This window comes from Triturus cristatus, chromosome 8 (genome assembly GCF_964204655.1).
Source record: "Triturus cristatus chromosome 8, aTriCri1.1, whole genome shotgun sequence".
Lineage (NCBI taxonomy): Eukaryota > Metazoa > Chordata > Amphibia > Caudata > Salamandridae > Triturus > Triturus cristatus.
In genome coordinates this window covers 165494124-165566212 of record NC_140591.1, presented here as the reverse complement: position 1 = coordinate 165566212, position 72089 = coordinate 165494124, and the positions used below count along the sequence as shown (strand labels likewise).

Genomic DNA, 72089 nt, shown 5'->3' with positions numbered 1-72089 from the left:
AGGTTCTTTTGGAATCTATTGGGGGGAAATTTTGAGGATATTATAATACATGTCTGTTTGTACAGGAATCGGAATTTAGCCCTGACCTGTAAGCAAGGCATAAATGTAATTTGTACTCCAAAAATTGTTTCCGCACATCTGCTGATGTTGCACCACTGGTGTAAAGAACAAAAACATAAAGGTAAGCAAGGTAATTTTTCAGACATACATGATAACGTGCCAATTGCTTCTGCGCAGTGGACCAACTATTACAGATGAAATACCTGGGCCCCAAGACTCTGCAACTTCCTCTTCACAGAATTCTGTGAATGCATCACAGAATATTACAGTACCTCCTTTTTCTTTTTTTGAAAGTAATGCATACAATATGCAAAATGACAAATGTTAAAGAGCACAAGTTAAATACAAAATAAACAGAATAATATGTGAATGCTTTACCAATACATAACTTTTTAAATATATATTTGACTCTATGTAACCAACACACAAAACACAATCTAATATCTAAACTAGCTGGAACATTTCTTTTTCTCCTACTCCTGCTCACACTTTAATTCCGCACTCACTCCCTGTCAGCTAGATGTGGTCCAACTTGACCACTTTTCAAGTGCACCTTCCCTTCACTTGGTAAAGGATCTACTTCCTTTTTCTCCTTGACATTATACTTTCCCGTTTCTCTCTTCACAACTGCCAGCTGCCCCATATTCCGTCACCAAACCTCCAAAATCCTTGCAGAATAGCCTCAAACTTCCAAACCTTCTGCAATTTCATTGTAGGACGTGGCCCTTTTGTCTAAAGTCCCTAAACTTTTTGTTTTCCCCTAGACCTTTTTTTGTGACATGGTGTTGCCAATGTAGATGCTTTGGACACTTTGCCACTGCTAAACAGTGTCAAAGTGCAAGTGCTCCCTGTATAAAGTGTAATGGTAATTGGTTGTCCATGGTTGGTATGTTTGCCTTGCTAGTAAAGTCCCTAGTAAAGTGCACTATAGTGCCAGGGCTGGTAATGCAAATGCTACTAGTGGGCCTGCAGCACTATTTGTGCCACCCACACAGTTAGCCTTCTAAAGGGAACTAAGGCCTGCCAGTGCAGTGCCTGCGCACAGTTTGTTAAACTGCCATGTTGTTCTGACAAGTGCACTCACTTGCCAGACATTACCCTTCCCTTTCTATGCACATTAGACACCCCTATGGTAGGTCTAGGGTACCGCCTGGGCAGGATGCAGTGCATGTGGAAGGTAGGACATGTACTAAGATATGTATCATGTCCTGACAGTGAAATAATCTCCATTTCGTTTTTCACTGTTGAAAGGCCATCTTGCCCATAGAATAGAATGGGAAGGCTGTGTAATATGTTTTCCAGCCTATCTTCCCAAAGGCTTAATATGGAGAGGTGAAGTTTAGTATGCTTGAACTCACAATGTAATAATACATATTTTTATGAAGGTGGTTTTTGCATTGTGTGTTTAGAAGCCACTCTTTTAGAAGTGGCTGCGTTTTTGTGCTCTAACATTTCTGTGTGTCTCTGCCTGGCTGTGGATTGATTGTCTGGATTTGAAAGTGATAGGATCTGGGGATCTTGACGCAGAGGAGGAGGTGAGACAGCAACAGGCTGACCTGTATCTGGAGTGTAGGGGGAGGAGAAGCCCCTAGAGGTGAAGAGGCCTGGGTTGCTGCTATAAAACAATTGTCCCATTTGCTGCTGAGTGATTGAGAATCCAGACCCCCACTAATCAAAGGAAGAAGGTGTCACTGGCAGGGAGGCACCCAGAACTAGTTTGAACAGGGGTCAGTTCCCCCTGAAACACAAAGACTTCAAAGCCATTGAGGGGTAAATATAAGAGAGCTGAAGCCCCTGAACTTTGGAGAATGGCTTGATGAAGTGTGAACAAGACTGGAGCTACTTCGTGGTCGAGAGGACCTTTGCCAGGGAAGAAACAACTGAAGAGACTGAAGGATAGGACTGGCCCTTGCTGTGTGTTCTGGGGCTGGCCTGCAGTTTGCTGTTTACTTTTAACCAAGGAAAGGCTAAATGGACTTTGCTGTGTTCTGTGTCCCCCTGCTTGAATGGACTTTGCTGTGTGCTGTGTCCTGAAGTAACTTATTCCCAAGGGCCCAAGGTGAGCTGGCTCCCTGTTGCGGAAACACAGGAACACACATTTTTCCATGAGAGTCTCAGCGGCGCTTTGTGTGAGTGCTTGTTGCAGCCTGAGACCCTCGTAAGGTGAGCCCTGTGATCGTGGGCACCTGGAATCCAAGCAAGGATCAGGGATGCGTTGTGCATGTGCCTTTTGCAACCTGAACTCCTTTGTGAGGATTGTCCAGTTATCGTGTGCACCGCAATCCAAGTGAGTCTCATCGACGCTGTGTGCGTATGCGTTGCGCACCGTGAGACCTTCATGAGGATTTGCCTTGTTATCGTGTGCACCGGAATCCAAGTGAGTCTCAACAACTCTGTGTGCGTGAGCGTTGTGCACCGTGAGACCTTCGTGAGGATTTCCCTTGTTATTGTGTGCACCGGAATCCAAGTGAGTCTCATCGAAACTGTGTGCGGGTGCGTTGTGCATCGTGAAACTTTTGTGAGGATTTGCCTTGTTATCATGTGCACTGGAATCCAAGTGAGTCTCATCGACGCTGTGTGCATGTGCATTGTGCACCATGAGACTTTCGTCAGGATTTGCCTCGTTATCATGTGCACCGGAGTTAAAGTGAGTCTCAGCAACGCTGTGCGCGTGATCTTCGTGCAGCCTGAGACCTTCGTGTGGAGTGCCCAGTGATCGTGCACCCGAAGCTCAAGGAAGTCTCAGCAATGCTGTGTGCGTGTGCCCTGTGGCAGCCTGAAATCTTCATAACTGTAGCGGCCCAGACCGGCAGCCCGGAGGAGCTAAGCCGCCGGCCCGAGCTGGCCGTTGCCAATTCACAAAGATTGCATTGGGGGCCGAGCCGCTGGACAAGGAGAGGAGAGTGAGTTCGCGCCCCCAGGTAACGTGTGTCGACTCTTGGGGCAGGGCGCAGGATCGGAGGGAGATGCTCTCGGCCTCTCTCTCCCGTATTGCGGCCCGTAATGCTAATGGAGTGGCAGTACAGGGGCAAGAGCACGGAGCTGCACTTTTTTGTTTATACCGTCCTCGTGTTGGGGGCAACTGTTGAGAGGCTGACTGCAACTCAGAAGGAGAGGTGGGGAGACCGCCTAAGGCACAGTGATCGGTGCCTGAGTGTATTACGCATTATTAAATTTCTGCATTACAGAGTATCTGACTGTCGTATAACACATTGCATCATTTCTGCATAACGGAGTAACTGATTAGTGTATGACACATGGCATTATTTCTGCATAACAAACTAACTGATTGTCGTATGACGCATTGCATTGTTTCTGCATATCGAGCTACCTGATTGTCGTATGATGCATTGCATTGTTTCTGCATAATGAAGTACCTGATTAGCGAATTGCGCATTGCATTTTTCTGCATAACGAATTACCTGATTAATGTATTACGCATTGCCTTATTTCTGCATAACGACATACCTGGTGGTTGTCTTATGCATTGCATTATTTTTACCTTGCAAATTGCCTGATTGTTGCGTTACGCATTATATTCTTTTTTTACATTGCAGAGTGTCTGATTGCTGCGTTACGCCTTTCAGTATTTTTACATTGCAAAAGTGCCTTATTCTAGCATTACGAACTGTATAGCATGATATTAGGATTACAGGAGAATGTTTAGAAGTGCTCATTAATACCGCCAGAACTTACAAGGACTGGCTGGCCTAATGAATGAATGAATGGCTGAATGAATTAGGTTTGTAAGGCGCGCAATACCCAAGGGTGTCTTAGCGCTGAGCGAAACAAGACGACAGGACAGAACAGCAACCATGAAGGTGAGTCATTGGGCGTTAGGGCTAAGTCACCGGGAACAGCCAGGTCTTAAGCTGCTTTCTGAACAGCTGCAGGCCTTGTTGGGAACAAAGGGACGGAGGGAGGGAATTCCAAAACTTTCCCCCCTGAAAGGTCAAAGTTCTCCCGCCCCATTTTAATCGCTTAATTCTTGGGATCGGAACCTTGTGTTCTGTGCTGGATCTCAGCGTTCTACTGGGAGTGTACCAGGTAACTAGTACCTGAAAGTAAAGGGGGCCAGTACCATGAAGTGCCTTATGCATTAGACACAAGGCTTTAAACGAAATTCTCCTCTCCACAGGGAGCCAGTGCAGGCCATGTAGTAGATGCGCCACAATTTTGAACTTAGGAATGTTCAATAGCGTTCTTACCACCGCATTTTGGAGGGACTGAAGTTTTTTTATCGAATATTTTGCAATGCCTAGATACAGTGTATTACAATAATCTAGCTTTGAACCAACTAGGGCCAACATTACGGTCTTCTGAAGATCAATCGGAATAAACTGAAGTATTTTTTTCAGAAACCGCAGCAAATAGTAGCCCCCGGTGGTCACTGCATTGACCTGCGCACTGAAGCATAGCTTGGTATCGAAAAATGACTCCAAGATTTTTAGCCTTCAGAACTGGCTTCGGTAGATCCCCCAACTCCTGGGGCCACCACTATGCATTCCAGAAGGAGGTTTCATTCCCGAATAGCAACACCTCCGTCTTCCCAGAATTAAGCTGTAGACAATTTTCCTCCATCCAGCCTGCTACAGCGGTCATGAAGCTGCGGAAGTTGTAGGCTTCATTCTCAACCTGGGATGTTACCGACACCACAATCTATGTGTCGTCAGCATAAGAGAGTACCAACAGGCCATAGCTCACAATAAGCTGAACCAGAGGGGTAACATAAACATTAAAAAGCGTTGGACAGAGTGCTGATCCCTGTGGGACCCCACATGGGAGAGAGAAGGGGCTAGATTTAATCCCACCCAACTCAACCCACTGTTGCCTGTTTTCTAGAAAGGAGGTCAGCAGCGACAGTGCCTTGCTCCTAAAGCCCAGCGCATCCAAGCGTCTACTCAGGAGCACATGGTGGACCATGTCAAAGGCGGCAGAGAGATCGAGTAGAATTAATGCCGCTCTGCCACCCTTATCCACTCTCCCTCTAATTTCCTCCGACGCCGCCACCAGTGCCGACTCGGTGCAATGTTGGGCTCAGAACCCATGCTGGGCAGGGTCCAACAATCAATGGTCATCCAGAAAGGACAATAGTTCTATATTCATGGCCTTCTCCAGGACCTTAGCCGGAACGGGAGACGGGAAATAGATCTGTAACTGTCCACTGACCTAGGGTCCAGAGAGGGCTTTTTCACAAGAGGGAGAATAGAGGCCTTCTTCCAGATGTCAGAATATACCCCAGTGCTTAGAACTTAGTTCAGAAGGTCATTGAGTGGTCACGCCACCTTACTAGACAACTTATGGGGGGACACGGATCAGAGGGAGCCCCCGACTTAATAAAGCTCATCAGGCTGATGGTTTTTTCCTACGTGAGTGGAGAGAACTCCTTGAAAGTGGGGGGGACTTCCTGACCGAGTCAGAGACCCCGGACCCCTCCAAGTTCCATCTGATGCTGGCACTGGGAGACTCCTGTGAAAACGCCTGAAAGATGGAGTTGACCTTAGATTGAAAGTGAACCGCCAGCTTACCGCAGAAGGCTTCGTCCATCTCAAAAACCTTATTGTTACTCCAGTGTGACAGATCATTAACTGTTTCAAACAGTTCCCTGGAGGAATTCCCAGCTGTTTTAATTTTCCCTGAGAAAAATTTGGTCTTTTCCGCTTTAATAAGTTCTTTATACCCTGCAAGGATCTTTTTGTACCTGGCTTTTTCCCCGGGGGAGCAATCTACTCTCCAAAGACGCTCTTCCCGTCTACAGCTCAGTTGTGGTTCCTTCAGCCTAGGGGAAAACCACAGCACGAGGGACGGTTCCTGTGGGTTTTTATTGTTCTCATAGGTACTATTTTGCTGCATGCAGTCTCCAGCCAATGAGTAAGGCTGATGGCAGTTTTGTTATTATCCTTAACAAGGTCTGGTGTGGGATTAGCAAGAGCCTCCTGTAGTACCTCTACGTTTGCACTTTTCCAAGGCTGGAACTCAATCGCTTTGGCTGAGTTGCCCCGTTCCACTCCCCTCCACTGGATCAAGATGGAAAAGAAGATAGCTGAATGATCCGTCCAGGGAAGTGGAAGGGTCTTAATTGTGCCCAACTCAGCATTATTGGTAAAAATGCCATCCAGAGTGTGGGATAGATCAAAGCTTCTAAGAATATCCACCAGATGTCCTGTATCCACATCAGTGGTGGACTCCAGATGGAAATTAAAATCCCCAACCAAAGTAAAATTGGCATAGGTAATACTTGTTCCATAAACGTCTGTAGTTTGTCAATAAAGCCTCTCCTGGGCCCAGGGCCCAGGGGGGCGGTATACTAATAGTCCTTGGAAGGTGTAGGATTTTGTCAGATTGAGGCTGAACCTGAGTGCCTCACAATCTAAATGAAGTACCGGGGTAAATTTGGCCACAAACATGCTACGATAACGATAAATAATTGCTACCCCCCCCCCCCAGTGGTCTAGTCTGTCCAGTCTTTCGATATTATATCCATCTGGAACCACCACCTTAAACTATGAGTCCGATGCATTATCGACCCAGGTCTCCGTAAGGAAAGTGATATCTGGGTTATGCTGGGTCATGATGTCGGCATTCAAGCTTATGCTTGATAAGATTCCTAGTATTAGGAAGTAGGCAATGGTGTGCCTTTATAGCCAGCGGCTTTCCCACAACATTTTTAATGGAAGGGCTGCGGGGAGCATATCTTGGGCTGTTGGCAAAACCACAACAGATAAATTTATATTTCTCCTTGCTAGCAACCCAGTCCTGAGGAGAGCAGTACCTGTTTGTATTGGTGGGTATAAGGGCGAGGAGTTCACTCCTCATATAGGTGATAACAGAGGCAGGGTTCCTGGCCCCTGGTGCCGTCCAGGAGCGGGCGGGCACAGATGGGCTTGCCTTAGGCTCGCCTTTGTTGCACCCGCTGCGCGCGTCTACTGCGCACCTGGTGTCTTACCCCCATTTATGAGGGGAGAGAGAGCAAAACTAGAGCGCCAACCTCCTATGATGGATGCTCCACCCGGAAGTAAGTCCAGAGAGGTGGGGGCAAGGTAGCCTGCTTCCTGCTCCCTCCACTCAAACCAGCAAATGCCGGTCGGTGGACCGGGAAGGTCGGAAGCAGAGGAACCGCCCAAAGAGCTACGGAGCTGTTAGGATTAAAAGAAGTGAAAGCAAATGGCAGCAAGCAGTGTTTAAAAGTGTAAAAAGTAGCAGCAATGGGTTTAAAAACAAAACAGATTGTAATTCCCCACAAACCAGCCTCCCAGCAAAGGAAAACAGCAGCGGTAATTGGCACTTGCCAGAAGCAATTATTTAAATGACAAATGCACCGTGGCGCTGCCTCAAAGCGAGCTTGATCCGCTGCTCGCTCGGTGCCTTACCCCCCACAGTAGTGTTTAAAAGTCTAATAACTGGCCACGAGAAATAGTACACAACCTCATATGTTGGATTTATATTGTGTGATCTTATCATATATCTTTTTATATAAAGTTTATACTAGTTTTTATGAAACTTGTGTGGAGTCTATTTGTGGTATCATCATTGGATTGTTGTGAGCATGGTTGCAAATACTTTACACATTTGCCTTGTATATAAGCCTGGCTGCTCGTACCAAGCTACAGAGGGGGTGAGCGGGGCTAACTCAGAAGGTGACCTTCCTTTCCCTGGCGTTGGAAAGCGGGTCCCTACTTGGCCTAAGGTACCTACCTCAGCCAACCAGGGATCCCGGGTCTAACATTCATGATATCCTTTGTGTACATTAATAGGATCATTAACCCTTACCAAATCCCCTTCAGACACATGCCTTGCCTTTGCACTTGCCATCAGCACAATAAAATATTATTCTCATCACTTCTTATTTTTTCACCAAATGACTCCTTGCTTTCTGTCAAATATCTCACATTTACCCCAACCTGTTTTCATTCACCTTCTCAATAATCTATGTAGTACACAACTCATATTCATTCTTCCTCCTATGCCTTCAAACATAGAACTCTCTGTAGCACTATGTGGATCTGTTCTATTTAAGCTAATCATTTCCTTAAACGCTTTGGACACATACTGGCCATTGCTCACCACTGTATACATTCTACTATCTACTATCATCCTGTTATATTGTTCAACCAACCTGTTGATTTGGAGATGTTTGAACATGTAGGATATGCCTCTCTCCCTTAACAAACCTGCCGGGAAATATCCTTTACCACGCAACCATTACAACGCGGTATGGTTACATCGTGGTTTTGACAACGCAAGTCGTTACACCGACTTGCACTGGAGGGCGCTCTAGACTAAGGAATAGTGTGAATTACTATTCCAACACCTTCCCTACTGTACGTAGACTGGAGTTGGAATAGTAATTCACACTATTCCTAAATCCAGCGCCCTCCAACGCAAGTCGATGTAACGACTTGCGTTGTCAAGACCGTGATGTAACATACAGCGTTGTGATGGTACGCGTTGTATCATCATACATTCAACCCGCCATCTCAGAAGAAGTAAATTGAACTCCATTGACCGTCAAAATATTCTTTGGTAATCCTTTCCTAGAAAACAACTCCTCAAAGATATCCAAAACAATACTTGGCTTGGGAACCTTGATAGACTTGACTTCTACCCAAGTTGTCAAATATTCACCACTCCCAATGCATACCTGTGCTTCTCAGGCAAAATATTGAACAACACCACAAAAGTACTTCACGTGCCCAATAATCCTTTAACTCCCTTGTGACCCTTGGCCACCACAATTCTTCTCTCAAAACTGTCTTCCTCACAGTTATTCCAATGTGACCTTTATGTGATTCCTCTAAATATGTTTCCCTCAATTACAGTACACCCCACAGACTTTATTACACCCCTCTCACCTTAACATATCCTTTTTGTTTTTCAATTATAAAATACCTTCTTTCCATCTCCTTTAGCATTTGAGAAGCATACCCAGCAATAAATTCATCCCCCTTCTCCCTGGGTGAGGACTACCCCTAAGCCAGATGCTCTGCTGTTTAGCGCCAGAATAGCCCACCTAGTAAACAGATATGGTTGTACCATAGGTGCTTTCCTGCTTTCCCCAACTGGGCCTTTATATTATCATATGATCCTTGACATTTTTATGTCCATAAGATCTCCCCTTCTTTTTCAATAAAAGTTTCCATCAAATTGGCAAAATTTTAAATACAAAGATAATACAATTTAAACATTCCTGAGAATGAGTCACATTTGGCTTTGTTTTAACACCTTTCCCTGAGAGAATAAGCCACAAATATTCTATTTACTCCACTTCAAATAAATGTCTAACATTTCTCAAAGTCATACAAGCTTCTGTTAGATGGTGTATAACCTCCTTAAAAGTGTGATCATATTCTTGCTTGTTCTTTTCTAACACAAGAATGTCATCCTGAAAAGCTTCTACATTATGCATTGCTTTGAACTGGTGTACTATTACCCGTTGAAATGCAGATGGTGCTGAAGCTAACCAAACGACATCCGCTTAACTTGAAATGCATCATCAGGTGTAACAAAAGCTGTCAAATGTTTTGACCCTTTATCAAGCTTCACCTCATCGTATGCCCATCAAATCTACCTTACAAAACATTTTTGCCCCTGCAAGTATCCCTAGGAGAGCCAGAATCCATAGTACTATATGTACCTGCACCCATATTGCCTTTTTCAGCCTGCTCAAATCCACACACAGGCCTATTTCTACCTAGCCTTCCTAAACATTACTGTGGGAGATAACTACAGGATAGCCTCTACTGATTCCCTATGCACACATTATTTTGATGTTTTTGCTCAAATCTTCTCATACACTGTAAAGTAGATTGAATAGTCAATGCTTGACAGGAATAATTCCCTCTTTCAACTTTATCTTGTATACCACCCCTCTTATTTGTCCCAGTCTATCGTTGAAGAACATACCGTACCCCCTTATCCATTTCTTCTCCTCCTCCCTAGCAGATGATACCTGAATTTTCTTTGCCATAAGTTATGATCATCTGGTATGCTTTCTGATGACTAAGACCCAGAATGTTTAGTTCTTATCTTGATACATATACTTTCTCTATTATTGTTCTTTCTTGAAATTGTAGCTTGCATTCAAAGAATCCTATCACCTAAATAGTACTTCGTTCATTGTCACATGTTATTTTATCTGGCAACTGTGTCTTTCTTTCTCCAAATAATTTCTTCAATAATGCATCAAATATAATTGCCATTCTGGTTCCTGAATCAACCATTAAATCATCCATCCACTTATTGATACTCATATTAGAATAAATATCTTTTACTTGACTAATATTCCCCTTTTCATACTCTCCACCTGCTCTGCTTTCTATCATGCCTATTCTCATTTATATATCACCTTCATCTTTCCTCCCTGTTCTCCTCCTTCACTTGTCTAACCATGACCCTCCTACTTCCCATACACGTGTGGATAAAATAAACCAATTCCCCATGCTTCTTCCTAAAAGAGGGGTAATCCCTTGACGTGGAATGTGTTGTAACATCTGACTCTGGGCCTAACATATTTCTTTCCCTCTGCATCCCAATTGACCATCAATTAATCCTTGACCTTAATTACTTTCTGTTTATCTGTTTTGCTTACAATTGCCACCATCCCTGAACTTCATCAACATGCCAATTCTATAATCTTTCTATTCCTCCTTCTGGAGATTTCTTACACCTTATGTGCTTCAGTTGTATTTTTATGGTTAAGCTCTTACAATAGCTGTTCTTTACATTTCTTTGAATTCTCCCTTGTAACCAACAGATTCATTATCAGTTTACTCCTAAAGCTTTCAAATTCACAGTCATTCGCTAACAGTTTTAGGGCCATATGTATGAAAATGTCCATTTGCGATTCTCAAATAGCGATTTTTTGCGAATCGCTATTTGAGAATCGCAAAAACCTATGTATGTAGGATTTGCAATAAATGTTGTGAATCCTACATATTCATTAATTGTGAATCGCAAATTGCGTTTCGCAATTAAGGAATACCTCCCCATTCATTCCTATGGGCCTAGAGGCCCATAAGAATGAGTGGGAAGACATTCTCTATTTGAGATTCCCAATTAGAGAATCGCAAATTGCAAATGCAATTTCAAGGATGCCAGGGTGTCAAAAGGACACCCTGTTGCACCCCTGAAATGAGCATGGTTGCAGATGTGGCGCACATACATGCCCTGAGGGCATGTATGTGAGTCACATGGCACTTTGAAAAATGCATAAAAGTGCATTTTTAAAAGAAATCGCAAACTACTACCAACTTGAAGTTTGTGGTAATTTGCGATTCCTTAAGTCCAAATTGCACTTTTTCTGTGCTTATTACATTGCATTTAAGGAATCGCAATTTGCGATTCCTTAAATGCAATCGCAAAATAGGGAATCGCAAAATATGCGATTCCTTATTTTGTGAGCGGTGTTTTGTGTCATACATATGACACTGCAGTTTTGCGATCTCAAACGCGTTTGCGATCGCAAAATTGCCTTCATACATATGGCCCAAAGTGCAGTAAGATGTGTGTCCATCGCTCTTGTAAGAAACGTGTTCCTATAAAGATCCACATTTGTCTGTTCCTTAAAATATAGTCCATCTATTTACATGCTATCTGAAATGTATCTGTTTCCACTTCGTCTTTGCCCTGTATGCACTCCTTAAAATGGGAGTGGGAGAGATGTGGCGCAGCGGCCAGAGCAGCTGACTCCAGAGCATGGGAATCACGGTTTGATCGCCGGTGGCAGCTCAGCTTAGCATCATCTGACTCTGGGCAATAGCTCACTTAATCTCTCCGACGGCCCTCCGCGCCTTGAAACCTTAAGGGGTGATATGTTCGCGCTTAAGAAGAATAAATTATGGGGGCGTGGCTAGCGCCCGTGAACGATGGCGGCTCCTTCGTAGCTCTCCCGGGCGGCGCGGAGAACGAGGCGCTCAACGAGAATCCCAACGGCGGTATAACCCTCAAAAAGCATGGGTTCTTACTTCAGAACTGGTGCAGGACTGCTGGAATGACTTTGGACACCCAAATTCACCTGTGGGTAACCTTTTCTTTGGAAGAGCTATGAAACGTCGATACTCCGAATTACGGCCGCCATTTTGTATCTACGCTGACGGAGCTCCGCTCCTAGCGTCTCACGGCCAATTATGGTAAAGGCGGATTAATTCACATATCTCTTCGTTTGTCAGCCTGCTAGCCAACACGAGTTGCCCAAATATCCTTTACAAAGTGTCTGAGCTCTTACTAACGCGTTTTTCGAGCGCTTTGGAATTCCTGTCATCATGAATGTTAATAATCCTCCATAGTGTTGCTGCAGTTTAACTGGAAATCATTTTGACGCTACTCTCTCCTGTACCTCAACAATTGTGGGCCACACAATATTTTTATTCCTCTGTATCACGCTATATTTACTTCACAATTACTTGAGGTGTCGACTTCTGAAACTGCAGCCGCCATCTTGTGAAGCTGCTGACGGAGGCTTGCTTCTAGCAGCTTTGAGGCGTTAAAAGGATTTCTTATTGCACTCCATGCCGCTTACTGTTCCAGTGTTAAGTTATATTGCATGTTCCTCTGCTGCGATGTTTTGCCTTTTTGCTATAAATTGATGTCTTTTTACTTGACTTTTCTATGAAGTACATTTAGTAGTAACGCTTGTTTATAGCGCTTCACTCTACTGCATTCACCTGTGCACATTTTAGTTCACCAGCTCTATTTTTGACGGTACCTTTGCCTTAATCCCTCATCACTATTTTTTGTGTATGGTCATATCTCATTTATATTCAGCTTTGCATCCATATTAGTAATCTTTTATTGCTTGTTTACATGCTTTTGATATATTATAGTTGCATTTCTCATTTCCTTTATGGGTAGATTATACAAGGACCTGCGTAAGCCTTCCCCAACTTCTCGCAAATTTCTCCTTCATACGGGTCTAGATATCAGTGTTTAGAGATGGATGACTCTGCTGACCCCTCTGTTAAAAGTCCTTCTTCTGCTTCAGTTTCGCAAACGAGTGGTGTCACCAAAGGTTCAATTTTATTTTATTTTATTTTATTTATTTAAGCTTGTACCGCGCACAGCTACCCACAATGGGTTTCCCGGCGCCAGGGATAGACTGTAGAAGAAAAGAGAATGTCACCTTGACTTGAGGCCTCTGCCGACTATTGGTCACGCTTAGTAAAGAGCAGGGTCTTCAAAGCCTTACGGAAGCGGAGTAAGTTGGTCTCAGATTTTAATGCCAATGGGAGGGAGTTCCAGTATTTAGGACCAAGAGTGGAAAAGGAGCGGCCTCCCATTTTTGCCAGCTTCCATCTTGGTACTGTGAAATTGCCAATGTCCGATGACCTTAATGAGCGCGGGGGTCTATAGGGTTTTACCAGCCCCTGAACATATACTGGGGCGCTACCCTGCTTAGCCTTGAACATATAGCAGAGTGCCTTGAATTTAACGCGTTCTGGGATGCTCAACCAATGGAGGTCACGCAAAGCGGCAGTGGCTGAGGTGCGTCTGGGGACATTCTTTAGCAGGCGCGCGGCCGCATTTTGCACCACCTGCAGCACATGTATAGTAGCTTTATCTGCGCCCAAATAGAGAATGTTGCCATAGTCCAGGCGTGATGTTACAAGTGCCTGGACTACAGTTCTGCGAGAGGAGAGGGGGAGCATCCACAAAATCTTGTAAAGCCATCGCAAGGTTGAAAAGCAGATGGCTGAGACCTTAGTAGCCTGTTGTCTCATAGTTAGCCTGTCGTCAATAATGACGCCCAGGTTGCGAACTGCCGTAGATGGTGTAGGCGCATTTCCCAGTTCGATGGGCCAATGGCGAGGACCCCAAAGATGTTTGTTCTGTCCCAGAATGACCACCTCGGTCTTCTCCCCATTCAGCTTGAGACAATTTCTCCGCATCCAGTCGGCCACAAGAGTGAGGCCCGACTTGAGTGCGGAGATGTTGTTTACGTCTCTCCCTGACAAGGAGAAGACAATCTGGGTGTCATCTGCGTAGGAAAACAGGGTTAGCCCAGCTTGTTCGACTATGGTTGCCAAGGGTTTAACATAAATATTAAATAATAAAGGGCTAAGAATTGAGCCCTGGGGGACGCCACGGGTGGAAGGACAAATGGCGGAGGCAGCTTTAGAAGAAAACACTTGGAAGCTTCGGTCACTAAGGAAAGACGCCAGCCAGGCCAAGGCCTGGCCTGCCACACCTAGAGATTTCAGAGAGTCAATGAGGATGGAATGTGACACGGTGTCGAAAGCTGCGCTCAAATCCAGCAGGATGAGCGCCATGGTGTTTCCCTGATCGACACCGTGCCTAAGACTCTCTGTCACCCCCAGGAGGGCTGTCTCGGTTGAGTGCCTAGGCCGAAAGCCCGACTGAGAAGGATGGAGAAATCCAGTGTTTTCAACCAGTTTGGAGAGCTGAGAATTTATATGTCTCTCCAATATCTTTGAGAAAATTGGCAACAAAGATATAGGGCGAAAGTTAGCAGGATTTGAAGGATCTGCACCCTGTTTTTTTAATAACGGTACAACCATGGCGTGTTTCCAAGGTTGTGGGACATGGGCCTCGCTCAGAGAAGCGTTGAGTAATTTAATGATGGGGGGATGAGTGAGGGGGTCTAATTGTTTTAATATTTTGGCCGGGAGAGCGTCCTGTGGGGAGCCCGATCTCACACTATTTAAACAGGAGAGGAAAGAAATGGCGTCTAAGGGCTGCCAAGTAGTGACTACTGCATCAGTGTCATTGTTTTCCAATTTTTGGACTATGTCAAGGGCAGTGTACATAGTACCTGGAGGTGTAGTAAAATTTTCATAGATAAGATCAACTTTATCTATGAAGTAATCCGCTAAGGACTGACACTGAATGCCATCAAGTGCCGGGGGAGGAGGGATCGAGTTAGCACCAGTCAATTTTTTGACAACAGAGAATAGCACCTTAGGGCAGTTTTGTGCATCAGTCACAGTTTTCCTTGTGTAGTCTGCTTTAGCAGTTTTACAACTGTAGTGGTATTTTTTTAAGGCTTCTTTATATGTGGCTTTACGTGAAGGAGAATAGCCTTGTCTCCATTTACGCTCCAAGGTCTTACAATGTGAGCGGAGGCTTTTAAGTTGTTCCGAATACCATGGAGCAGGAGGGTGGTGTGAAAATGCGGGCTTTGATGTCATTGGAAGCGCTGTATTGACTGCAGTGGTTAGCCAGAGTTCAGTGGCGCAATTGAGAGCGGCAGTTGGTAGTTCAACACATGGAAGTGTTTTGATCAGTAGTTTATTGAGTTCTGGCAAGTTAATCTTCCCCCAATTCCGAACTGGCCGCGTAGTTTCCACCTCAGGTCTTATTACTGTATCAGCCATGTCATAAGAGAAGGGGACAGCTAAGTGGTCGGACCAGGTGATTTGTAGGGCTTCACGAGAACAATCTAGGGACAGGTTAGATAGGATCGGGTCCAGTAAGTGACCGGCACAATGAGTGGGACCTGTGTTTAGAAGTTGAAGGTTAAAAGCTTCCAGAATAGGGAGAAGCTGATTCCTATTAGGGCACTCATGGTCGTCAAAATGTATGTTTAGGTCCCCTAAGATTGTGAAATTAGGCGCTTTAAGCAGTACTGGGGCTAGGAAGTCCGGTAACGATGTTATCCAAGGGCTCGCTGTCCCAGGGGGACGGTATACCAGTAGCCCTGACAGCGTAAATTGGGGGGTAATGGATAATTTAAAAAGGGCTGATTCACAATCTTTTTGAGTGGTGTCTACCAATTTACAAGTGTATACATTTTTGTAAATAATTGCAATTCCTCCGCCCCTACCGGAAACTCTATCCTGACGAAGAATGGCGTAGTTAGAGGGAATGGCGTCTGCCACATCCGGGCCCGAGCAGTCTCTGAGCCACGTCTCGGTCAGGAATATAGCATCAGGTTGATTTTGATCTAGAAAATCGTGGATATTGTATCTATGTTGTGGTAAGGATCGGCAATTTATGCTCCAAAATTTTAAGAGGGGGCGAGTGGAAGTTGTCCTAGAGCATACCTGTCTCTTTCGTCTGCCTTGATGTTGGAGGGATCTGCATGTGGTAGGGGTTTTTAGTGAAAAGTAGCAGCGAGGACAGCTGAACTTGTGAGGCGGAAAAGGGTAGGTGGAGCAGTTATTATTGGGAGCACCACGTAGCGCAAATAACTCTTCGGAGGAGTATGTAAGAGTCATGATGAATATAGTGGCTTTACTCACCAATAAAGGGTATGCCAGAGCCCAGAGCCCAGCCTAGCGCGGACGAGCGCAGACGGGCAGGACTCTGGCTGGACTCCGGCGCGACTATGGCGCGCCCGCTGTGCGCGTTCGCTGCGCGAAGCAATGGACGTCTGTTTTTATACTGTCCCTATCCAAAATGGCCGCCGCCGTCTGCTCGAGCGTGGCCCTCCTGAGTCAGCCCTGAATCGGCTGTACACCCAGGGAAGGAGGCAGGTGAGCGAAAGTGCAGCGCTCCCTCCAGAGAGTAAGCTCAGTATTTTAAATCGCCTGAGCGGTAAATAGATCGAGCAGCGCGAAATTCCGTGACTGCTTGCAGGGGGGGGTAGGACACAAAGGATAATCACAGTAACAAGTTAAAATCTGAATCAGAGCGTTTTTAAAAGCTAGCAGCCCGGCTCAAGCCTCAGGCAATAGTGAAGGTAATCTCCTCGCGAAGCAAGTCCTTCTACTGTTTTTATACTGTCCCTATCCAAAATGGCCGCCGCCGTCTGCTCGAGCGTGGCCCTCCTGAGTCAGCCCTGAATCGGCTGTACACCCAGGGAAGGAGGCAGGTGAGCGAAAGTGCAGCGCTCCCTCCAGAGAGTAAGCTCAGTATTTTAAATCGCCTGAGCGGTAAATAGATCGAGCAGCGCGAAATTCCGTGACTGCTTGCAGGGGGGGGTAGGACACAAAGGATAATCACAGTAACAAGTTAAAATCTGAATCAGAGCGTTTTTAAAAGCTAGCAGCCCGGCTCAAGCCTCAGGCAATAGTGAAGGTAATCTCCTCGCGAAGCAAGTCCTTCTACTGTTTTTATACTGTCCCTATCCAAAATGGCCGCCGCCGTCTGCTCGAGCGTGGCCCTCCTGAGTCAGCCCTGAATCGGCTGTACACCCAGGGAAGGAGGCAGGTGAGCGAAAGTGCAGCGCTCCCTCCAGAGAGTAAGCTCAGTATTTTAAATCGCCTGAGCGGTAAATAGATCGAGCAGCGCGAAATTCCGTGACTGCTTGCAGGGGGGGGTAGGACACAAAGGATAATCACAGTAACAAGTTAAAATCTGAATCAGAGCGTTTTTAAAAGCTAGCAGCCCGGCTCAAGCCTCAGGCAATTAAAAGACTTAAAAAGGACCCACCCTCTCCTCCCAAGCAAACTTCAGCAGAAACAATGGATATCCTTTTGGAAGAAATTAGGGCCTTGCGCCCTTTTATTGAAGAAACTAAAACTACGCTTGAAGAAACCAAAACTACTCTTCAGTTGTTATCCGACAAGTGGTCGAACATTGATGGTCGTGTAACCATTCTAGAACAAACTGTTGATACTCTTACGACTTCTGTTGCCAAAGTTGACCCACTGTATGCCCAAGTCTCTACACTCCATAAACAACTTGAGAACTTAGAAAACAGAAATAGGAGGAACAATCTTCGCATTTATGGCCTGGCGGAAAATTCAGAGGGGTCCGATGCTCTTGCTTTTTTCAAATCCTTTTTGCCAAAAATTCTTCAGCTGCCAGACACCACCAATTTCAACATACAAAGAGCTCATCGTTTAGGTCCTCCTCCTGCTGGGATCTCTACTACCCATGTTAAAAGGCCGAGAGGTGTTATCCTCTACTTTCTAGAATATACAGATTTACTTACAGTTCTTTCCGCAGCCAAAGCCATTCCTCGACTTACCTGGTCGGGTAATCAACTTTTCTTTTCACAGGATTATGCTAAATCCACTGCTGACCGGCGCAAGGAATTTCTTTCACTTAGACCACAGCTGCGTTCTATGGGAGCGAGATATGGACTTTTTCATCCCTGCCTTTTTAAGGTGACTTTCAACAACAAGACTACTACTTATGACGACCCGCTGAAATTAAAGAGCTTTCTATACTCTCATAATGCCAACAGCATGGATTTTGCTGCTTCATCAAGTTCTTCATAAACGGTTTCCACTCATTTATCTTATGTAACTGCTTTTATGCTATGTTCCTTGCTGGTTTTCATGACTGTTATGTTTACACAGTTTTTATAGCTGCTTGTTTTTTGTCAATCTTTTATGTTCTCAATATTTAACACTCATCCTTTTTTTTCCCTCCTTTTCACAGATTCTTCCTTCACGTCGCCACCCACCTTCTTGTCCTTGGAGTTCGTTGCAGTTGTCTTCCCTCCCTGCCTTCCCTTTGGAGCTTTTGGTCCGTCATTGTACTATGTGGCCTCCAACCTCCTCCCCTTTTGTTTGTTCTTGACAATATGTAAGTTTTTCATTCTGCTTCTTCTGGTATTATGTTCTTACGTTCCTTTCTCTTTCTTCTTTATGTTCCTCAGCTACTTCCTTCCTTCTTGTCTATGTCTCTCTTCAGCATATTTTCTATCCTCTCTTCTTGATCCAGTTCTTTCATTTTCTATCTTCTTTGCTTAGGTTTTCACTATATTTCTTCTTTTCTACTCTCCCTTTTTCTTTTCATCATGTAACTGGCTTTTTCTTTGTTGCTTTTCATGAAATGTTCTTCTTTTATTTCAGATGTATCTTATCAAAATGCTTCTATGCTTTACATGTCTTTCTATTTCAAGATTATTCCTCAACTGGCTTTTTGATATGCATATTTAATGTTGTTTTATGCCTTTGAATATATTCTCTTGGAATGTTAGAGGTTTACATTCGCCAATTAAAAGACAGAGAGTATTATCCCATTTGACCAAACTCAACGCAGATATAGCCTGTTTACAGGCATCTCATTTATCGGCAGTTGAATCTGCTAGACTGAAAAAGGGTTGGGTGGGCGAAGTGTATTTTTCCCCAGGTGACGGTAAACGTAACAGCGCTTTGATTTTGTTTAGAAAATCTCTTCCAGTTAAGTCAGTAGCGCATTTTGCTGATACTTCAGGCAGGTGTGTGTTAGTTAATTTTATTCTAGACAATGTCCCTATGTCTATTTTAAATGTGTACGCTCCAACGAGTGGTGATGCCTCTTTCTGGACTTCTTTATGGTGGGCAGAATAAGGCTGGAAAGTTGTTGGCCAATTATTTAAAGGTGAGACAAAACAAAATCAACATTGAATCTATTTACGGCCATGATGGGTTATTAAAACACAAAAGCGAGGACATCCTACAAGAATTCTTACATTTTTATGAAGCATTGTACTCTTCCGAAGCATCTTCGTCTGATCAGTCCATCTCCCAATTCTTGTTGACCATATCTTCTCCTTTTGATACTCTTCCGGACCTTTCATCCTTAGAAGCTGATCTTACTCACAGGGATCTCCTCCAAGCTCTTCATACTCTCAAACATGGGAAAGCTCCGGGCCCGGACGGCTTCACTGTTGAGTTATTTTCTTGTTTTTCAAATTTGCTCATCCCCAAACTACATTTGCTTCTCTCTACCTTCCTTCAAACTGGTTCCGCTTCTGTATCCTTCTCTGATGCCCTTATTTGTATTATCCCGAAACCGGGTAAGGATCCACAGCATTGTAAAAATTATCGCCCTATTTCTCTAGTAAATATTGATTATAAAAAAAATTCCAAAGCATTAGCGTTGCGCTTAGAGTCTTTACTACCCGAGCTTTTAGGGAAAGAGCAGTCTGGCTTTGTTAAGGGCAGATTGTTGTCAGATAATACTAGATTATTTTTTGATATTCTCTCCAAGTCCTCTCACTATCCCCATTCCCTCGCAGCCATAGCTTTGGATGCGGAAAAAGCTTTTGATCGGGTTGAATGGCCTTATTTATTTAAAACTCTGAAGTGGTTTGGTTTTGGTCCAAAAATTTCCTCCCTAATTTCCTTCCTTTATTCTTGTCCTAGAGCAGCAATTTCGGCAAATGGGGGCTTATCTCCTTATTTTTCACTAGGAAGAGGAGTTAGACAGGGTTGCCCACTTTCACCTTTTTTGTTTAATCTTGCTTTAGAACCTTTCCTTTTGCGACTCCATCAGAATGACAACATCCATGGTTTTAACTTTCATAATTCTGACATTAAAATGGCAGCTTATGCTGATGATGTCCTACTATTTATCTCCCAACCAGATACCTCCCTTCCAGCATTTTTAGACGAAGTTCATTCTTTTGTTCAAGTATCGGGCTACAAATTGAATAAGGACAAGTGTGAAATCTTACCACTCACTAAAGTGACTTTCAAAGATGATTTCTCTGCCTCAGGTTTTACTTGGAGCCCTAACTATATTAAATATTTGGGCCTCAATTTTCACTCTTCTCTCTCTGGTACAATCACTAAGTGTATGGAAGATTGTACACAAAAACTAACCACTCTCACTAACAAATGGCATCCTCTCTATTTGTCATGGCGGGGAAGACTGGACACAATCAAGATGATGCTCTCTCCCATTGTTTTGTTTACAATTTCCAATATACCACTTGCTATCCCCTTGAAATATTTCAAGAAAATAAACTCTATTCTATCTTCCTTTTTATGGGGGCACAAAAAATCTCGTATGTCTTTGTTTAAGCTAATGCGCTCTAAAAAAGAGGGTGGGGTGAACTTTCCAAACTTTTCTTTATACCATAAATCCTTTCTCTTACATCAAGTCTCTCATTGGATTGAAGACTCCCCATTATCCTCTCCTCTCTGGTTGACCTTAGAACAGTCTTTCATTTCTCCCTTTTCCTTCGAAGAATATCTTATGTTTTCTCGCAGACCTCAGTCTTTATCAACTCCCATTCTTAAATACACCTCCAAAATTCTTCCTTATCTACCTGTTTCATCCTTTTTTGATCAACCTATTTGGCATAACACGTCTATCTTAATTAAAAATAAGCCAATTTTTTGGAAACCCTGGAGAACACGTGGCCTTATTTGGGTGCGTCAATTGTTCCATCATACTCAGATCATTCCCTTTGATTTAGCTGCCACTTCTTTCAATTTACCTCTCGTTTGTCGAACCAAATATTTGTTATTGACACACGCATTACAACAGGCCTACGATGCTCATCTTGATCTACATCCTCCATCAATTCACATACCCTCTGATACTACCTCGCTGAATTCTTTACTTATTAAGCATTCTAAGGCTTCAAAGATATATGCTTTTCTTCACACTTTGTCCTTCCCCCGCATTAAAACCACATTAGAGGAAGATTGGGAAAAAGATCTTGCAATCTCTTGGCCTATTGAGTTATGGGATAAGTTGTGGTTGAAGATTCGTAGATTTTCCAGAGCTGCGAATACTACTCAAACACTATTTTTCATTTATAATCGTTTATTATTTTCACCACTCATTCTCAGCAAACATTTCCCGGAAGCCTCTGACAAGTGTTGGTCCTGCTCCTCACCACGTGCAAATCTTTTTCCCATGCTTTTTAGCTGTCACTCTACGCTTTGTTTCTGGAAGCAGATTTGGTCTCAAATTAATAAGATTTTTTCTTCCACTCACTCCTTTTCTTTTTCTCACATCTTTTTAGGGAGTCTCTCTCCCATCTGGGATTATTGCACCTGTAGCACCAGAATAATAGACTTGTTATTAGCAGTAGCATTTCAGCAAATAACTAAAAATTGGAAGGATTATACCAAATTATCTTATAAGGCTTGGTGGTATGCTGTTTGCTACAATCACAGATTAGATACGACTTTTGTTTACCCCCTAATTTTAGCTACTAAGCGAAGAGAATTGTGGAGCCCAGTTACAGTTTTATTTTACTTGAGTGCTCGTACTTCTCTGTCTTTATCCCCGTTACAGCAAGAAGTCCCTAAACCTCCATGACTTCCTGTTTCTTATTAAACAAGATAATCCTTTTTCTTTCTTTATTTATTTTTCTTATACTTGTAATGTATATCGCATATCCCTTTTTATTGCCTTATTTCATATCAATTGCCAGTTTTTGCCTATAATTATTCTCAATTTTTGATGTTTCATATTACAGCCTATGTTTTCGCCATTACTTACCCTGCTATGTACTTTTAATTGTTAACTTTTCTTATTTTTCTCCTATTCTGTAACATTTGAGCATATTCTTTCAATAAAAAAAACAATGAATCATCAATAGTCTTTTCCATTTTTGGGTTAAACCTGAGACTGTCAATCATGCAATTATAATGATAAAAAGTTGGTAGCTATGTTCTTCACTTCTTTGCATTAGTAAATGGATCTTGTAAGAAAAAGGGAGGTGAGGTTAGGCACTTTTTGCATGTTGAAATTCTTAATTCCATTGATATACATTTTCAAAACACTACTTTATTTCTGTCATACAACAGAGAAAAAGAAAAGTAAGTCTGTTCATTAGTAGGTGCGCATATCATAGCAACAGTTTCCCCATTGACTACTGCCTATTCAAATATGCATGATCAAACCAGTCAACACATGCAATAAGTACTCTACGAGATGCTCTCCAGATAGCTGTCGATAAACCGTACAGTGTTCTCTACAGCTGAATCCATATATTCTTGCTGCCATTTTGTAAAGCCCAAACATAAAGGTAAGTAAGGTATTCTGCTAGAGATACAGAATAGCATGGTGACTGCTCCTGAGTAGTTGTCGAACTGTCACAGATGGAATACCTGTGCCCCAAGACCCTGGAACTATGCACCACAGAATGCTACATATGCATCACAGGAAGCTACAGTACGGTGTTGTAGCTTAGTTTGATTTGGCACTTAAATGTGCCTCTTCCCCTAAATAAGTTACCACAGTGCTGCTTATTAGGAAAAAACAATGATTTTACACTCCTAAATCTAATTTTGTGCATAAAGAATTTCCACATTCATGCTGATGTATCAAATGTATTTTGCACCTCTATGTGCTCTCAACTAAATGTGAGGACATACTGATTTTCAGCCTTTACAAATGTTGTAACATCTTATGCTGCATTGCCTCTCTATATTGAGTGATAACACATTCCTTCTGGCTGTGCATGGAGCAAGGGAGATTTTACACCTTTTTGTGCACCTAAATGTGATTTTGGCTCTTAAATGTAATTTGTGTACCTAAAAAGTGTTTTACACTTCTGCTGGTGTTACACCATAGATGATTTCTGCTCTTGCAATGATGTACAAAGGGTGCATCCAATGTGCTGTCAACCAAAATATGAGGCCATAGTGATGCACAATTTTGCACCTACTGTGTGACCTCTTACTACAAAATGTTCTTTAGGTACTGAGGGATGTCTCATGGCTGCATTTTGTGGCAGTCCTATAGTGAATCTGCTTCTCAAGTTCAATAGTCTTCATAGGTTTCGTGTTATCTTTTTTTTGTTTATTGGTAATCACATTTTTATTTATAGTTTTGAGAAACAAACAAAGTGACAGCAGGTAACTTACGAATTGATGCAAACCCTGCCATAAAAGGCAGTATAATCCACAGCCATAGTAATAATAGTCAGGAGAGCCACCAAGACTGAAGAGCAATACATGTACACATCTGAATACAGGTGGGGTGGGTTTAATGCAATAGATTTAGCCATTTGCCCCAGACCCTGTTGAATTTCGCTGGGCATCCGCATGCCTTGAATAAGGGTTCCTCCTGAGCTGCACATCAATCTACTCCTCGGTGCCGTTTTTTTATGCTAGGGGGGTTGACCTGTGCCCAGGCCGCCGCAATATCACGTTCGGCCACAGCGACTGCCGTCCAAGAAATTGTTTATCTGCTCTAGAGCCGTCCAGGCCATCTAACACGCCAAGGATGAGGTGTAAGGGATCATGGGGGACCTGCCAACCCAGGGTCTGCGTGAGTTCAGACTCTATCCCTGACCAGAATGGGGCAAGACTGGGGCACGACCAAACCATATGGTATAAATCCGCCGGAGCATGGCCACAGCGTGCACAGTCCGGGGAAGGACGCAGCCCTGCTTTATGTAAGCGCGCTGGGGTGCCATGAGCTGTGTGTAAATAATAGAATTGAATGAGGTGAAGTTTGGATGAGGTCGTGAGGGTTTTGGGAGCCATAAGGACGTCACACCAATCCTCCTTGTCCAGGGGACCCAGCCATCACTCCCAGCAGGCCCGGAGCGAGGTCAGAGTTGTCGGACCATTGTTTATTAGGGAGTGGTATATGCGGGACACCTCGCCCTGAGTCCTTTACCGTGCAGCGCTGTGCATCACGGCTGCGGTGCACCGGAAGGCGCCACTAGCACAACATCAGTGCCTCCGTTTCTGAGTGAGCCCTTGCGTGTGGGATCTCCGATCACTCCCCCGTCCTCAAGACCCTTGCGCTCGACTTACCCAAACGGCGTGCCACCCTCACTATAAATCCCTGGGCGCTTAAGGTACTCCACATGAAAGAAGAGCTGCTTAAGGGAGCTTACTAAACGCATCACAGAACTTGAGGACGAAATTCTGGTTTCGGAAAAAAAATGGCACTTACCCCTGAACTGGAGATGCAACACTCTCTTAAGATGGTCCGTCTCGACTATCAGCAGCTTCTGACAGAGGCAGCCAGAGTACGGTACGCCTCTACCCGTCATAGGATATATGAGCATGGTGACCGGACGGGTAAACTCCTGGCCTGGTTGGAGAAAAAAGAACAACTGTCCAGATGGTTGTACTCAGTGAGAGGGGCCAATGAAACTGTAATCACTGATCCCCAACAGATCGCTGATACATTCGCCTCTCATTTCTCGTCGGTGTATATGTCCTCTACGACGGTCCAGCCATCTGCGGCTGCGGAACTTCTTTCGATCATTAAGGTGGCATGTCTGTCCGCCCATGACCGAGATTCACTAAGGGCGCGATCACAGAGGCTGAAATTCAGAAAGCTATCCATGACATCCGCTCGGGAAAAGCCATGGGACCCAACGGGATCCCGACTGAATTCTTGAAGCCAATGGATGCTAAGCTCTCTCCCCACTTGCTGCAAATGTATACTGAGAGTCTTGATAAACGGGAACTACCAGCTGAGGTTAGGACAGCGTCCATCGTGGTCATCCACAAACACGGTAAGCCGCCTGACGATTGTAGGTCATATCGACCAATTTTGCTCGTCATGGTTGAGGCGAAAATATTGGCGAAATTGTTGGCCAACAGGCTCATCACCTGTATCGCCAACCTAGTACACCCTGATCAAACTGGGTTCATGCCGGGAAGGAATACAGCTCTCAACCTACGACAGTTGAATGGGGTTTTGGGCAGGCGTGACACCATCAGAAAAGATGCTGCATTGCTCTCGTTGGATGCATCAATGGCATTCGACACCATTGAGTGGGATTATCTATTTGCAGTGCTGGATAGGATGGGATTCGGTCCGAACTTCACAAAGTGGATTCGATTGCTTTATGCCCACCCCACCGTACATGTGGAGGTCAACAAACATGTCTCTAGACAATTCGGGCTGGGGAGGGTCACTAGACAGGGGTGTCCTCTTTCTCCCTTACTATTTGCTTTAGTACTAGTGCTGCCATGAAAACTGTTTTTGCCTATATGCGAATGATATCCTCCTGTACATGGCCTCGCCTTCCCACTCTCTCTGCCATGTTCTCCATATCTTCCACATCTTCGGTGCCCACTCGGGGTATACTATCAACTGGACTAAGTCCCAACTCTATGTGTTGTGGGGTGCACCGCCATTCATTCCTAGAGGGTATGACATACTGGTAGCAACCGAGGGCTTCAGGTATCTCGGCGTCTACATAACGCAAGACCCAACCTTGTTCTACGAATTGAACCTACTTGTCCCCCTCACATGTCTTCGATCTGATGCCAAATATTGGCAGTCCCGCCCCCTTACTCTCTTGGGATGTGCAGCTCTCTTTAAAATGTTGGCACTTCCACGCTTCCTCTACGTGTTGCAAAGCACCCCTAATGTTATCCCTAACACCTACTTTACCAGTATAGACAGTGTGGTGTGGGGGCTGTTGTGGGACAGTCAGGCCCCACGCATTGCTATGAAAAAGTTGACGATGGGGTGGTATGATGGGGGTATCGCATTACCCGACATCAGGCTTTATTATCAGGCATCCCAGTTGGTGGCTGTCAACAGGTGGGTTACTTACGGAGTATGACGACCCAAACTTCTGAACGGATCGGTGGCTTCTGGGTAGGGGAGCTACAGTAGGGCACTTTACTTGCACCTTGGCAAGCTTAATCTCACGGGATCCACGGCTCGCACAGTGGAGGTCTGGCACGGGGTGAATAGGAAATGGAGCTGGCATAACAAACTAACAAAAATCACACCACTCTGGGAACTAGACCTGCTGGGACAGCTCAGCAATTGTCCTGGATTTGACAGGTGGAATATGATCTATATCTCAACAGTGGGCGACATGTGGGTGGGGTGACACTTGCAGACCAACAGTCTAAATACCAATTAGCCCAAACCGAGGTGTTTGATATCTACAAATCAATCATGCGATTTGAGCATCCTTGCCTAAAGATGCCCCACTACCTGAGGCCTCTCCATTGGAGGATCGATTGATTCTTGACCCCATGCACAAAAAGGCCATATTCCTCACATATAAAAAACTATTAAAAAATCGTCTGGACCCCTTACTGCGCCTAAGACAAAGTTGGGAGGCACACCTGGGGGACTTAGAGGATGATGACTGGCACGATGCCCTGGCTTCCCCCAGAGAAGTAGCTATCCCAATGAGGCTGCGCCTGGTCCAACTGAAGACCCTCCATCGGATATACTTAGGCGCGAGGACCTTGGTCAAGATAGGTAAAAGGGATGACCCCCTTTGCCTCCGGCAATGCCAACAGCCGGGAACCTTTTTCTATATCCTTTGGGATTGCCAATCAGTAAAGTCCTATATAGAGCAAGGCCACGCAACAGATGGCGAGAGCAGGAGGCAAGGCGCTGAAGACTTCCCTCCAGCTATGTCTCCTAAATATTTGGGAAGCTACTGATCTAACACAAACTGAGCAAACATGGGCTTCACTGGGGTGGGTCATTGCAAAACGAAATATCGCTCAGAAATGGGGAGAGGGGGTGGTCCCTGCTCTGCGAGACTGGGCAGCTGACAAGGAGAGAGCAATGATCGCTGAGAAAGATGTTTTTAAAAACAGGAGCTGCCCTAAGAAATGGGATCATAAATGGGGGAACTGGAACAGATGTAGAGGTAGCGTCTGCTTGTCCCCTACTGTGGAACTACGACGTGAGTGACAGAGACTGCTGGATATTTCTGACATTGATGATGCGCCCTTACCTGACATTGCCTAGGTGGATCACTTCTGTATCAAGCATAAATGGGGCAGATATTGTTTCCCAAACTACCCCACTATGTGTGCGTTATCTGATGGGGTTACCTGTAAACAATAATATGGATAAGGGGTGGGGTTTGAACGATGCTTAACAGATTTAAACTGTGTTGAACAATGTACTTCTGTGCCGCGGACTTTATTATTCTGTCATTGCTGCTTTATGTTTCATTTTTATTTTTTCCTTTTCAATAAAAATGTTTATAAAAAAAAAACATTTTCCAAAATTATATTATTAGATATCCTCAGATATCAACCTACATATCATCATCACATTGTTTGAAACCCTCTCTATAGCTTTTACAATGGCTCAGACGTTATCAGTGATACCATACCTATCATCTTTACTAACTAGGCCACCTCTGACTCACCTCCACTTCAGTTATCTCCCGATAATAACACATATACCCCTTTTGGATGAAAACCAGACAGTATAATAGCAATATAAATCAACGTAATCAGTACCATAACAAGGAACAAGATACTCCTACATCGACACAGGCTGAAATACTGTCAAAGACAAAACACATCCCACTTCTGATAGTCACCCTTACCTCTGTTAGTCCTGGCATTCTTGGTGTGGTTTCCCCCTAACCTTTTGCCTTCAGACCTTTCCTTGAAACATGGTATTATTTGCTTACACCCCATTGGCATATTTAATTTACTATTAAGGCCCTAGTAAAGTGGGACTACCTGTGCCCAGGGCCTGTAAATTAAATGCTACTAGTAGGTCTGCAACACCGGTTGTGTCACCCACATAAGTATCCCTTTAAACATGTCTCAAGCCTGCCATTGGAGAGCCTGAGGGTGCAGTTCTAAACTGGTATTTCGACCTGGCAAAATAAACCTTTAGCCAGGCCCAAACATTCCTTTTAAATACAAATAATTCAACCCTAGGGCAAACCCTCGACAGCCTAGAGGGGAGGGTGTAATATATTTAAAAATCAGGACATGTACTATTAAGTTTTGAATGCCCTGGTAGTGAAAAACTGTTCAGTTTGTTTTTGAGGTCAGCACTGCCTATCTCTCCATAGGATAATATTGGATTTTGTAAGTGTAATTTACAAATGGAAAGAGATAATCTGTTCATGTTTGGTGTCTCTGCAATCACAATATAAAATCCTAAGTTATAGTGAAGTCGGCTTATACATTGCAATTCTGAAAATGGCACTTTTAGACAATGACATTTACTTGCCATGGCCATTTAGTGCCTGTAGCCTGTCTCTGGTCAGATGACTAGGTGTAGCTAACAGTTGAGCTTTGTGCATTCCTTTTCGACAGCCAGACATAATAGGGAGCTTAGGTGTGCCTGGAGTGGCCACAACTGAAAGGATGGGAGAGAGGAACTGGGCACAGCCCGAGGTACACCTGAATAGGCTGTGCCCTGCTTCTAAACAAAGAGCAGCATACCCCCCGTAGTTAGTCGGAAACCAGGGCAGGGAACGCAGGATGCCTGGGGACTTCAAATGGAAACCTCTAGAAACTTCTCCCCCACTTCTACGGCACTATAGGGTATAAATACTGGACCTCAGACATCAACTCTTCATTACACTTTTGAACCTGTACTTACTCTGCCAGGAAGAAGGAATGCTCTGCTGCTACAAGGACTGCCACTATGCTGGACTGCTGCGCTAAAGGAACTGCTGCCCTGCTGTGCTGACCTGCTGCCTGCTGCCCTTTTGCCTGGGAAAGAAGAACTAGACCAGCAACCTAATCTTGAACCCTGGATGCCGGAGTGACTCCAAGGACTAATCTGCTAGCCACCTGATCTGAGCCTAAGGGATATAAAATACGCCTCAACCAGCTCCTGGACCCAGCTGCAGCGAGTTCCTGAACCCCAAGTGGTGCTTCTCAGGTCCTGGACACTTGGTGTGGCTAACAGTCTCTTAAAATCGTGTTTTTCAGCACTTCACAAGTGCGAATGGGCCCGTTGGCACCGAGTGCGCACCGCTGTCACTGAAATTCATCTCAAGCTGCCACCAGTCCATCTCATTGCACATCAAGCATTGATCGCCTACGGAGGACAGCTAACCCAAATCACCAGACTCCCGACCGAGATACCTGGCCTGCTCTTCACACCATGCAGACCACTGCCCACAATGCTATCACTTGCGAACAGGACTCTTGGCATGTAACATGAGAAGGTAAACCTTCAGCAGAGCTAATCTGGGACTGTATCCAACCCATGTTCCATCGCGATTGAGCTGAACTTTTGACTTTGGCCCAGTCCAGCGCTACCAGATAGCCGTGGTTGGAGCTTTCTTCTTTTAGGCACTAATTTACACTTTATTCCTAAAAAATTCATTATGCCGAATCTACTGATTGTATTTTTGTTGTTTTATTTATTACATTTTGCTCTATTTGTCTAACTTGGTGTGGGATTTTTTGTGTGATGTTTTCGCTGCTTTACTGTTTGAAGTGTTGCACAGCTACTTTACACATTGCCTCTAAATTAGGCCTGACCGCTCTGTGCCAAACTACCCAGGGTAACAGCACGGGTTAATTTGGGATTTGCTTGTGCCTTACCCTGTAAAGGATTGTGGTTGTTGCTTGACCAGGGCTCACATCCCAGTCAACCAGTAACTCAGTTTCTCACACCGCTAATATAGCCTTCCTCTGTCAACTAACTTCCCAGTCCAGCCCAGCGGCACCAAAGCAAGAGGATACACACTGACCCTCCACAGAAGGACTCAACCACCCAGAGGCATGATTCACATGAGAGGTGCAAATACTCATCTCATACTTCATTACAGTCATTTGCTACTAATCAGAGCACAAATCTCTTATCCAGCCTCCAAAATGAACCGCTTAGCATTATATTGAAGCTGGATCACCTTCATGAGATGATACAATGACGGCAATCACATTTTTAATCTCTCGTACCACAAACACTCTCCTCTCACAAGACAAGCCTTCTGACACCCCCATTACACCTCACATCAAACAACTACTTCTGGACAGGAACATGCCTACCAGCCCAATGCTGTGCAGCGCTCCTTCAAACACATTACCTTTAATGCACCCCACATATCTGAATGATCTCTGGGAACATATCCTACAACTCATCATGCTATCACAATCTTCATAGCTAACATTCTAAACAAATCTTCCCAAGCAGCCTCTAAAGAATCACCTCCCCCCAAGCTAGTGACCCATCTTTTACACATCCCATCAAACCTACTCTTCAATTGTAGATCTGGTGTCTCTAATACAACATCTCTATCTTCATACTATTGCACGCGCTGAAACCTGGTTCTGCCCATCGTCCACCCCGCTATCTTCCCACTACAATGCAACTTTGTCCACCTTGATAGAACAGAAAAACCTGGTGGAGGGATTTTCTTCATCCATCGGGAGTCCCATAAATGCAAACTGGTTACCTCTATAAACTCATCTTTCCTGGGCCTCGCAGTGAAGATTACAAACATGAAACCTACACGAATGAGGCTAAATATCTTATACAGAACAGATGGCAGCAAAAAAGAGTTTTATTGGGATGTCATTGTCATCTTATTTTATTTTTATATGTTATTTATTTTTATGGAGCACTTGAATGCCCACAGGAGTCTTGGCGCAAGCTGATCAGGATAAAAGGAGGCCGTAAAAAAGCGAATTAGCGGAAAACAGCGATGTTTTCAATGATTTCCTAAAAGCCAAAAGATGCGTCAGTGCTTTTGATAGAGGGAGGAAGATCATTCCAAGCTTTTGTAGTTCCTTGAAGCTTGAAGCTTGACTCTTACACCAATTTGGCAGAGGCAGATTATAAGCATCTAGCTGGAACATACCAGGTGAAGAATTGGTTATAACACTGATCAATCGGCTCCTCTTGTGATGATATTTTCCAAGGAGAGTTCAAATTTCACAAAGGAAAAGACGAAAGCACTCACAATAGCTCCTAAACACCGTCCAGTCAGATAATAACCTGCTACAGAGAAGCTTGCATTCCTGCTGCTTATTTATACGCAAAGTCTGCGCTGCTGGTGCCATGCAGCACCAGAAGCTCGGGGAATAAAAATATGAAACTCAGACATTAGAGGCAGAGAATTGACCAGGTTTTACCACGACACAGCACAAATAATCTGTGCACATTTGTCTAAGCTCTTTTTAACACATTAAAGCCAGCCTATTGGTTTTGTCAATGCATGTTAAAAGTGTAACCGTATTACATAGGAACTCTGTGTGCAGGAATTGGCAGTGGCGGCTCCTCCACTAAGGCGGAGGAGTGTCGCCCACTGCTTAAGCAGTGCAACTAAAGGAAAAATAAAGTGATACTAACTCAATGTTAATATCTTTTTATTTGATCCTGCTGCTTTGGTGCCAGGGCGGGTGGGGCTTCTCTGCTCTAAGAGCAGGACAGTGGAGCAGTGGTTTGCCCACTCTAAGGGGCAGATTTACAAGCCCCTTGCGCCACTTTTGCGTCACTTTTAACGTGGGAAAAGTGACGCAAACGTGGCACAAGGGGCTTGTAAGTCTGCCCCTAAGTGCGCATGGTGTTTTGGCCGGCCCTCCTGGGTCAGCCAAAAAGATATGCACACATTACATGTTCTCCACACAGGTTGCATTACAGCCTGGGTGGAGAACATGTCCAGGCCCCCAGTCCCCATCTGAACGCCGAATCACGGCGCTCAGACAAATCACAATGCTGCATTGCAGAGTTGTGATTGGCCAGGGAAGCCTGGGTGCTTCCTGGGTGCCACCTGCTTCGTGTTCTGGGCCAAGTCCGACACGAAGGAGACACGGAGAGATGCAGCGATAAGGTACTTTTTTTTTTTTAAACCTGCTCCCCACCGCGCCACCTCCAATCCGTGCCAGCCGCCACTGGGAACTGCCAATAGGAAATATTATATTAAGGCTCTACAAAGCCCAAAATTGACTGCCTCAGCACACTACAAGGGAACTCACTTTATCTGATATTCCACCGGCCACCTTGGCTTTATATAGTGGCGTTTAGGCTGCCCTCTGCAGTCTTTTGATAAGGCAGTGCATTTCACCTGAGTCCTCCATAATTTAAAGACACTAGACACTGACAGATGAGGCCAATTTCTGCTTGCTGTGTTTTTTTTTTTTTTTAAAGGCAGCAGAGGCCTGTCCTAAACATGATAAGCGATATAACAGCAGTGGGAGCGGAAGTGCTGCAAGAGACCCGAGTCCACAAGAGCACCTCATTTCTTAAAAATCAAAAAGGCTGAAACTAGTAATTTCAACTTTTTGTGCTCTGAGTATCTTAAAATGGCAAGCAACACTTTATGAAGTACTACAAATTTATTTTAAAAACAATTTAGAATATTCATGTTATGGACAAATAATTTAATTCTGCTTTTATGAAGCTTGCTGAAGGAGCTGCAGGAGGCGTGTGAACGCTATTTAATCCTCATCAGAATAAATGTTAGCTCTGATTCAGAATTTACATGTGAATGGCATACCAATCATCGAATGACGTATATTGGCATGACATTTTGATGGCCCGTTCTGTTCTGGTTTTCATGTTTCATTTAATATGCATACACTTAGAGAACACAACTAGCCTTTGCTGTATCACTGTTCTTCGCTTTGAGTAAAACTCCCAGGACCCAATTCACATAGATATTTGCACATGTGCGTCTGGGTTGCATATGCAAATGACCTTTTTTGAGCGCAAACCCACTTTGGAATTCACAAACTTTTTTTTGCGCTTACCTCATTTGATTTACTCGCTCAAAAATAAATCTATCCAAGAAAATGTCAGATAATGTGCTCCTGTATGGGGCAACACTAAGGGGCATATTCACAAGGACCGGCTATACCTATTGCAAACGCTAGTTAGCGCAGTTTTTTTATCGCCGCCTAAACCTGACAAGTATCTCCATGTTAGCAGCGTATTAACAAGCCCTTGCTACATGGCGATAGTATCAGGGAACGGCGGTGAAATCTGCTGCTAACATCAGCGCGATAGAGACAGGAAATCCGGCGTTAGCGGGCGATAACTAGCGATAGGCCCATTAGCAGCTAGAAAACTAACGTTAGTCAGCCCAACGTGCGTTTTCTTGCCTCTAATGCAAAAAATAGCCTATCAGTCAACCTCCAATAGAAAATAGGCATAAAAAACAATAACATGCAAAATGGAGAAGCCCGGGCCAAGTGCAGCACACCTCAACAACCCCTGCAAGCCAGCCAACATCCAGGATGACCAGGATGAGAGCCTTGATGGTTCGCTGGACCTGCGTCTGGAGCCTGGATGCCTCACTGGACCTGCGTCTGGAGCCTGGATGCCTTGCTGGACCTGGGTCTAGAGCCTGGATTCCTTGCTGGACCTGCGCCTGGAGCCTGGATGCCTCGCTGGACCTGCGCCTGGTGCCTGGATGCCTTGCTGGACCTGCATCTGGAGCCTGGATGCCTTGCTAGACCTGCGTCTGGAGCCTGGATGCTTTGCTGGACCTGCGTCTGGAGCCAGGATGCCTCGCTGGATTGCTCCTGGAGACTGAATGCCTCGCTGGACCTGCATCTGGAGCCTGGATACCTTGCTGGACCTGTGCCTAGAGCCTGGATACCTTGCTGGACCTGCATAAGGAGCCTGGATGCCTCGCTAGACCTGCGCCTGGAGCCTGGATGCCTTGCTGGACCAGCGTCTGGAGCATGGATGCCTTGCTGGACCAGCATCTGGAGCTTGGAGTGGGATGTGGAGGAGCTATGGAGGCGATGAGCCGTGGCAGTAGACATTGAGGCGTGACAATAGCCCGTAGCTAGTGGTGAAGTCTGGCAGGTCGCATGGAGACACGTTGCTGACCTGTGTGAGAAGACCGCCTTGCGACCCTTGGAGCTGTTAATGGTAGAGGTGCTCCTGTGCACCAAGGTAGTTAGTTCCGCATCGCATACTACCATCCACCACTACACCCGGGTGCATGGAGGGGAATACCAACGGTGTGTGCCGTCTCCCTGCATCACAGGCCAGATGAGGTTGGGCTGGCCGTACGTTGTGGATGGTGAGGCCCCTGCGCTATGCCGAACATGTGTGGCGTGAACGCTGCAACTTCACGCCTAAGGGGGCCCTGCTGCATCAACTGCATTGCGAGGGCCATCAGCGGACTAGGCGGTGACTGCTGTACCCAGTCTAGTGAAATCACACCAGGCTGAGGCTTCTGCTGGCTGAATCACAGATTTGGGGAGAGTGCAGTGTATTGGGCCACGGTGTTAATGTCCAGGTAAGGAGAAGGTGGGCCAGCTGGTGTGTCTGGGGGGCGGGGGGCCGGCTGTGGCATCTGGTGAATGGTCGTTGATGTTGTCGTAGAGGTTTTTGATCTTGAGGTGGAAGTAGGTTCCAAGCTTATCGCAGAGGTCTTGGGATGGGGTTATGTCTGTGGCTTTGCTGCGTGGGTTGGTGAATTCCTGAATGACACTGAAGAGTTGCTTGGAGTTGGTGGAGTTGGCGAGGATTTTGTTGTGGATGAAGTTCCTCTTGGTGGTTCTGATTTGGTTGTGGTTGTCCGTCATGGCGTCCTTGTAGGTGGTGTAGAATTCGGGTGTCTTGGTGTTTCTCCAGTTCTTCTCCAGGTATCTGCAGGTGCATCTGGCTTCTGGGAGATCGGTGGTGAACCAGGCGGCTTTCCTGGGGCGCTGTTAGTCAGGGTTGCGTAGCGGGGCAAACTCGTCTGCGCAGTATGAGATCCAAGTGTGGAGTTCTCTGGCTGCGAAGTTGGCGTCGGGTGCCCAGGTGTGGTTGTCTCGGTTGAGGGTGGAGTTGAGTTGCTCATCTGTAACCTTGCTCCAGTTCCTTCTTGGTGGGCGTGGTGCTGGTTTGGGTGCCTTGGGTTTGTCAACGGCGAAGAGTACACAGCGGTGGTCGGTCCATGGTGGTTGCATTATGTGGCTGAAGTGAACGCTGTTTCCTGCCGGGAAGATGGGGTCGAGGGTGTGTCCTGCTCTGTGGGTCGGTGTGGTGATGATTTGTTTAAGTCCAATGTTGGCGAGGTTGTCATGAAGGATGGTGGAGTTGGGGTCGCTGGGTAAGTTCAGGACTCCAATGAGTATGTAGTTCATTGAGGCGTTGGCGTGGGGTTTGATGAAGTCGGTGATGGTGGTGGCGAAGAGGGTCCGGGGGCCAGGGGGTCTGTAGACTAGGGTTCCTCATAGTGTGGAGTGGTGGCTGGTCTGGATCTGGAAGTGCAGGTGTTCGGCGGAGGGGAAGGTTTCGCTGGAGGTGGTGAGGTGGATGGTGCTCCTGTGGGTGATGTCGAGTCCCCCTCCCGGGTGGTTGGGGCTGTCCTTCCTCTGGGTCTTGTTACCGTCCAGGATGGCGGTGTTGATGTCGGGGACGGAGGAGGCGTTGGTCCAGGTCTCCGTGAAGAAGGCGATGCCAGGCGCAAGAGAGCCGAGTAGGTTCCAGATTTCCACAGCGTGTTTGTGCACAGAGCGCTCGTTGAGGAGGATGCATCTTAGTGTGTCGCCATTGCTGGCGTCGGCTTTGTTGGAGGACGGGATGGTGGTTAAGGTCTGGCGGCAGTGGAGGCAGGAGAACTGGCCATGGGTCGTGTTTGGCGAGGCCTGTTGACAATTTCTGAGTTTTCCGGGGTTGAGTGCGTGGAGGGTGGCTGTGCTGTAGCAGTGGGTAGCTCGAGATCCAGGGTTCATGGCGCTGGTCTTGGTTGGGTCGCAGACGGGCTTGCCCTAGGCACGCCTTTGGTGCACCAGCGGCTTGCGGCTGCCACTAAATAGGGGAGGGTGGAGGAACGATTAGCTGGGAGGTGGGAACGGGTGAGGACAGGGGTGCGTGCCGCATGGGCAGCAGCAGCAGGAAGCAGCAAGCACGGGCTCAGAGAAGCCAAAAAAACTGATTCAAAAGGGAAAAACAAGGGGTAACTAACTGATGTAATCATGCTATGTATCCTCAGGGGGTGGGAGGGTGGGTAGGACTGCTCCAAACACAGAGCTGGGCATGGGTGGATTGGCATGCCCACTCAAGTGTGCAATGACTCTTTGGTTGGCCCACTCAGGCCACCCAAAGCAGTCATGCGCACTTCCCTGTTCGCAATTCATGCTGCATTACAGCCTGCATGGAGAACATGCCCACCCCTCCGGCGCCTGGCTGCATGACTTGTCCCAGGCCAATTACCAATCCCACCGCCACATCGCAGCGTTGTGATTGACTCAGGGGAGGGAGCCAGACAGCCTACTTCCGTTTCCTGGAAGCAGACGCAGGAGAGCAGGAGCTATAAAGACACAGGACCCAGCTTCGAGGTAAGATTTCCCTCATTTACATTTTTACAACACCCGCTCACACACACATCCCTGCGTTCACGCCCCATCCAGGGTTCTTTCCGGCGTTTAGCACCTCACAGCACTTTCCATGGCGGCCGCTGGGCGCCCATGCACAGCGGGCATACCACTCATGTGCCAAAGGCACATACGTAGTTGCGATGCATGCCATAACATCGGATTCCATTCCAATGCATACTAATACTAGAAACATTGCAACAGTAGAGTAGGTGTTGCATAGCGGAGACATAATTATCACTATTCCCACTTCAGTGAGTGCAACCCAAAACTAACCTTTGCACCACAAACCCAACCGTAAACCCTGGAATTCCTTTTTGAGCCCCCAAAACACACCCAAAAATAAAATTTGAGCCAAATGCACACCCAATTCTCATATTTTACGCCAAAACACACCCACATGTTCATATTTTACACCAAAACACACCCTAATTTTCATTTTTTACCCCAAAGCAACCCCCAATTTTTATATTTTACCCCAAAACACATCCTAATTTTCATATTTTACATCCGAAACCCATGCCCACCCGAAAAACTTTATATTAACCCATTTCTGACCTCATAATGCGTTGTAATCAAATGCGATGTAAAGGCACCTGCGTTGTCGGAGTTGCGGTGTTAACAATGTACTGCCTGCGTTGTAATGGTCGTCTCCCGTGCCAAAGGCAACCCATAGGCTACGCCGTTTGCATCCATCTGCCCATGGACCGCGCTCAGCATCAAGGAGCCTTCCTCTTGGATACTCCATCGCTACGACGCCAGCACCCTCCTTGCCATCAACCCTGGAGGCCACCTCGCCTGCCAGGACCAACCTCTGCTCCGGACCCGACATCGCCATCACTGACGGCCGCAGTATCACCCACAAGGAGCGCCAAGGAGGAGGCACTGCCTTCACCTACAGAAGCACACTCCGACTGACCACGCACTCTAATGACCCAAGGGTGACCATGGACCACCTCAACTCCCAGATCCGGACCAAGCACATTCTGCGGCACCCTCATGTGCAGGCCCCCCGGCCATGGCCCCCCATTCTCCAATACCATTGTAGACCTCATTGCAACCCAGGCTCTCCCATTCACTGACGACATCCTACTCGGTGAACTCAAGTACCACCTGGACAACCCCAGTCACAAGGACACAACCCCCTCCTGTGGAAGGTCCCCTGCATCAGATGCAAGCAGCAAGTCACCGCAACAAGCTACATAGCAGGACAGACGGTCGAGCACATCACCTCCACCAGCGGGAACTTCCACTACAGCCACAACACCGGACTCTCCTGGACCGACCATCATTGGTAACATCACGTCTTCACCTTGCCCACCGGACGCCACCGCCATCATCGCACCCCCTCGCAGCTGGATCAAGGCCACCGAAGAACATCTCGTCAACTCCCTCCACACCAACACTCCACCAATGCTTCAAAACGATGACACCGCAGCGCGCAACCACCTCCGATGGCTCTCCAACAGCGCCGACATTCAAGCACCCCTCATGAACGGCACTGCATCAGTACCTTCCGCCTGCCTGATGGCAAGCGTGAGGGTGATGCAGTGCCACAGGGATAGGCTGGCCCCATGCATTGATGGAGTTGCGTCATGGTTGTGGCATGACTGCAGCAATGCGTGATTTTGGCGCAGACAGATACGTCAGGATTCCTGACGTATCTGTCATTACTCGCGTCATAGAGTGCTGTCCAGTGAATACAGCGCATCCATGCTTTCACAAGAAGGGCGTAGTAAGAAGTGTTGCAACGCAGTCTTGTTGCAGCGCCGCAACACTTTTCATGACTGGTGCCCAGGAATGCGCAATATCTTATTGATGGTGTGCATTCCTGCACTGTAGTTATGTCGCAGGGCATCTCTGCAACATTGCTTGCAGCGCTGTCCAGCACCAAAACCTGCTGAGATGATGCCCCAAGTGTTATCCCCATTTTTAAGACCAGCTATTTTCTGGTCTTAAATAACTGGCTCTAACTTCAGTCAGAGACAGTTTTTTTGGTCTTCAGCACTTCAAGGATCCCCTTGTGAATATGGAGAAGTGGGGTTTGTGGCCGTTTTTGCACGGGAACGCCTTTCCTGCATATAATTATCGCTAACACGAGTGCCGATCTTTACAACTGATGTTTTCGCCTAAAAACTGTCGCTAACAGCTGTTAGCGACAGCTTGGTAATAGGGTGATAAAATTATCACCGCATTAACGGCCGAAAGGTGCCACCATAACTCCTGGTGAATATGCCCCTAAATGTCTTTTTGTGAGTGGAAAGGGGTAACGATCCCTTCCAAAACAGGGAGGGGTTTAGGGGAAGTTTTATTTTCCAGAAGAGTTCCAATTTCTTACGAATAAAAAAGTGAGACAGCAAATTTCCAAATTATAAAACAAAAGTGCCATAGCATTTCCGATGCAAAATTGTATAACATGGAATTATGCATGCTGAAATGCCTCCCGAAGACAGAAGTATTCCTGGAAACTCTTGCAGGTTTTTAGGCGCACTTTTGGAATTTCAGAAAGTCATAAAGGTGCTCTCTTGAGAGGTCACTTATCTGCGGGTGCAGATGTAACCCTTTCTTTGAGAATCGGACCACCATTGTCATTTCAAGGTCACCCCTATATTCTCATGGGAGTCTAAGAGTTTCTGTCATCACGCCATTTGTAAATTTGTGGTACATAACCATACGTTTGTCAAAGACCTGTGTGAAAAAGTTGAAGGTTGAAGTTAGAATTAAAAACTAACTTTGTAATTGTTTCATTTCTACAGGGGCCATCTGTTGAATGATACCACAAAACGCTTTCGTTCCCAACCAGATGCCATCAAACAACAAGCATTTGCAATGCAATCGGTCTCGCCTTTGGGACCTTACATGTATTTAGCTATGCAGCACATTAGCCTGGGTGCCAAAACATTCACTGTTCTTTAACATGGAGGGAAAGTAAGCACCAAACTGCGTGACACACCAGGTATAGGAAAACATGCAGAGAAATATTGCCTTCCAGCGAGAAATGGTGTAGTCCAAAGCTCTGTTTTTAATATAAAATCAGGGCATTCGGTGATCATATCACTGAAAATACAATATTTGAAAAAAATATTATTGTCTACGGGTGCTCGTGGGAGGCAATTTCTATGGACTGGAATCTAGAGAATGCTAAAGTGATTCTGTTATTTTACTGACCTCTGCTGGTCGTTTTTATCAAGACAGTTAAATCGAGGCAGTTGCCAGAAAAAGAAAAAATTAAAAAAGAAAGTCCCTCAGCAGAAAGCAATTCTGGTATTTCACTGACCTCTACTGGTTGTTTTCTATCAAGACAGTTATATAGAGGCAGTTTAACAAGCAGAAAACAATTCTGGTATTTTACGGACCTCTGCTGGTCGTTTTTATCAAGACAGTTAAATAGAGGAGGTTGAACAGAAAAAAAAGTCCCTCAGCAGAAGCAGACAAGTCCTAGGGCTGATCTCCAGAGCCCACAAAGTATATACACATATAAGTATATAATAAGTATATAATAAAGTATATACAAGAGGTCTTGAATGCTCGACCTAAAAAGAGTATATGGAACCTCCATTGTTGGCGACTGTTGATGATTGGAAAGGAGTAAAGTTAAAACATGTGTGGTAAATTTCAATGATTTTATGCTTTTGAGCCTTAAACACATCTCCATTTTTAGCTTTGTTTTCACAGCGAATTTCATTGGTTGCTTTACTCTTATTTACTTACTTATAATTAAATTGTTACACAGTGCCAAAGAAATTTGCAAATGAACACTTTTTTGCTCCCGCCCTCTTTTTAACTTGGTCACCTTGGTGGATCTGCGAAAACATAATAATACTAAAAGAAAGTTAAATGTGCGAAGTTCCTGCCAAATTTCATGCAGACCCGTCAATCAGTGGCAACGTTATTGGTAAATAAAATATATTATTGACTCCCTCTTGAACATTGACCCGCCATTGGATCATCACAAGCCTTATATATCTTCACTGGGTATCACTTGCTAACATCTTGCTTCAATTCAATTGACATAATATGATCAAACAGAGTCAAAGCTAAAAGTAAATTAATATTTTATTTCTTTGTTCGCCCTAAGTTGGCAGGGTATGCCCAGAAGTCAGTCCTGTGCTCTGCATGCCACTGAAGTCAAGCTAGCCTGGCTGATGAGGGGTGAAACCCCGAAACCGGTCTCAGGATGCTTGTTTTCCAGTCCAGGGAGAACCTGCCTGTCAGTTCAGGCTGGCCTGTTTCCATGGGGAACAGGGTCAGGACTGATTTCCATACGGCTGGGTTTAACCTGGAATGGCATGGGGAGCAAAGAAATGATGGATTTAGGCCCAGATTTCTGTACTCCGGTGAATGTTTGACATTGTTCAACATTCTGTCTATCCATTGTTCTTTTTGCATTTGTCACCCTGAGTGAGACAGGTATGCCCAGACATGGGTCCTGTGCTCTCCATGCCACTGGAGTCAAGCTATCCTGGCTGATGAGGGGTGAAACCCCGAAACCAGTTCTAGGATGCTTGTTTTGCAGTCCGGGGAGAACCTAGCCTGGCAGTTCGTGCTGGATTGTACCCTTGGGGAACAGAGTCAAGACTGATTTGCATTGGCTGGGCTTAAACTGGAATGGTATAGGGAGCAAAGATCCGATGGATTTAGGCACAGATCTCTGTACTGGGGTGAATCTTTGATTCAACATTCTGCCCATCAATTGTTCTTTACTTACTTATAATTAAATTGTTACACAGTGCCAAAGAAATTAGCAGATGAACACTTTTTTGCTCCCACCCTCTTTTTAACTTGGTCACCTTGGTGGATCTGCGAAAACATAATAATACTAAAAGAAGTTTAAATGTGCGAAGTTCCTGCCAAATTTCATGCAGACCCGACAATCAGTGGCAACGTTATTGGTAAATAAAATATATTATTGACTCCCTCTTGAACATTGACCCGCCTTTGGATCATCACAAGCCTTATATATCTTCGCTGGGTATCACTTGCTAACATCTTGCTTCAATTCAATTGACATCATATGATAAAACACAGTCAATGTTAAAAGTAAATTAATATTTTATTTCTTTGTTCGCCCTAAGTTGGCAGGGTATGCCCAGAAGTCAGTCCTGTGCTCTGCATGCCACTGAAGTCAAGCTAGCCTGGCTCATGAGGGGTGAAACCCCGAAACCGGTCTCAGGATGCTTGTTTTCCAGTCCAGGGAGAACCTGCCTGTCAGTTCGGGCTGGCCTGTTTCCATGGGGAACAGGGTCAGGACTGATTTCCATATGGCTGGGTTTAAACTGGAATGGCATGGGGAGCAAAGAAACAATGGATTTAGGCCCAGATTTCTGTACTCCGGTGAATGTTTGACATTGTTCAACATTCTGTCTATCCCTTGTTCTTTTTGCATTTGTCACCCTGAGTGGGACAGGTATGCCCATACATGGGTCCTGTGCTCTCCATGCCACTGGAGTCAAGCTATCCTGGCTGATGAGGGGTGAAACCCCGAAACCAGTTCTAGGATGCTTGTTTTCCAGTCCAGGGAGAACCTAGCCTGGCAGTTCGTACTGGATTGTACCCTTGGGGAACAGAGTCAAGACTGATTTGCATTGGCTGGGCTTAAACTGGAATGGTATAGGGAGCAAAGATCCGATGGATTTAGGCACAGATCTCTGTACTGGGGTGAATGTTTGAGTCAACATTCTGCCCATCAATTGTTCTTTTTACTTTTAGAAAGTTGACATTTCCTTTTCCTAACCATACGTGGCTTCTGAATGGTTCGGCTGTTGGGCTTTGTGTAATCCTCATAGACAGCGAGACAAAAGGGGACTAGCTGTTAGCAGGATACGTTATTCTGCCAAGATGGATGGGGTGGAGCTGTTCCTTGCCCCACCTACACTTCAAAGGGCTTACCTCCAGAACTCACAACGTAATCTGACACTATTCTTTTGTAACCCCAGACTTCTTGGAGCTTTGGCAGCTAAAGGGAGGAACTATCCAGAACCAGATGTGAGCGTAACATAGGCAACCCCCCCACTTCAAAGGCTCGTACCAGGTCAATTTGATGGACTGCCTTATTCCCCAGAGGACTTCCCTACAGCTTGAGGCCTACCTTGTTCCTCAGAGGACTTCCCTGCTGCTTCAGAACTGCCCTGATCTCTGAGAAGGAAGGCTGGAAATGCTCCCTTTATCCCAGGCTACCTGAGTGACCCCAAGGGTCAGTTGGCTGACCTACTGTCTGAGCTACAGGGACACAACAAGCTCCAGAGGCCTCCGTGCAAATACCTAACTGACGTGCTGCACTGCAACTGACTGGATATGCAAATTGACATGCAAAAGCCCTGCTGGCCTCTTCTGGAGTGAGTTCATGCTCCACAAGAGGTGCCTCCCCAGGTCCTGTAGTCTTGACTGTCATCAACTGACCTCCTGTGAAGAATGGTGAAATCCTGAAGTTTTGGGATCTTTGTTACAACAAACGGGCCTATTTGTGCCAAGACTTTGCCCTCCGTGATGACTGCCAACGTGGAGGTCTGGTGAACCCGACTCTTCATGCTACAGCAACCACTAGCCGTGGCTGGTATCACGAGATCTGTGCTTCATGCTACAACAATGACAGCCCACGGTGACCGCCAATGGGAAGCTCTAGCAATGACTGTCTGCAGCACCCAACCAGCTCTTCACACTACAGTGACAACAGCCTGCGCCTCCTGGACTGCTCTTCGTGCTGCAGCGACTACCTTCTGCAACGCTCACCTTGCTCCTCGCTGTCTCTTCCACCGCAAATGGAACTCTTCACACTGGACTTTAGGAAGGTAACTTTTTCAGTGGTTCCTAAGTGCACCTCTCAAGACTCAGTGGATTAGCTGCACAGAAACTCAGAGCAGCGGTTGGAATGCCATTGACTATCTTGCATATACACTTCACTTGTGGGATACTGCATGTAGCACCAACAGGGTGATTTGTTTGTGATTAGAGTGCACAACCTTGGGCTGTACTTTACAAACCCATTAAATGTACAAATTGGAGCCAACAGGGCCATGTGCTCCATTGTATTACATTGTATTGTTATGCAACATTTATATAGTGCTTACTACCTCTCTGTGATGGCGCTGAAGCACTTGCCTACATAGGTAACACACTTCACCGTATAGGGTGTGTGGCTCGCCGTGTGTTGTCTTTGTTTTGATCCTGTTTTGGAAGTGTTCCCGTGTCATGTATGATGACACCAGAAGTGCAGTTATTGAATTACGGGTTTCATCATTTAGCAGTGTGATAGATGAAGAAATGTGGTAGAGAGGCGAGCAATTTATGGTTTTCAGTAAGCTGGCAGCTTTGAGCAGCTGTGCAGGTCCCCTTATGGTATCTCCTATGCTTATAGTCCGCATAGCTTGTAATTTCACTGGGATGTCCATTCTGCAATATTTTGTATAAAGTTTACAGTCATGAGCAGGCACAGGTTAAGGCGAGAAATGGTAGAGAGATCTGCTGTGATGGATGTTGTTAATATTATCCCATATCTGATTGTTATTGTAAGATGTCAATAAGTCAGTAGCGTAACACAGGCCCCCGCAGCCACCGCGGTGTTGGGGGGCCCCCAAGCTCCAGGGGGCCCCCTCAGCACTGTACTCTGGCTGGGGAGCTCCCGATTGAGTCTGGAGGGGGCCCCTCCACAGACCTTGCAGGGGAGCCCCCTCAAGTTTTGTGACACCAATGCAATTAGTGTCATTGTAAGATGTCAATGAGTGGTGGCAGTATGTAGCTGGTTGGAGCTGTAGTGGTAGACCAAATGTTGGCCCACAGCATGTGGCAGATTTCTTCAGTTATTTCATGCCTGTTCAGTTGGTAATGAGTGATTAATTGCTGTGAACGGGTACAGTACTGTGTGCCGACCCTTAGCAGTTTTGTCTTACGTGAGTGTAAGAGTGACAAGCAGTAAAAGGAGATTATAATGCAACCCTTATGAACTACAATTAACTACCTGAATGCTGAGTACTATGGTATGGTATTGGTGTGGGTTACATATTGTATTGTATTGTAGTTGCATTTATTTAGTACTTACTAGCCCAGACGAGGCGTTATTGCACTTTATGCCGGGCACTGCGGTGCTGCAGAATCCTGGTTTATGCCTGCGCCTCTCAGAAAATATTAGGGATGAGATTTGGCTGCTGCAACAGCGAAAGCCTCATTCAATTTTGCCTTGTGGAGTTACTGCACTTTAAAATTGGGTGTCAATTTCCCACACACGGAAAAACCATTGCATGGAGAAAAATAACCCACTTTGAATCAGGTGGAGTGTAATTCTTCATAATGAGGGCCTAAGTATGCTTACAAGTTCTTGTCTATGTTGCACATAAGGACTCATTAAGCCCACATATGAGCATGTTTAAGATCTTTTAAGACCTATTATTTTAATAGCTTATTAGTGTGCTTATGCTTGTAGCCTTCATTAGAAAAATATGTTTCTAAGATATATATTATATATAAAAATTTGCATTTCAATGTTTTTTCTAAATCATGAATTGTTAAATTTGCGGTATCCTGGTCCGGTATCAAACATATTCATACAGATATCACAATTTTAATGACATGATATTTTTGACAATTCCTCTGTGCATTCTTTTAACATTTTCATAGTCAATAGAAACTGTAATATTTGGTCTTCAACAAATAAGTTCCAATTGAATTTCCTGTTTACATTGTGCTGAATGATGTAATTTTACAAGTGCTACATAATTGTACTTTGTAACATTTTTAGGAATTGAAATATGTTTACATGTTTTCTGGTTTTCAGTGTGGGTATGATGCCCGTCCACTTCTTAGCATTGGTATTAAATCACGCATTACACACTGCAGACCTGCATATATGTCTAAAATATCTGTACATATGTCTTATGATAATCTTGATCATATTGATTTCTGCCAATGTTATATATCAAATGAGCAGATGCTATTTACAAAAATGTTCCTTGGTGTAATATTATAAAACTAATTTCTTTTCCGTTGCCTAATTTCTTGCTTGATAAAAAAGTTCTTAAAGTTATTATTATAACTCCAACATACTTTGAACAGAATATTATTGAAACAAATGAAAATAAATGGATGGTGATGCTCAATTTTCAATTAACTTTATTACACCATGAGTATTTAGTAAGAATGGCATGTTGCAAATACTCCAAGCCCTGTATATATTTTTGAATATTAAGTGACATCAACCGACTAAACATAAAAAATTACGTATGAAGGAGGAAACAGTTTTATGAGGAAATAGTTTTATCTTAAATCCAAGTGCATATATATTCACCTCTTTCCTAAATCAGTTCGTGTGTATGTGCTTAGAAAGGCAATCTATCATTTCTCAGCAATGAGTTATGATATGGACACCATCCTGCAATTTTAGTTGCTGATGCGAACTGGAAGCTTTAATTTCAAACACAAGGGCCTTATTACGAGTTTGATGGCCTTCCAATGGGACTGCCACTGCGGCGATCCCAGGAAGGCTGCCAAGCCCGTGGGGAGCCTACCGCCGGATTTCCGACGCGAATCCAGGGCGGGTGGACGGTGCAGCGGCGATGTCACACGGCTGTCTGTTAAGCTCATATGAGAGCTTAACAGCAGGCCTCCGCTGTGAGTGTGCCTACTGATAGTTTCTGCACGGTGTGGCATGCAGCATGTCATACATGCCACACCCTGCAGTAACGAGGGTGCAATTCCAGAGGGTCACAACATGTGCACCCTGCATGCACTCCCAGGCACAGATTTGACTGCGAGCCCTGTTTGTGCCCCATTATCTGCATGTCCACTACTCTTTTTATGGTGGGTTCTCTGCCATGAAAAGGGCAGTGGATATGCAGGTCGTAATACGCTCTGCGGTGACAGCATCATCACCGCAAGAATAATTAGGACCTTTGCAGACCGCCTCCACAGCAGGATCGTTGATCCCGGCGGAGTGGCGGTCTCATGCCGGTCCCACCGCCACACTCAGTGGGCAGATCCACCATGGAGTTCGGACTGCCACCGTGAGTATGAAGGTCGCAGGAACACCGTACTCAAAATAAGCGCCATAATCTAAATTCTCAGTTTCTTCCTATTTCTGGAGTACCACAATTTATTTTCAAGTAAAATCTGTTAGTTATTTCACTGGTGGCCTCTGGTCATTTTGACTGTCTGATTAAATTTGTTTATTAATATCTATGCATTTTTTTAAATAAATCATCTACATTGTTATCACACATCAACTCAACAACTCAGTCATTGGTATTTGCATTACAGTTATTTGTCTACTCAGTGTTCTGATGGTTTAATGTTGTGCTAGAGTTTTGAACTACTGAAACTTCTCACTACATGCATAGTAAGGTGCAGGGAAATCGTGAATTTAAAATTCCTTTGCACACAGTCAGAATGCATATGTAGCGGATCACTCAATAACATATTATCACTTGTACCTCAAATTTATAGTTAGGAATTATAATAATTTTATTGCCATGGATTGGGAATTTAAGGTCACTTCTTCGATGTGACCCCAATAACCCACCTGGACTGTAGCCTGTGGCACTAGGAGCCTGTATAAAACTTCTATCTATGTGCTCAATACAATGAATTGTAGATTATCAAACCCATAGTAGCTGTTCCTGCATTTATAAAAGACAAGCACATAATTTGTGCTGACGCACTTCCATCCATACATGACCAGAGCATGCAGTCTGAACTGTGTGCTTCAAAACACGTTCACACGTTTGAGATTAATAATCATACAAGGATTAACAATGCCAATCTTTGGCAATCACTCAGTCCTGGAGGTGGGTGACATTCTCCCGTTCTGCTGGTCAGACTACCTAGCGGTAACTTTTAGAATTACATTGCAGAAGAGAACAGACATAGTGTTAGTACTCATTTTACAGAAGTTGAAGTAAAATGTCCTCCATAGACATGGAATTAGCCCTCATGTGTGTTCCCTTTCAGGAGAGTAAGGTGATAGTGATAGATATAACTCGAAATGTAATTCTACATATCATTGGCGGAGCTGTCGATTACTCTATGTATAACTATCAATTGATAAGACTGTGGAAACAGGCATTCCCTCACAAAAATATTTGCTCACACTGATCCCAAATGTGCTGAGTGAAGAACTTTGCAACTTCATGACATTTGCAGTATTCCTGAAAGTTTAAACACCTCTGTAGTACTATTAACACTGCATTTTTGCGGTCTTAGTAAAACAAGCATTGGCATAGCTAATAGGTCTCTGCTTTAAACTGATGCTTTTTGACAATTGCATGCTAAACTGGGCATCAAGCTGCATGCATTAGCATTCCTGTCAATCTTGAAGTGAGTTCTTCAATTAAAGAAAACCCATTCCAAGATTTCCGCTTACGTGCATGCACACATCACCGGGCCGACCATTGTTAATTTATGAACCACTAAAAAAGGTAATGGGAAGAATGCTTGCAATTCTTGTAACCACTGGCAATCGCTCATCAGCCAGGTACAGCTTGGTTCCAGAGACACAGTGAGCATGGGCACCCTGCCTGTGCACACCCATGCCACTTAGGGTGGTACATGAAATGCACAAAAGATGATAGGGGGAATGCTTGCAATTCTTGTAACCACTGGCAATCGCTCATCAGCCAGGTACAGCTTGGTTCCAGAGACACAGTGAGCATGGGCACCCTGCCTGTGCATATTAGGGTAGTACATGAAATGCACAAAAGATGATAGGGGTAATGCTTGCAATTTGTCTGAGCACTGGCAATTGTTCGGGTTAGCATCCCAACCCATCGTTCTTTTGCTCACCATGCCATCTCAGTTTAGACCCAGCCATATGTAAATCAGTCAGGCCAGGTTCTCCCTGAAACAGAACACAAGCAACCCATGACCGGTTTCTCTCTAGTTATGGGCTCATCAGCCAGGTACAGCTTGGTTCCAGTGACACAGTGAGCAAGGTACTCTCATCTGGGCATATCCATGCCACTCAGGGCGGGACATGAAATACACAAAAGGTGATGGGAAGAATGCTTGAAATGTGTCTAACCACTGGCAATCGCTAGGAGTAGCATCCCGACTCATCATTCTATTGCTCGCCATGCCGCCGAAGTTTGGACCTAGCCATATGCAAATCAGTCTTGGCTCTGCTCCTCATGGGAACAGTCCCTCCGGAACTGCCATTCCAAGTCCTCTCTGAACCAGAACACAAGCAACCCAGGACAGGTTTCGCCCTAGTTATGGGCTCATAAGCCTGGTACAGCTTGGTTCCAGTGATACAGTGAGCATAGGACCCATGTCTGGACATTCCCATGCCACTTTGGACTGGAAATGAAATACAAATGGTGATGGGAGACATTCTTGCAATTTGTCTAACCACTGGCAATCACTGGGGGTAGAATTCTAACCCATCATTCTTTTGTTCACCATGCCACTTCAGTGTGGACCCAGCCATATGCAAATCAGCCTCGACCCTGTTCCTCATGGGAACAGTCCAGTCCGAACTGCCAGGCCTGGTCTTCCCTGACACGGAACACAATTAACCCAGGACCGGTTTCATCATAGTTAGCACCCATCAGCTGGGGAAAGCTTGGTTCTAGTGACACAGTGAGCATGGGGCCCACGCCTGGGCATACCCATACCAACTTTGGGGGGTATATGAAACACACAAAAGGTGTTTGAAGGAATGCTTGCAATTTGCCTAACCACTGGCAATCGCTCAGGGTACCATCCCAACCCATAGTTATTGTGCAAATACTGCCGCCACAGTTTGGACGCAGTCACATGCAAATCAGTCTTGACCCTGCTCCAATGGAAACAGTCCAGCCGGGACTGCCAGGCTAGGTGCTCCCTGATCCAGAACACAAGCAATCCAGGACTTGTTTTATCCCAGTTATGGGCTCATTAGCCCGGTACAGCCTAATTGCAGTGACACAGTGAGCATGGGACCCATGTTTGGGCATACCCATGCGGTACATGAAACACACTAATGGTGATCAGAGGAATCCTTGCAACTTGTCTAACCACTGGCAATCTGGCTGCATGCATTCTAATAGAGCGGGTTTAAGACCGCCAACTCCATGGTCTTCTTGGGACAGCCACCACGGCGATATGGCGTTAAGACCGCCAAACTCGTAATAGGGCTATACACTTTTTACTAAAAATGATGCATACATCGGACATGCCATAGTCATGTTTTTTCAAGTCCTTCTACATCAGTTTTTCTATAAGCTGTTAGTGTGATATCTCACTTCATCACTGACTGCTATTGTGTATTTAATCATATTGGGTCCCATTCACAAAGAATTTGCTCTGAGTAGGTGTGACTTATTCTTCTTCTACTGCGGCATACTCCTGGATTTTAAGAGTAAACCCTAAGTACTTCAGCCTCATTCCTGGAATTCAGGAGCAAGCTAGTAGTACTGCAAGAGTATAACAAAAATCAGCCTTGATGTTTGGAGCATTCTATAGTGTTTTTCCATGACTGGGTTATTACATTTCTGACAGACCAATGTACCAGTGAGCATGGGACCCACGTCTGGGCATAGCCATGCCATTTAGCGTAGTCCATGAAACACACAAACAAGTGTTTCACAATTGTTTGGAGCCCAAGTCCAACATACTGCTCTCAGTAAGAAAAGGGATATGTGGTCCAGAATAGTCGACAGAGTGAATGCTGTAGGTACCACCCTGTGCACACATGAGAGAATAAGGAAGAGGTGGAACGACCTGAGGTGGAAGGTGCGTTCCTTGGCCTCCAAACAACACCTGGAGGCCACAGAAGACTGGTGTGGTCCTCCCAGCTTTCCAATGCATCTGTTTCCCTGGGAGGAGAAGGTCTTGTTCATCCTGCATTCTGAGGACTTGACAGGAATACCTGGGGGAGTGGAGTCTGGTAAGTTACACCTTACTAACTGTCACAACACCTCAATGTCCTGTTTGCTCTCAACTCAGCTTTTGCCATTGTGTTGTGTACCTAGTTTCCTAACATACAATCCTCAAAGTATCAAAGATATTGATTTATCTGTGTTAAAGTCTATTATTGCATATAGGATCATATGTATCATTCTCCATTACAAGCCACATGTTGGAATGGTGTCTGTAAGTGTTTTACTGTATAAATATAATTCCAGGACCCATGATATGTGTTAATATGTAAATGTATGGTCCATCCCAACTTTATTTCGGCAACAGGTATGTAACACTAACCATTTTGCATATGGTAGCAAGTAGAGATTGAAATGACTACAGCTACCATGAAGCCCTATTTCTGTAACTCAAAACAAGATGAATTTGTGACTTTGCCCATTCTCACCCATATGACAGATTACAGCTGACCTTCATTTCTTGTGGAGTTAACCATTTTGCAAGTATTAGCAAATAGAGTTTGAAATTACTACAACTATTATGAGGCCCTGTTTCTGTAACTCAAAACAAGATGCAATTGTGATTTTGCCCATTCTCACCTGTCTGACATATTACAGCTGATGTTCATCTCTCATGGAGTTAACCATTTTGCAAGTGTTGGCAACTAGAGTTTGAAATTACTACAACTATTATGAGGCTCTGTTTCTTTAACTCAAAACAAAATGAAACTGTAATTGTGTCCTTTCTCACCTGTCTAACACACTGCAACTGCTGTTCATTTCTCATGGAGTTAACCATTTTGCAAGTGTTGGCAGGAAGAGATTCAAATTACCACAGCTGCTACGAGGCCCTGTTTCTGTAGCTCAAAACAAGATGAAATTTTGATTTTGCCAATTCTCGCTTGTCTTACATATTACAACTAATATCCATTTCTCATGTAGCTAACCATTTTGTAGTGCTGGCTAGAAGAGATTGAAATTACTACAAATACTATGAGGCCCTGTTACTTTCACTCAAAACAAGATGAAATTGAGATTTTGCCCATTCTCACTTATCTGAAATATTACAACTGATGTTAATTTCTCATGTAGCTAACCATTTTGCAAGTGTTGGCAAGTAGAGATTGAAATTACTACAACTACCATGAGGCCTTGATTCTGTAACTCAAAACAAGATGCAATTGTGATTTTGCCTATTCTGACTTGTCTGACATATTGCAACTGATGTCCAGTTCTCGTAGACTGAGCAATCTACATACAATGCTCTACTCAGAGACATTTCTGCCTAGTTAGCTTTATGTTGTTCTAGTGTCCTCAACTGAAACTATCGTTTGCACGAGTTACACCAGACCAAGGGTGTAGCTCAAATATTTGTAAGGCATGAAGGTAACTCAGCTGATGAGAAGTGGCAGGTGACCCATTTACTCTGCACTGCTCACATGATGACTAATGCTAAATATGCAACCAAGTTGTGTGATCACCTGTTTTGTACACACCTAGGCCTCGGAATAGTCAAAAACATGTTACGTCTCCACTGTGTTGCCTTAAATGTATGGGAGATGTCATGTGTATTCCTTAATCCAAAATGCAACATGTCAGGTCATCTAATGAGCTGCTTAATTCAAGTACATGTATTTAATGTCTCCAAATGTCTTGGTGACGATTTCAATACCACTGAAATGTATCACAGTAGTAATCTTTACCTATTTTGTTTTTCCTAGGGTTCTACTTACTGTGTCACAAAACATGTGGATGTAGATACCAAACTTCCACCAATAACAATGCTTTCTATTGCACAACAGCTCCATCTGGCAGAGCATCTGGCCAGAGCTTGGCCACCAAAGAGACTCCCACTCCATCTCAGGATCAAGCCCTCAGTAATGACAACATTCCTGGATATATAGACGTGGATGACTGTACTGATCCATCTAGTAAGCCTGGGCAGACGCAAACAGTGAATCTCACTGTGCCCACACCAACACCTCCCACCCCAGCTGCAGCACCCGAGCCAACCTCAGTCCCCCCCAACCTGTGTACCTAGCACAGTTACGTCCATTGTGTGCCCCCAAGTCCTGGACCCTGAGGTGACAATCATCAGCCCAGCTACATAGGAACCAGTGGGAGAGTGCACTCTGGGCCAAGGGCACAGGCTCATGGAGCTGGGGGTCATGGGAGGGATACTGTGGGCCAGCTGAGTGCGGCCACTGGGCCACTCACACCTAGGCCACCATCAACTAAGTCTTGAGAGCCAATCAGGACTTCCAAGGCATGATGGGCCAGTTCCAAACCGAAATCCGGGAGATAAAGCAGCTGCAGAGGGACATACACTATGAGATGCAGGCCCATAATGCTAACATTGTCTCTCTCATAGGGGTGCTGCAGGACATCCACACACACCTGTGCAGGGCTTTTCCAGCACCATCTACCTCTTCATGTGGTCCAACAACATCAGGCCCATCAACATCTGCGGCAGCCACAGGAAGGGAGGTCATGCCAGTAGAAGACACATCTGCAGACACCCCTGTCCCTGCAGCTGTAGATAACCCCCGCACTGCCAAGCAGGGACGTCCACAGAAATAACCAGGAGGCAAAGATCTCCACCACCGCCAGCAAGAAACCTCACTCCTAATTTCTCCACTGTGTATAGCACATTCAGTCTGTGGACTATTTCTGGACACATTTACCTTTCTGATGGGAGTAGTATTTTGGACATTGGACTTCAAATAATTTGGCATCCACAACTATGGTTTCATTCACCATGACTGACTTCTTCACTTTTCTGTTTTCCTGTTATGTTTACACAATGTTTATTTTCTCCTTGTTCAATTCAATAAATCCTCTAGTCCTAAACTCATTGCCTACTGTAGTATATCTCACATCTAGCAATGTATATATGTGCTCCCATCCAAACTTTACAATGCCAAAAATATCAACTTGTGTAAGCATGGATATGTTGCATGAACACAATGTTCAGCTCAGGATCAAACCATGTCTCACCAACACGTACATATAAGTGTATTTTCATATACCATCTTTATTCCAGTGTACCAACATTAGACTGTCATTATGTCAGAAACATAGCAAATCACACATGACTCAAATATTCTGTGCCAGTGATCACATTTTCAGTTGCTGAACTTAACACATGGAAGGAGGGGATACATCAGACAATTTCCTTTTGAATAAGCAAAATAAAATTGTTCAATGTCAGCAGAGAGAGGCATATCGCCTAGCTCACAAAAGGAATTCAACATCAATAACACCAATAGACAAACGCATGGCAGCACTACATTTTCTGATCACAGGATCTTTCCAATCCATTATTGTTGTATATGGTGGAATGTCACAGCCAAATATCAATTGGCGTGCCACAAGAACTTTGCCCTACCATGAGGAGTCACATCAACAGCTACATACACTTTACATACAATGAGCATTTAGCCAATGTGAAGGGAGACTATCATGATTTGGCCTCAAAACAACATTTTGTTGGAGCACCTGAGGGCACACAATTTGCATTAGGTACACCACACGCCAAGGTACAAGTCCAATGGATTTCTCAGAACATCCATCCTATCACTATGCCAGCTGTCTTGGTATAAGAATTGCACACCCAAAGTCTGTGACAGTTCTCAGGAACAACCCATGTCCCCTTTGTACTAGCCTCATACAAATGTATACATGTCACTACTCTGAAATGTCCAAATGAAGATCTCATGGTGAAGGTACCAAAAAAAGGTCAAAACAAAGACATCAGATATCAAACCATACCTATAAGACAATTCACATAGTCCATGACAAAAAGTGGAAGCTAAACAAAGCAATACAACCAAAATGAGCATGTGTCAAAAACGTCCTCAACAATCACCTTTCACCTGGATTTTCCAGAGCTTGACCTTCCAAATATTTTACCTTAACATACTCCTCACATCATCACAACAAAAGTTGCTGTAACAGTCAAAGTCATAACTGTTGTATTGTATTACATCAGCTGGGTTGGAAGCCGATGGCTGCTAAGCAACGGAAGCTTCTCCTTCTGGAATCCGGGTTGTGGATGCCAGAGAGGAGGGCGGACGTTGCGGAAGGGTTCCTGTTGGAGGTTCGTTGTCTACACTACTCAATAAACTTCTATATATCTAACTGCTCGAGTACTGTGATACTCAAAATATGGCGACGATGAACAGGATGTTCCGAAAGAAGAAGGAAGACTGTAGAAATTAAACTTTCTCGAAGATTGGGTGAAGAGACACAGTTTAGCGTTTTGGAATTCACAAAATAGATTCTTTAAACGCTAGAGAAGACCTCCAGCAGTGACGAGTTTCCCCGCTGTGAAGTAAGGACATTTTTACTTACTTGATATTTCCGTGCAACTGATCGGCGGTTGGTGGTGCGTGAGTCTCCAGAGCGAGACGCTAAGAAGGCACGAGCATTGAAGGCATCTTTTGAAGTAGCCGCAATTCCGTAACCTTGGTTCAGCGCGAGCCGCTGAGCGAGACACGAAGGCGGCGCGAGTACTGGAAGCAGCATCATATCCAGTGAGAACACGTAATCCTCATCACTCTCGCGAGTCCTGTGAGAGTTACGTGCTAGTCAACGTGACCCTACGTTTGAGGTCACGCAACGTACCGCCATTTTTTTTTTTAGTGTTTCCACGATAACGCTACGATTGCCAAACTTTGAAGTTATCTGCCAACCATAGAACGGAATACAAGGTAAATTAACTACAAGGACAGCGGAGGAAGTTAAAATTTTAAACATAGTGATTTCGAGTTCCTATTAACATTTATTTGGGAAGTTGACAATACTTTCAAGTTTCAGTGTTGTACATCTGTAATTGGAATCTACATATTACCAACACCACTCCGTCTATCATTCAAACAACATGACGTCCCAAGTCATTGCCCCACCCCCTACATTTCTTCAAGAACCAGGTGCCCCTTGCATGGCCTGGGAAGACTGGAAAGAATCGTTTATCACTTATTTGGAGGCGATTGGGGGTGAGGATTATGTCCACAAGATGAAATTAGCAATTTTAAAACACCATTTAGGTGTAGAAGGAAGGAATGTACTGAAAACACTCCCCAAACCCTCCTCCATAGCAAGAAGTGACAACACTGATTCTGATGACGAAGAGGACTCCTACGAAATAGCTTTAGAAATGTTAGAAGAGAACTATGGCAAAAAATTAAGTATTGTGGTTGAAAGACACAAATTTTTTTCCCGTAAGCAATTGCAAGATGAAAAAGTTGAACAATATGTTGCTGCTTTGAGAAGGTTAGCAACCACATGTAAGTTCAAAGATCTCCGGGATGAAATCATAAGAGATCAAATGATTAACGCTACCAACAATAAGAAAATTCAGGAAAAATTGTTAGACTTGATTGACCCTACGTTAGAGAAGGCCATAGCTATAGCCAAACGCATTGAGAATACGTCATTATATGTTAAAGAATTGACTGATTCTGAGCCCAAAATTGACCCAAATCATACAAAAGTGTGTAGAATAAATGACAAATACAAAAAAAGTGCTGATGCTGATATCACCAAAGGTGATAAAAAGAAAAATGTTCAAAATTTTAACAAAGTATGCTTCAGGTGTGGCAGTAATAGACATTCATCCGACGCAAGCCATTGTCCTGCAGCAAAGAGTAGATGTTACAAGTGTAGAAGAATAGGTCATTTCTCTAGAGTTTGTAAATCTTCCTACACGTTTCAACCAAAACCCGTCATTAATGTTATCAATGAAGAAGTTGCCAGTGAATCTGTCGATAGTGACATAGAAGTGTTTATGATTGACGAAGTTGATGATATTGGTCACGTAGAAAATTACAATCCACCTAAATGTGACATTTCTATTGATGATAAGATAATACCCATGTGGGCAGATTCATGTTCTCCTTTCACCTTAATTAACAAACAAAATTGGATGGATTTAGGTTCAAAAAAACTTCTTGTAACTGACGTCAACCCCGTAGGATATTGCGGTCAGAAATTACCTGTCATAGGGTATTTCGTGTCTAAAATAGAGTTTCAAGGCAGAGAAACATTGGCCAAACTTTATGTCGTCGAAAAAGGGAAATCCTTACTAGGGTGGAGGGAACAAAAAGCCATTAGTATTATTCTAAATCCTAATCACCCAATGCAAGTTCTTTTAACTGATTCACAAAAGGATAACAAATGGGTGTCAAAATATCCTAATCTTTTCAAAGAAGAGCTTGGATGTTTGAAGAAATTCAGACACCGAATCATACTTAAGGACGGAGTTATACCGAAGGTACACAAGGTACGTAACATTCCATTAGCTTTGAGGGAGCCTCTCAAACAAGAGTTAGAAAGGTTATGTAAGGAAGGCATCATAGAGCCGATCGAAGCCTCTGAGTGGCTTAGTCCAATAGTGATCGCACACAAACCTAATGGAAGTATCCGCATGTGTGTGGACTTAAGAGATCTAAACGAAGGTATATGGGTCGACCGCCACCCTCTTCCCCACATAAATGATATGTTGGCTTCTGTACATAATGGGAAATATTTTTCTACCCTAGATTTGTCAAGTGCATATCATCAAATCTTACTTCAACCCGAATCTAAACATTTAACATCCTTCATTACTCCAGAAGGAGCGTTTCAATTTATTCGCATGCCCTTCGGTTTAGCGTCCGCCGCGGCTGTTTTCCAAAGAGTAATGCAAGAAATTTTGAAGGAAATGATCAATACTTTAGTGTTTCAAGATGACATCCTTGTGTGGGGAAAAGATGAAACAGAACATGATAATGTTTTAAAATCAGTGTTAGGAAAATTGGAACAAGCGGGATTAACCATTAGCTTAAAAAAATGCAAGTTTTGTCAAACTGAAGTGGACTATTTAGGCCACACTTTGAACCAGGAAGGGATCAAACCCAAGTTTAAGTTAGTAGCCGATTTGGAAAACGCACCTGTCCCACAAAATAAAGATCAATTGAGATCTTTTCTGGGACTTGCCGAATATTACTCCAGATTTATTTTTAATTTCTCCGATTGCGTGTTTCCACTTCGTGATCTAATGAAAAAAAAGACTACGTTTGAGTGGTCTGACAAGTGTCAAAACGCTTTTGAAGAAGTAAAAAAAGCAGTAGCGAATGCTATCTCGTTAAAACCGTTCAATACAAAGGATAAATGTATAATTGTCACAGATGCAAGTGGGTATGGATTAGGTGCTGTTCTTATGCAAATTCATGAGGGCAAGGAGAGAGTGATAGCCTTTGCATCAAGAACACTCAAAGGAGCTGAGAGCACTTACTCCACCATAGAAAAGGAGGCTTTGGCGTGTTGGTGGGGAGTTCAACATTTTCGAAATTTTGTATGGGGCATTAATTTCGAACTCCACACAGATCATAAACCTTTGGTTGACATTTTTTCCACATCTGGTGCGGCTAGAGCCAGTCCACGAATTGCAAAGTGGATTTATCGCCTACAGGAATACAACTTCAACATTAAATAAGTACCAGGCGTGAGAAATGTAAATGCGGATTGTCTATCACGCCTTCCTGTTGAAAAAGTTGATAGTGGGGTTTGTGATTCGGAAATTGAGGAGTGGGTAGTTGCCAAGATTACTGATGTTTGTCATGCCATAGATGAGTCTGATTGGAGAGAAGCAGTCATAAATGATATTGATTTAAAGAGAATAATAGAGTGCCTTCCAAAGAAAGATGGATGGAAATTATACAACGATTTATCAACCTTTAAGGAAGTCTGGAATGAGTTGTCTGTTGTGGATGGCATTTTGAGAAGGAACAACAAGCTGATAGTTCCTTTTTCCATGAGATCGAAGTTGTTGCAACTGTTGCATGAGGGACATGGCGGTATGTCTGCCATGAAAAGGAAAGCCAGAGAGGACTTCTGGTGGCCTGGCATGGATAAACAGATAGAAAGATTTGTTAGAGGATATGTGGCATGTTCTCTTAGCGATAAAACTCACAGAGTTCAAGAAACCCCCATTCACCATGTGATATGGCCTAAACAGGCGTGGGAAAGATTAGCTATTGATATTTGCGGCCCTTTTGAGATTCTTGGGGTGGGTTCAAAATTTGCCATTGTGTTGATGGATTATTTTTCCAAATGGCCTGAAGTTACCTTTGTGCGTGAAGTAAAATCTAGTAATGTAATTGGGTTTTGTGAAGAGATTTTCCGAAGAGAAGGGTGTCCGGCTGAGATATTGTCTGATAATGGCACTCAATTTACGTCCATGGAGTTTAGGGAATTTCTGAAAAATTGGGGCATAAAACATCTAAGAACTCCTGTCTATCATCCAAGGGGAAACGGGTTAATTGAACGCTTTAACCGTGTCCGAGGTGAATGTGTGCAGATGGCCGTACACAATGAATTTGATTGGAAGGACTTAGTTAAGAAAATGTTGTGGAATTATAGAACCACTCCGCATTCAGTTACTGGAGAAACTCAGTTTTGTCTACTCAAGGGGAGAGTTCCTTGTTCAATTGTAGTTCCGGGGTGGATGGGAAGGTTCGGAAAGAAAAACGTGGTTGATAGTGTCATTAGAACAAAAGTTGAGAATTATCAAAGTGCCTATGTTTGTAGACACAATGATAGGTAGGAAAGAAATCCCAAAACTTTCACCACAGGGAAGTATGTAAGGGTAAAATTGGGAGTGATTCAACACAAAGGACATTCCAAGTTTTCTGATCGTAAAGAAGTTGTTCCTGTTAAAGGGAATTTCATAAAGTTGTCAGATGGTAAGTGGTGGAATACTAATCGTGTGTCTTTGTGCAATGATACTGAGGTATGTGAATGGAAGAAGACTACTGCTGATCCAGTGAGACAAGGTGATTCGAAAGAGCTTCTTAGCAGAAGTGTAAAGAATGATCCATATTCTCAATCTAATGTTAGAGAACCCAGCACACGTGTTAGATCTGCACCCAAGAAAATGCAAGATTATATTTGCAACTAGTATATATAAGTGTTTCCTTTTTCTGTACATATTCTTTTGTTTATTGTTATATTTGTAAAACTTTTGTGGAATTATTCTAAGGAAAGGGGATATGTTGTATTGTATTACATCAGCTGGGTTGGAAGCCGATGGCTGCTAAGCAACGGAAGCTTCTCCTTCTGGAATCCGGGTTGTGGATGCCAGAGAGGAGGGCGGACGTTGCGGAAGGGTTCCTGTTGGAGGTTCGTTGTCTACACTACTCAATAAACTTCTATATATCTAACTGCTCGAGTACTGTGATACTCAAAAATAACATTTCACAAAATACTCATGAGAAGAAGTTGTTGATTAGCTCTTGACTCAAGTCAGCTTCTTCCTCTTCACCACTATCATCATTATTTGTCATTTTAGGATCCTCACCCGGTTGCACTTTATGCTCTCCTCCTCTACGATATTAGAGATGTTCCGTTGCATGGCAATGTCGCGGAGCATGCAGCAGGCCACGCTGATTTGACACACCTTCTCGGGTGAGAAGGGAAGGGCTCCCCCAGTCTTGTCCAGACATATAAATCTGGCCTTCAAGAGCCCAAAAGCCTGCACAACTGGTTGCCCTGTCTTTCCATGGGCCACACTGAAGTGGACTTTCCCTGGCGTTGTTAGATTTCTCAGCAGTGCCAACAACCATGGACGGTTGGGATATGCTGAGTCTTCTAGATGGAATAAAGAGATAAGTGCAACAACAAGCCAGGATCTCTCCGCTAGAAGTTGTGACATCAGCTAGGGTATGCTGCTGTTCTGCAGTACGAAGGAATCATGGACTGATCCTGGAAACCGGGCACAGACATTTGAGATATGCAAATCTGGTAAGCAGACGACTTGCAAGGTGATAGAATGTAAGGGCTTCCTGTTACTGTAAACCTGATCCCTAGCTTGCGGTAGTACTACAGCAATATGGGTGCCATCAATGGCTCCAACCACATGTGGGAGGCAACCAAATCCATAGAAGTCAACGTTCACAGTGGCTAAATCATCACGTCTGAGAACATGTATGTAGCTGTTAATGCGTTTCATCATTGCAGAAAGAACTGAACATTGATTGTGAGATAGCACCAAATAAAGCCACAGTGTATTGCAAGGAACCTGTGGCCAGAAAATGCAATACTGCCATTAGTTTCACAATTGGTGGGATACATGTGGGATCAGTGTTTTGAGGGAGGAGATCAGGCTCCAACTGATGACATAAATCTAGTATGGTTTGCCTATTCAAATGAAACTTCCTGATGACATCCCATTCTTCCATGGTCTGAAGGTCTGGAAATGGGCAGCACACTGGAGGCTGTCATGTCCTCCCTCTTCCAGGGTACCTATGTGTGGAGTGAAAACAATTTTGAACATTAGTCACAATGTCCACAGTAACACATATGAAGTGTAAGCCAAAAGTCATGTGACAAACATAACAGGTTGTGAAAGCATCACACAATATTCACATAATTGTCTAATGTCCTACATCTACGAATAATCCCCATTGTAGTCTTCACATGTGTCTGTAACATAAATGTACACGCTATACATCCAAACATTTATTATGAGCACAGTAATATTGTTATTTTTTATATTTCCTAATATTTCCTAATATAGCGTTTATTCACAGTAAGGCACTACACAGGTGTTTGTGTAATGGAAAATACATGGCAATGGAGTAGTACATATGTAAACATGGAACACCTCATTTGTAGTTTTGGTGACGCACTTAACAGCCACCAATACTGTACTTCCAATCGCTAAAATGCAGATGCCTGACCTTACATATTAGACATTCTGAGCCTGCCACCGCCGGCAGAAGTCAACAGTGCGGTGGGCGTTTTAATCCATGACGGATACAGCGGTATGCCAAAGTTGGTGATTGTGACGGTAGAGGACCAATGGCTGTGCCCATATACCCCGTTGACCACGTACGTGGCTTACATGTACGCTGTGGTTTGAAAAATCCCTCCCTTGCCTCTTGACACTGCTACTATCAAGACCTCCTCTACTTTAGCTGCTGTTTGCTACCTCTTGGAGCAGTCATGCCAGGCCAAGTAGGTGAGCGGGCCCCTGCCTTCTCTGCATAGGAGCTGGAGCTGCTGGCTAAAGAGATCCTTTCCCTGTATATCCATACCCTGTTGCTCACCAGAGGAACAGGTAACTGTTTCATTCCCAGAGGCTATAGTGTCTATGAATTACAGAGTAAAGTCTGATTACTGTTGTAACATTTTGTGGTCCCTACATAGGACAATCATGTCACTGATTGTTGAGCACTGTACATTGTGTACCTAACATCACCACTGGGATGTGTGGTGTGTAATGTGTGGTAAACACTGGATTCTACTTGCGGTTCATGCACATATCTATGCATGTATACATTTAATGGTACCTACAATATATTTACTAATCAGATCATGCTGAATGCTAATGTGTGCAAACAAGTGCATAGAATTTACAGCATGAGCTGTGTATATATTTTGTAAGAAGCAGTTGAGGATGATGTTAGCTATGTATACAGTCCCACATATCACTCAGCCCAGATCAGTGCTCCCCTAAACTGTTGTCTGGGAGCCACATAACCTTGAGGTCATGTATTGGATGGGCACAAGATGTACTTTTATGGATCAGTATGCTCAGCCTGCAGAGAGCAAGGCCTGACAATGAGTTGTGCCCAGTCTAGACCATAGGCCAGGCTGGGACAGAGTTACTGTGACAATACAACTGATGCACAGAGTAATCTCCCTGTAGACCTGCAGATCCTTGGATGATCCCAAAATGAGTTTTCAGAACCAATAGTGGCCCTGATTGCTTTTACATGGTCTACATTTGGAATGGTGACTGAGGTAAACCCTTGACCTGATACTGATTTCCTTTGACCCATGTTATCAATGTGTGTCATTTTCTTGTGACAGGCCCCTTACTCCCACAGGTCTGTTTTCACTTTTCATTGTCTGTACAGGTCTTTTTCCCATGTGACGCATTAGCAGTGCAGATCGTTGGTTTATATTCAACCAATCAAGCAAGAAATACAATGGTATGTTGATGTCATCCCTGTAACAGTGTGACATATGGCAAAAGGCATGTCCCGTGATGGCAGTACGTATCACATGAACCTAATCAGCCTTAGTATGATATCCCATTAAGTAGTCCACATGTCCACACATCCCCAGAGAGTAAGCTCTCGGTGACATACATGGCAGCCCTTTGATAGTGACCTACGTCGTAGGATTTAGTCTATACTATGGTACCAGGCTATATTGACCATATGCATCAAGTCAATGGGCCTGGCTGTAAAGGTGTCTGTACAATATTGCACAAGTAGTTTACCCTTTCGAAGGTCACAATGGTGTGTGGTGTTTCATAGTAGCTTACATCACAGTAAATGTAGGATGACCCTGTCATACATGATATTAGTGGGCTTTCTTAGTCAGTGTAGGACATTACCAGGGATAAGGATAGTCAGTACTACAAATGTTGCATTCATGTCTTTGTAGTGCTCAGCATGTGAGAACTACACATGTTGTGTGTTAACAATTAATTTATGCTTGTGCTAGATTAATACAAATTGTGTGTCAACAATATTCCAAAAACTTGCAGTGATAACCTGTTTATTCATCTATTCATCTCGTGTATCTATACAGGTCAACCCCCATCAGAAGTAGGCCATTTGGAAAGCCATCGCACAGAAGGTGCAGACCCTGGGGGTTGATGGCCAGCACAGTGTCCATTGTAGGAAAAGGTGGGAGGACCTGTGCTGCTGGACCCGGAAGAACGCGGAGGTCAGAGCTGAGGAAGTCCTTCCAACATGGACTGGGCACAATCTGCACCCTGACCTCCCTAATGGCTCGCATACAGGCGGTGGCCTACACAGTGCTTGTGGATAGTTGAGGTACCCTACCGCAGCTACAAGAGAGTGAGTCCTGGCCACAGTTGTACATGTTATATTGCCAAATTTTTGGGTTACAGGCAGGCATTTCCCCATCAACATTGGGGGTGACCCATGTGCGATGCACAAAAAGAGTTATTGTTTCTGTAGGTCTGTTGTAGGTACATGATGATGTGCTTTGCCTATTGTCTTTATGGCCAGGAACACAGAAGAGCCCAGCCCACAACCAATTTACAATCTCAGAAAACACATGACTGAGTAAAGTGAATATTCGCCTCATGTTCTTTTATGTTCTGAGTGACAGTGGTACCAAACAGGCCACTTGTCTTCATTGTGTAAGGAATGATGCTCCTTGACTACTGTCTCTCATGTGATGGTAGACCTATTACACGTGACATGGCATTTAGTGCACTTTTTATACACTGAGTGGGCAACACTTCCCATTGGTAATTTATGATTCTACAGTTACATGAGTGTGCAAACATCACTGGTACCATCAGCATTAGTGCCTAGATGTTGCCCAGTGTACCTTTCCCTGTTGTTATTTCATCTGCAATGCTGTTTCAAGATTCATTTACTGACTGGTGATATGCATCACGGAATGGGATGTAGAAATGTAGAGATAATATGTGAGTGTCTACACTTAGTCTTACAAGCCAATTTGCATTTGCTATTCCAAGTGCTGCTTTGATGTGCCATCCCAATAGGGCTATTGTGGTCCCACCTATTCATGTCATCAATATTAACTAACACACAACAACCTTCAAAGGTGTATTGGCTTGGAGGAAGCAATCTAAGAATAGTGTTGTCACCAAGACCAAGCAGGATTGGGGATGTTCATAGGGCTATAAAGACTCTTATGCTGATCTCCCAATACTTTGTCCCTCAATGTCTCCAGGCTACCTTTCTATGCTACATGTGATACGTAACTAAACAACTTCAGTACTGATTTCATTATACATTTTTGGAAGTGGACATATGATGTAATTTCAAGCCAAAAGTGTCATCAGTGTGCAATGAGCATTTGCATGTGATCTGATCTCTGCTACAGCACATATTGCTGCTACATTGCTCTATAACTTGGCCTTCACGACATCTTGCGTGACCAGTGTGGAAATGTATTTTTAGCAACCATCCTATTTGGTGACATCAGCTTTCTATGGTATAATATAGGGTCCAAAATATTCAAGGTGATCAACTATCCTAGTATGGACATAAGGATGGAGTGTAGATAAGTCTATTAATGGATTTGGAGCTATGTGGGGTTATGACATCACTGTGACCAAGTGTTTCCAGGTAGTGTAGCATGCATGCATGCACCTTTTCCTGCTAATGTTGAAGCATATATAGTGAACCATGAAGCTGGTGTGATCTGTACACGTTAGAAATGTTTTGTGTTAAAATCTGATGGTCAGGTGTTGTAATGCAATAAACCAATTTTATATTTAATTTCAGATTCAGATTCATCCAGGGCAAGCAAAGGAGAAAGGGCCAATATCATTAGGGATGCAACTGGTAGCAGTGGTTTCATTTGTAACAGACACGGAGGGAACCAGTGACCGAGAGGATGTGGGGAGTGCCAAGGAGGACACAAGCTCAACTTCGTCATCTACAGAGTCATCCTCCAGTGGACACTCCAGAGTGGCGGCGGATCCCACAGGATTTATTCCACCTTCATACTTGTCCGCCACCCCCAGTTTCAGCGCCACCCTCCTTTTTGCTCACAAACCAGTTGGTCGGGCAGGCTCCCCAGAGAGGGGAGCTGTCTCCTTCACTTCAGGCACCTCAGCCCTTGCCCCTGACCGTCCGCTCCACAGAATGAGGAGGCTATTGACCTCCTGAGAAACATCTCTGTGGGTTAGACTGCACGACTAAATGCCATCCAGGGCCAAGGCAGTCATCTGCAGCAGATGGTGGCCTACCTGGAAGGCATTCACAGTGCAACGTCTGGCCTACAGAGATCTTTTCAGGTTCTGGCCTCATCCCCAAGCGCAGCCTCCCATGCCCCCCAACCAACTACCATCGCATCCACAACCACCACTGAGAATACCACACCCACAAGATCACACCACTCCCCATCACATACCCACACAACACAACACAAATAACTGCACACATGCATGCACACACCACACCCCCACAATCACATCCATAGCCAGCACAGACACCACCCCCACCCCCAAACACCATCACCTCCATGCACACATCACACAAAACCACACCCACCGTCACCACCACATCAGCATCCACAACATCCACACTCAGCACTTCCACTGCCACAACCTACACAGATACACCATTCACATTCTACACACCTGAGAAATACAGACACACACAACCAATCACCCAACAGACACCACAGAAACAAGACACATCCCTACTAGCAGCACATACACCAGACGCACATGCACTGGAACCCACAACAGACCCAAGCACATTGCACACAGTCACTCCCTCTACCTCCAAGACCCCACTCCATACCATTCCCACAGTTAAGTACCGTTTTGAAGATCCCTCATTTTCCCTTTCCATCATCCCTCTCAAACCTCCAACCACCACTTCCAAGGACCTTACTACCCCTCCCACACCCAGGACCACCTCTTCCACCTCCAAATCCACCCCTGTTACTCACCGATCCACCCCTTCCACTACCCAAGGCACCCCTGCCAAATGTTCCTCAACTTCCCATTCCCAAAGCCCCTCTCCTAAATATAAGTCCACCCTTTCCTCTTCCAAAACCACCACTTCCCAACCCAAGGGCACCCTTGCCAAAACCAAATGTCCCCATCCCAAATACGTGGTGTGGCACTGCAGTGTGCTAATCCACACCAATTCTATCTGGACTGGCCATTGGCCTTTTGTTATCTTTGGTCCCCGTGTTTCTGCTTTGTTTTTTAACACTTTAGTCCTGGCATTACTTTTCCCTATCTAATTTGCAGAGGTTAAATTGTGATGCAATGTTATTGTGTTAACACATTATGGCATATTATACTACAAATATATTTGGAATGCACTTTATGTACATGCTCACTTTGATATGGAATGTGATTGTGATTACGTTTATGGGCAGTCGTTCATCATAGTGTTGACCACTTGCACCACCCAAATGATGTGCTTTGATATATTGGAAGGTGTGGCTACAGGTGTGTTTGTTTCACCCTGATTGGTGACCAATATAACCAGCTTTTTTGTATATGTCGAGCTTGGAACCAGTGCAGGAGTCCCATAGGAAAAGGGGAAATGTTGGATATGTGGGATGATTCCAAATTGTGTCAGACATTGATAGGGTTGTTTTTTCACATGGTAAGGTTTCAGCTTGTCTTGAGCAATGTCTGAATAATTTTGCTTGCACTTCTCCCTATGATGCATGTTGGATAGGTGTTTGATTTATGCAAGTTAGTTATTTGTTTACCACACCTGGAGTGTGGTTAGGTGTCATACCTTTTTGTGTTATGTTTTTTGATGTGTCCATTATTTTGTGTGTACTTTGCACCTAGTTTAGTTATACGAGAAGAATGCTGTTACTGATGTATTTGTTCTTATATATTGCACTTACACATTAAACACATATGCTTGGCACTTGTTGATGCTATAGATTATCCCTCATATATTTGAAACCAGTGGCCTGTGCAGAGAGACGTTAAGAGGCATGGTAAAATTGGGCTCTAGCCCAGCGATCCAGACTTTCAAGGTGCCCTCTGATTGAGCCATCCCTGTTCTACAGAGACTCTTGCCATTATGACCTTGAAATACTTCTTCAACAGATTGGTTTAAATAACATTTTCCAAAAACTACATATTAATGTGGGTGATGTGTGAGAGTATATTACAGTCATTTTACAAAGAAGGTGTGTTTCTGTTTCATAAAACATCCATACTTAAGTGTATTTCCTATCAAAACAGTATCTTGCAAGTGAGAAATCAGAGGGTGTTACAAAGCTTTTTTGATGTTGTGTTACAATATTAAAAACAAACACCACAATCCATGAAAATTAGATGTAAACACATTTGGAAGGGTGTGCTTGTGCAGTGTCAGTGACCTGGCCAATGAGGGCTTCAAAGCGATGAATTTAGATCATACATTCAAAGCTGTTCCGAACAGGAACCCACAAAATGGGCTGGGCCAGGACACCCAAACACCTTAAGATGTCCCCATCTGTGCATCTGTTAATTGGGAATTCAATGGAAACAGGTTAGATTGTGACCTACTGTTGGTTGCATCCACAACTGTGTCAGTTTTGGACATCATCAAGCAGCAGGGCCAGGAGGTGTATGATCAGCTCCATGGCGGTACAGGACGTGTGTAGCTGAGTACAGGTGAGTTTCCGCCTTATATCAGTCCCTTTCCACCAGCTCAGCTGTGGAGTTTTGACTCTCACAGTCACGTTGGCGGGAAGGCACATTGTGATTGGTCCGGCGGTAACACTGGTGGTCCGCTCTCCAATAGATGCAGTGTACTGTCCGGCCACAGTTTAGATGTCACGGTGCCAGAAGCTGTGCCATGTGATCTTTTGTCTATGAAACTGCATGCATCATTATAGGGTGGGCGGACCACCGACTGGGCGGCGGTGAATTCGATGCTGTTTCGACAGCAGAGCCATGTCCGCCAAACATGTAATGAGGCCCTTTGTCTGCTGCATGTTGATTAGACGTTGAAAATCAAGAGATGATACTAAACACCGTCTGAATGTGGAATGAGACACTCTCAATTATCTAAGATGCAATTGTACTAAAAAACAAACATTTCATGCACAACAGTGAGCTCCACTTGTACAACACAACTATACAAACGCCAGTAAGAAGCAATTTTTGAAGCTACACTAGTTCTCAAAGCGAAATGTCATCATATTTTGGAAATCCCAGACTCAAAAACAAAGGCTCACTCCATGGACGTGGATTCAGCCAGGGGTAGCAGAAGTGGCATCAAAAATATATGTAGATCCCCCGATGATATCACTGACCCTTCTTTGCTGCTGAGGGGATAAAAGAGGGCCATGGAGACCAGGGCTAGCAGGCATGATGGAGAAAAACCTAAGGGTAGCATCGACTCCCTGAGCTACCCCTAATGTATGCCTTTGGTTCATTCCGTTCATCGCTTGTGTTCACCAACGTCCTTATTATTAAAAGAATAACCCCGGGCACGTGGGAGTCAAGCTGCACCACAATGATACCTCCATTAAACAGCCGGATTACATCTGATGGCAGGAAGAGACCATTTTGAAAAACAGCAGGAGATTTATTAAGAATTCCTGGCGTCCACAACGGTATCGATGGAAGGCAGGAGCTACCGACCTCAAACAAACCCCCCCCCCCCGCCACTTCCTTTGGAATTCAACAGTTCTTTCAGTAGCACCAAAGATAGCCTCCGTTTTAATCACAGTAAGTTGAAGTGGATGTGGCTGGCGGATACCATTTTGCTGCCGGCCTGCTGTGAATAATTCATCCGCAGCAGATCGATGCATGATTTCGCAATACAGGACGCAAGGCCAATTAATCGATCGGGTGATAATTTCTCTATTACTTACAATGTGCAGCTTTCCCTCAATATAGCATGTGATCTAAGTTAAAAACAGATGCCTCTTTTTATTCAGTGAAACCACAGAATGTGTTTCCTTTCATTCCCCGCAGGGCTTCCAGAAGAGCGCCAATGGGTGCAGAACGCACCGTGTTCATGCAGCTTCCACCCAAGGGGGTGTAATAAAGAAAATCTGCACTGGTGCAAAACAAAACAAAGCAAAACGAAATAAAACAAAACGGAACAAAAATAGGCAATTTCCATCAGCACAATCGTTACTGATAGGGCTGTAGAGAATGGAGAAATCAGCATTTACTCTAAGCTAACGTTTTGCACCAGGGCAAAAGATGGAACGGACTGGTTTTGCACAATTTTTGTGGTGCTCCTATGAGAACAATAGAGGAAATGAATGCCCTCCCTCTTTTCAATTGTGAAAGATATGACTACATTTTAAGAAAAAGCATGTTCTTCCATTTCATATGTATCAACAATTGTGCATTATCACTGTGCCCTATTTTTCAACAAATGTGTAGTAGTAGGATAAATCTTACTAGTTAAAATCTCTATCACTTGTAAAATGGTTAATGCATATTAAGGGGCTTATTTACATAAACTAGAATTATATTACAGAATTTACAATCACCTAACAGCCTTGGTTATGTACTACATGGAGCAAATAGAGATGGGTGGAAATGTATGGGAAGAGAAGGGAGTAGACCAAAGCTTTAATATCCGCCAATTAGCAACATTTCTCATAGTTCAAGGGACATCACCCTGGCTTCGCCTGACCTTCCCATCATCTCAGAAATGGCTGTCCGTATCCAATCTGTGACATCCCTTTTATCATAGATGGAGAAAGGTGACCAGCTTCGCTCAAATGCATCTGAGTGAGCAAGAACCACTGCTATCAACTTCTCAATTGTGTATTGTTACGCGATGTTTACAATTGGAGCGGAAGCTCCTCAGACCCTGCTATATTTCTGAAATACCTCTCTTAACTTGGGATTGGTCTAACACTAATTTTGTCACACCGTCCACCTGTTCTATGGGGTTCTGTCTGGCTCACAAGCCGATGGAATCCGCGCCACACAGGTTATTAGCAGTAGAAAGCCCATGAATCCGGGCATCCTCGTTAAAGCGTGATTTCACGTGGATTACTATCACTCTCCAAATGGGATGGAGTGATTCAACATTCAATCTAATAGCGACATACAAAGGAGCAGCTACCTGCCCTTTTATTAATAGAACAGGGTAATTCCTTGTTCTTCTCACTCCAGGGGGTGACACAGCCCTAAAGAAAGTCCTAGCACCAATTCCTTTTGGGCATACAAGGACTGAAACATGTTGGCCCTAGGGTCTTAGGACCATAATTTTCCAAATGACCCTACTGTTCACTAATTTTAATATTCCTGCCAGACTCTAGAATAAAGGGATACTGGGGTCTGACGGTGGGTTTTTAATCTTTATCCCCCTGGCCAGATATACTATCTAAGTGCTCCCTGAAATATTGGTCGAGCCCACCGCGACTTATAGGGGTCGCGGTGTCCCGATGATGAAGCATGACACCGCTAGGGTGTGTGAGGGAAAATAAATAAAAGGAAGGTCTTTTCCTACACCACTCTAAGAGTGGTTGCTTCACTTAGGGACATCCCATTATTTCTCCCTCCATCATTAAAACCTTTCTTACAATCAATAACTTGGTAAGAACAATAGTGGAGTACTTTAACGTGGACTGATACTAAGTTCTGTCTGGGCCCAGTGAAGCAATGCAAACACCAATAATTGACTCGAGGTGATAAATCAAATTCAGTAACATTTCTCTCTACTTGTAAATTTGCCAAGTTTGCTCCATCTAAGACCTAAATATGGCTTAATCATAAGAGGTATTGCGGGAGGATTTGCAAGCAGCCTTGCTCCATTAGGATTCAAGGTTCAGTACAAGGCATCTATGACCATTCTATTGCTGGCCTCATTTGAGTTGCTCAAACACAACGCCCCAAAGTCAGATATTCAATGCTTTCCTCACATGTTTTGCTATTCTAGGATGGGAAACAGCTGCTATCATGCAATCTTAACCACGCAATGCCATTACCACAGAGTGCTTACAACACACGTCTCTTTAACATGCATGTCTTTACCACGCATATACCATTACCATGCATGCCTTTACCATGCATATACCATTACCATGCATGCCTTTACCATGCATATACTATTACTATGCATGCCTTTACCACGCATGCCTTTACCATGCATAATGGTAAGTATTGGTAAGTAGTGGGTAAGTATGTTAAGTGTTTTAAAAAGTGATATTTGTTGTTATTTATTGGCTTAATTTCAAATATGATGTATTATAAATGACTAAATATAAATATATTATAATTATATATCACTTATAAATCAATCGTTAAGGTGGGATGTTAGGGAAATAGAGCCAATATGTGGGAAGTGTATTAACCCTCAAGCATTAATTTATTTATAAAATTGCAAGAGCATTATTAAAAACATAAATATATATTTTGTATATTAACATTGGGTTATTACATGTTAAATTAATTTAATTTACAAATAATCATTAGGAGTGGGATGTTAGGGATACAGGGGCAATAGGTGGGGAAGTATATTATTACTCAGTTACACATTTAGGTGCCGATTAGGATCCTGTAAAACCCGGGTACAAATGGTCGTACGGAGCGTTTTCTCCGTACGACAAGTACCCGGGAATTCCACCGTACAAACCAGCAAGTACGATTCGTATAGAAATACCATTTCCGTATGAATCGTAAAAAACACCGTACGGCTAAAAAATACATACAATTCCGATCCTGGACAGCGCGTCCGCGACGTCCGCACGGAGTCAGGCAGCGTTTTACGGACCAGCAAGTACGATTCGTACCCACAGCACTCCGCATGGCTATATTTTTACGGGAGCCAAAAAGTGCCGGAAAAGCTAAGTACGCTGCGATGCATGAGGAAAAGGGGACCCGCTACGCGATGTACACGCCATCACCCACATCGTATGTGTCATCATGTATGGTGCGTACCCCAACATTGCATATGTACGGACCGTACCCCCCACCCCCGTATGTACGGACCGTACCCCCCACCCACCGTATGTACAGACCGTACCCCCCACCCCCGTATGTACGGACTGTACCCCCACCCCCCGTATGTACGGACCGTACCCCCCACCCACGTATGTATGCACCATACCCCAGGCGCACCCCCCACCCGCGTATGTATGCACCGTACCCCAATCCTCGCATATGTACGGTCCGTACATACGCGAGGATTGGGGTACGCCT

The 72089-nt window shown here is 44.4% G+C and overlaps 1 pseudogene; it reads left to right on the top strand.

Annotated features, from left to right (window-relative positions):
• The first annotated feature begins 25164 nt into the window (after window positions 1-25164).
• Window positions 25165-53020, top strand: LOC146801756 (uncharacterized; annotated as a pseudogene).
• Window positions 53021-72089: the final 19069 nt, after the last annotated feature.